The 70,238-nt window shown below is 41.9% G+C and overlaps 1 protein-coding gene and 1 long non-coding RNA gene across 7 annotated transcripts; one reads left to right on the top strand and one right to left on the bottom strand.

Annotated features, from left to right (window-relative positions):
- Positions 1–5,647: 5,647 nt before the first annotated feature.
- On the bottom strand, positions 5,648–33,806 carry KMT5B (lysine methyltransferase 5B). 6 transcript variants are annotated; one of them, XM_036383808.2, is made up of 10 exons: positions 33,042–33,806; positions 26,094–26,330; positions 25,295–25,442; positions 15,881–16,046; positions 14,594–14,703; positions 12,659–12,825; positions 11,990–12,009; positions 11,695–11,831; positions 9,766–9,953; positions 5,648–8,459 (listed from the first exon to the last, which is right to left on the bottom strand). In XM_036383808.2, the coding sequence occupies exons 2-10, from the start codon at positions 26,245–26,247 to the stop codon at positions 6,994–6,996; spliced, it is 2,556 nt and encodes an 851-aa protein (XP_036239701.1). In that variant the 5' UTR covers positions 26,248–26,330; positions 33,042–33,806; the 3' UTR covers positions 5,648–6,993. The 6 variants fall into 6 exon arrangements, with proteins under 6 accessions (XP_036239701.1, XP_036239698.1, XP_036239699.1 ...); XM_036383805.2 differs by having other exon boundaries at positions 9,757–9,953; XM_036383806.2 differs by having other exon boundaries at positions 9,757–9,953; positions 26,094–26,333.
- A 10,859-nt stretch (positions 33,807–44,665) lies between these two features.
- LOC118687404 (uncharacterized) lies at positions 44,666–54,338 on the top strand. Its single transcript, XR_004980321.2, has 3 exons — positions 44,666–44,695; positions 48,464–48,663; positions 52,836–54,338. It is a non-coding gene; the product is annotated as an uncharacterized LOC118687404 (long non-coding RNA).
- The last annotated feature ends 15,900 nt before the right edge of the window (positions 54,339–70,238 follow it).

A 70,238-nucleotide genomic window follows, 5' to 3' on the forward strand; every position in this document is an offset into this window, starting at 1 on the left:
ATACAGGTACCTAATTCAAGGCTTATACTACATATCAAAATTTGCCTAACTAGGAAAAGTCCTTGTCCTGAGGAGCTTATAGCTTTATTGGACTTAAAGGCTTTATTAGGTGATGGGCAAGATCATCTCTGTTTTGCAGACAGATCACAGATGAGGAGCCAGACTTCAAATGCTTTGGTGATGTGTAAGGCAAGTCTAGTAAGGCGAGTCTGAAGGAAGCACAAGAACAGAAGTAATAAATATAAGGTGGAAAAGTTCAGGACTACACAAAAGAATACCCATTGCAATCTTCCCTGAGCAATGCAGCCAAGAAGTCTTGATTCCCAGGCACTCAAACAAACTGCTCCTTTCCTCCAGAGACTGCTCCTCTGCAGCATGGGATGGCTCAGACTCTATAGTGCACAGCACTGTGCTTGTCACCAACTCACCTCGATCACAGATCACGTGTGCAGACTGGAAGGGCTGCAGTGAGGGGGCAAATCCCCTTTTGTCTCCCCAGCCTGCTAGCTCTGGCAGGGGCATTTCCCAGTAAGCTGTGGAAAAGCTCAGTTCTCAGGGCCCCTTACCCACTGATAAATATTACTACTCAGTCACTGACTAAAAGCATTTAATATACTGTTTTGATAGATGTTATAGATTTGGTAGAGCCTCCTATCTTCTCACCTTCCTTTCTGTGAATCAATTTGACTTCTAGAGCACCCAACCTAAGCCAGACTTTCAGATATTGTTCTGCTTTTACTAAACAAGTAAAATTTGGATTCTGGAACCCAGTTCAAAGGCACACAAGCAACTTATAATAGCCAACCAAGATTTCCTGCATCCCTGACCATTGTCACCCCTGACTGGATGTTCCAGTCAGTCAGGGAATTCTTAGACCTCTTCAGAATGTCTTTTCTCTGCACTTTAATCAGCATTTAGGAGATCAATGCTATTTCAAGACGTGTCACTGCTCTGTTCCCTTAAGGAACTAACTGCTAACTGTAACTCTGATCCCCTTCAAGACCATTGGGATATGTGGTAGACTGTTGCTGCATTGTTCTGGGTAATTCTTGATCTAACAAAAGGCATGGGCAAAAGTAAGAGTCTGTAGACTAAACCCCATGGTTTCTCTGAGAGCAGCAAGGCAGGGCTGCAGAACAAAGGAAAACGGCCACATAGACTAGGTTGAAGGAAGATCAGGTAGTGTTCAGCTACATCTTTCATTTTTTTGTATTCATCCATCATTTTTGTTAAGACTTCACAGAAATTATTCTACCAGGTCTGCTCAGATAATAAATATCTCACTGTGTGGGGGAGAATAGCAAGAAAACCAAACATGAGAGAGTTCAGTATTCCAGAAAGAGACGCTGCCTTAGATGGCCAGGATCTTCCTACAGCTACGAGCACATAGCATGGAGGTACAACCCCATAGCAAATACTAATTTAAAAGTACTGCATAGCAACAGGACAGGCAGCAGCCAACTTGCTCTCACTTGATTTTGAGAGCTGCAAGACCAGCCAACAACCCTTCCCCCTCAAGAGCCCTTACGGCATTCCTGAGGCAAGTGTTAATACTGGATCTCAACCAAGAAAGAATTCCTATAGACTCAGGGGACAAGAGGAGGATGATACACTGCTTGCTTTTTTCCACTCCTTTCCCCTCATGCCCCACTGCCCCTTTACTTGTAGTGCCCCTTGCACAAGGAGCTTTAACACAGTGGTAAGTGGCTCCCAGCAGGATGCAGGGCACAGCAGCACATGCGAGCAGCCTGCCTGCTCTTGGCAGGAGTTGCTCTGACCATCGGAAACAGAGGAAACTCGAGAGACAGGCATGGAGAAGGCTGGAAAGTGCCGAGGGGGTAAACTCCTGGTGGAATGCAAAAGGATTCAAACCGGTAAGAGCACAGCAGCATTCAGCACCAAGTTATTCCCAAACTGTCCTTGCTGAGCATGGCTGGTTGTCTTCTTCCCCCATGTAATGCTCAGATGCACTCCGGGATACCTCACATAGAAAACAATAAATGGCCAAACAACTTGAAACTAATACACACTGCTCTCTTAACCGGGAGCAGGGCTGCATGGCTGGGAAGTCCCTCTCTTGGAATCTTAGTGCCACCTTGTGCTGGGAACAGTAACAGTCATGGATAAAAGAGCTTGTCCAGAACAGTGAAGGAGAGAAAGGGCAGGAGAACCCGTCGTTGGAGCAAAGCTGCATTAAGTGTTTTGGCTTTTGGAGATCTTTCCTCTTGGTACAAACCAGCATTACTCCCAATATCCCGCTGTAGAGTTCTTTTATGAAGGAACAGGTGGACTATAGTGAGCAACTTTTGCAGGTTTGCCCTGACCCCAGACAGCGGCTCCAAGTCACACCTCTGCTGTAACTGTGCACACATAGCTGCAGCTGGCAGATGCCAGCACAGTGGAGTCCAGGGAGAAACACGGTGTCATCTCAGACAGGAAAATTTTGCTGAGTATTACTGGCATGCCTTCTGGAGTCTGGTCTGCAACAGGTAAACCCATAAGTAGTGCAGGTGTAGAGGATGAACCAGTAAAATGCAACAAGCATTTTACAGAGCAATTTCCAGCTGCAAAATACTGCTATCCTAAACCAATGCTCAGGTGGGACGAGCCAGCTGGCTTCCTTGGGGGATATAAAAGCAGGATTTGAATTTCTTACTTGCTTCTTTTAAAATTATTTTGAGACTTTTTTCTAAAGATGGATTAAATTCCATACAGTCAGATTTGAACTTCTGAAAATGCCTGCTTCTTTACACTGAGTTTTAGGGGAGCTTTAGCATAGTCAGCCTCATGGTTTTATTTGTTAGTTTGTTCAAAAATGAGAGGTTATTATTTTGTAAAAAACTGTATTTCAAAGTCAGTTGCAAAGATTTTACACTGCTGTTGATCAGTTAAGTTTTATCTTTTTACCACTTGAAATGTTTTTGCAAGTTGGCTATGGAATTTTAGACAGTATTGTCTTGAGTTTTATTCACCTCAGGGTTTCTTTGCAAACTCCAAGGAGGAAAAGAGAAGCATTTTGAAAAATATTTCTGTAGCAAGGTAAGAATTCTCTTGGAAAGAAACAGGGTGTGAGTATCCTGCCAAAGGGGCAGGATGAATGAACACGAGTGTACTGACAGGGATGGGGCATCCACAACTTCTCCAGGCAGCCTGATCCAGTGTCTCACAATCCTCACAGTAAAGAATTTCTTCCTAACATCTAACCTAAACCTCCTGTCTTGCAGTTTACAGCCATTGCCCCTTATGCTATCACTTGGGAAAAGTCCCTGTCAAACCTTTCTGCAGGCCCCCTTTCAGTGCTGGAAGGTGCTCTAAAGTCTCTGGCCTTTCTCCAAGCTGAACCACCCCAGCTCTCTCAGCCTGTCCTCATAGTCTCTCTCAGTCTCCAGCCTCATGGAGCATAGGGTGCTCCAGCCCTCTGACCATCTCTGTGCCCCTCCTCTGGACCTGTCTGTTTCCTGTGCTGAGCACTCCAGACCTAGACACAGCACTCCAGAAGGGATCTTATGATAGTACAGTAGAGGCCATAGGTTTACTTTAGACCCAACCCAAACAAGAGAATACTCACAGGGGAGGGGGACTTAGGAATAGGCCTGATACTGGAAGATACAATGCAAATTTAGCTGACTTTCAGTAGGTCTCATTCTGCGCAGCTCCCAAGCCTCCAACCTTTCATTCTAAACAGGGCAACCAACTATACAAATATGGGCAGCAAAAACGTTCTGCTTCTGAGCTGATTTTAAAGAAGGTAAACTGGCAGTACTAGGCAAAATGCACAAGAAACCAGAAAAAAACCCCAGCCAAAAGGAGACATGAACATACTTTGGCTATGTAAGGGGCTGGCAGCATAACTGCACATGACAGGATGCTCCCAAATCTGCAGCCAGCCAGCCAGCCTGCCATTTTCAGAGTGGTTGGGATGTTTCTTTTATAGCTGAACAACCCGTTACACATAACACACAACGAGCTGCCAAAGCCCATCTACAATACACTTCTCCAGTTCCTCAATCTGCTAAAAGGTGCTGCGGTCACCCCAAACCTACTCAGCTGTGGCATCTTTTCTTACCAGTATCCTGGGCAATGAGATGACAAGGCTAAACAGGATCCCTGACAGTCAAACCACTATAAGCTCCACAGTGCTTTGCAATCTGGACAAGAAACATGGCCAGGTTGTCAGGTTTTCATACAGGTGACAGACATACACCTTCCCCTCCTACTAAGGTTATGGAAACACTGAGATCTACCAATTCACCTATAGATGAATAAAGAAAAAAATGCCCACATCCAGCATCAGGGGAAGGGGGCACAACAGGAGTTGTGGAAGCCCTGCCCACCTGCCCCACTCGGGGGATACATTTAATTGTTTTCAAGGTATCTGTAACACAAATATCTGTACAGCAGGACCATGGAAATAACTAGGAACTTTTGTTCCAGATTCTCTAAGACAGGAAGGTTGTTCAGTGAACATGACCAATCCAGAGATCCTTATGCTCGGAGTTACTTGTACTCACTTTCACACTAAAGGAAAAGGAAAGCAGCTCTCATTAAGGGGCTGGCTGAACTACGAGTTAGGAGGATCATCCACTCCAGGAAAACAGCTTCTTCCTGTAGGGCAGGATTCACTTACAATTTCTTCTGTTTCATCATCTGCTCTCGTTGGTTGATGCTGGTTTAGCAAGCCCTAACCTCGCTCTCAAGCACACTGATCATAAATAACTACAAGGGTGGGCACTGTTTAGTTGCTGCATGGACCCCCTTTCCCTCACACGTCCAGGTGAATGACATTTCTGCAAACCAAGCCCCCACCCCTACACCCACTGAGGCTGCCAGAGGAGCACTGAGTATGAATCTGCAAGCCGGAGCAGCAGGGCACAGAAGGGCTGCAGGTAAAAGTATGCAGAGACTATGTTCAGCTTTTGCTCATACAGCCAGAAATGCTTGTAGAGCACAGCATCCAGTCACAATGCCTGTGAATTCTAGAAGCAAGAGCTATATTATTATTAACAGTGTAATTTTTTATCAGCGGCTTCCTGGACACTTCTGACTTGAAGGCAAGCCCTTAATAACCCATCTCTCTCTCTCCTTTAACCCATTTTATGACAGTAGAATTAAAGACCCCACAAGACAAGTCACCACAGCTGTGAGCATACTGTCTAAAGGGTCTGGGTAGTCTTCCCTGAACCGAAGGCCGAGGTGTGACAATATGAGCCATGGACTGCACAGAGGGATCCACCCACGTTCTAAAAACATACACACCCTGGCATGACACAAGGCCTTTCCCAAAGACTGACAAAGTTACAAGTATTAGTTTCAATTCCACACTTAATTCTCTCCACTAATGCTTTCACTACTGGGTAACACAGTGGCCGTGTAAATCAAGCTCTTGGTCTTTAGGGCAGAGAGAGTCGGACTTGACATCCTGAGGAGCCAACAGTGGATTCAGCTGACCCAACAGCACCCATTTTAGCATGAAACTTGTGTTTCTACACACAAAAACTCGAAACCTTAATCCACAGTTGAGAAGAAATAGAAATACTACAGACCAAAGCAATACACAGTTATGTCAACACTGATGTTTCAGACCTGTTTGAAAAAAATGGCTTAGAAAGCTGATTCATACATACAAACGATCCATTGTGCCCAGAAGTTTCCTAACATTCTTTTATTAAAAACCAAAGAGCCAAAGATCGCCCTGATGCTCTTCATTGTTATAAAGCAGACTCTGAAGTATTAAGTGAATTATGTATGAGCGAAGAACTCCAACTGATGCAGAGTTTAAAACTAGGTTTACAGTTTCCTATTTTATTGGCATGGATGTATTTCTAAACTTAAAAACCTTTCTGGCAAGTTATCTCAATTTCTTATGACAAAATTTCTCACAACACACAAATATTTACAACATATACATATTTTTTCATTCTTTTACAACTGGTTCTTAAAAGACAAACAATTCTTAGGTTACCACAGAACAAAAGCTGTGACTTAGTTGTTTTTAATTTGATAAAACTATCATAAGTTAAAGTGAATAGATTTTTCTTTAAATTCCTTGTAGCATTTTACAAGTGCAACAGAAAAATATGAAGAACCAATTTAGGATAGCTGCAGTTCATTGGATAAATGTTGCCCGTCGTAATCACATTATTTCACAGCAAATTCTTGAAAAAATAAGCACCAATCATTCTTGCAAAGAACAATTTTATCTAAAAGTATTGAAAAGTGTTAAATACAAGGTGTTTAATTTACGTAACAAGCAATAAATACACCATATCCAAACTTTATTCTGCATACTGCTACCCTTGTACATATAATGTACTAAAAAGTCAGCAAATTGTCAACACCTTTTCATATTTTTTTTCTCTTTTTTTAAAGAAATCAATTTGACTTCCAACCAACGGTTTGCTACTATAACAAAGGCCACAAACAGTACGTCTGGGACAGCATACAGTGTTAAAACTGACAAACTCCAAGGGGGGAAAACCATCTAGCAAATAAATTGGAAAGCTGTAGATCATTGCTGGTGATGTTAACATATACTAGAAAACCTTAATATGCTGCTACTATGATTTTGTAAATTGTTTAGTCAAATATTGTAAGAGCAAACTAACGCTCCTACTGATCAAAAATAATTCTGTAGCCACACTGTATTCTCATTGTCCTGCATGGAAAGATCTGATGCAATTTCGTAACTTTGCTTGAGCCTTTATTTTACAACAGAGCATTACCTCTAACTTGGAATTGCACATAAGAAGGCTATTAAAAAGTACAATAAAAATCTGCACAAATCAGACTTAAGAAGAGTCAGTATGCTGTACACTTTCTACAATATTACGTTGATAGGTGAATAAAGAAGTGCTGCCACTAAGTTTTTCAGAAAGTTCTTTAGTTGAGGAATAATCAAATGGAATTTTTGTTGGGTTTTCTATTATTATTTTTTTTTATTATTTTAAAATTTTTTTTAGAAATGACATCCAGGTCAGTTTAAGACCTATAAGCTTATGCATTGAGCCTTAAAGACTGATCTTCTCTCCTCCTGGAAGAAATATCAATATCTATTGAATCCTTGCCAACAATAAGCCTTAATCTCTTCGCTGGAGGAAGAGGAATAAAGTCATCAAATTCATCATCATAGTCATCTTCCTCTTCATCGTCCTCTTCTGATGAAGATTCATCTGCTGTTTCCTCTTCATAGTGACCATAATCATCTACTTCCATTCTTGACTCCAAAAGGGAGAGAGTTTCACTACAACACACACCATTTTCATGAAGGTCCTCTGGGTATGTGCCTCTGTTTTCATCCTCTCGTTTTAGCTGTATTTTTAATTTCGTTGAACTATTGCCTGATCCTGAGTTAAACCCATTATTTAGCTTTGCTACATATAAATTATTATCTTTTTCATGGTCTTTACTTAATTTTATGCTTATTTTTGAAGAATTCATTCCATCACACTCTTGATCATTTGCCTTGCTGCTGCTATCATGGCGCCTACGAAGAGTCAGTTTAGGGATCCCAGAGCTATTTTCAAGGATAAGTTGTGCATCATACCTTGTGATTCGTCTTTTCTTTTTACTTTTTGCAGTTCTAAAGCTGTCTTTTGCTTTAAAATTGTCAGTTGTTACAGAGCAGCCACCAGATCCAGGGATACAGTCTTTAAACCCAACAGGTGTGTCCACCACGTTATTCCTCTCTTCAAGTTCTGAATGAGAACTAATCAAATCTGGTACTTCATCCTTCATAGGCGTGTTGTGCATAGTATCAGTTTCCTCTGTTTTTGAAGATGGTTTCACAAGCTTTCCTTGTCGAGATTTCTTTTTAGATGTGCCTGCATCACTTTTCTGGCACCGACCCTCTCCTTTATGTGATGGTCCATGAGCCACATCGTTGTCGTTTAACGCACGAGACTGTTGCTCTGCAATGTCTGATTGTGTTCCAGTCAAGTTACTCTTATAGCTATCCAATGTATTTGGTTCAAGCTTTGTGTCAGAGGTCTCCTTCAAACTCATCCTTGTTCTCATCGACCTCCTCGTGATGTACGTGCAGGGTGCACCATCACCCTGCTCATAAGCACCTTTCACAGAATTCAGTTTATGTTCTCTCGCTGCATGCCTCGTTAAGCATCCGCTAGAGACTGCAACTTTGACTGGTCCCTCCAATTCTTTATCCTTTTTAATGGGCAAGTTTTTATACAAAACTACTTTAGGCTCTTTGAGAACTAAATTTCCCATTTCAAGCTTTCGAGAAGCATTCTTTTGCTCTGGCCTTTTGCACTGATTTCTCAACTTTATCTTTGAAAGTAAAGGCTTTGCAGGCTTTTTCAGTCTCTTTGGTACCCTGGAATTATTTATATGAGTTAGTTTAGATGAGGTAGAGTTTGATGATGCTGGAATTCTTGATATAGACTGTCTGGTTAATGTTCTATTTTTGCTGTTCTTTTTTACGCCAATTGAAGATTTTCTGTTAGCTGAAAAAGAAAAAAAAAGTTTTGTTATGACATTACTGTATCCTGAATTTCCCACTCCCAAATACTGCAGTTATTTCATTTATTTGGGGAACCTCAAAATAATCCATGAGACAGGATACAGTATGTAGTCAGGGATGAGACTGCTTAACTTGCAACTCAACACATGAAAGGAATTGCTAAACAGGCCACAAGTACATCAGCATTTCCATATACACTTCCCCTTCTCTACCCCCAGTATACCAAGCTGTGTTTTTACTGAATTTCTTCTACCAATTAAAAAAAACCTATTTGACATTATCCACAGCTTTTGCTGAGTACTATTCCAATAAAATCTGATGGTCAGCATGATCTAATATAATCTCCAGGATTTTTTTCATGGAAAAGGAGGAAAAAACCCCAAATACTTTTATCTAATGTAATGGTTTCAATTTCAGGTGAAACTACAGCATACTGTGGCAAGCAAAGAAGTTCTGTCTGCTCAACAGAGGTGCAACTCTAAATACTGGTAATCAGAGATCTTAAAAAGATTTGGGGACATTTTTTAGGGTTTTTTTCCATTGGTTGGTTGGGTTTTATGTTTTGTTTCTGTGTTTCATTTTTTTAATGTCACAGCAGCAAACAGGAGATGGAACTGCAGTATTTTACATAGCTCCAAACCTGTTTGCCAGTTAAATCAAAGTTTAAATTATTGGTGGAGGTGGGGAAATCAAATAAATCATACTCCCTACTCCATGGAGACAAGTCTTGCAGGAAGATTACAAACAAAAATCCTTTCCAATTTCTTCTGAAATTACTAACTGTGCACTTTCACTGCACAAGAGGTGCCTGAACTATCAATTCTGGATGTGGAAAGTGAAGAGCTGCTCAATTTAACAGATGTCTAAAGGAAACAACTATTTGTTTAGCAATATCTACTAAGAGTATTTATTTAAAAATTCTTTTCCTAAGAATTCAAACTATGTAAGTTTTCTTTCCTAAACCATACTACTGCCTGTGGTAGTTTACTGTATTTTGAAATACAGAAATTATTGGCAGGACTTTAACTGATGTGTTTATAAATATTTCCTTTTGATATTAAAAAAAATAAAACAAAAGAACATACCACCTATTGTTCTTCAAACACTTGTGGAAACCCATGAATTTACTGTTTAAATTGCCTTCAGATTCTTGAATAAATTAGTTTTAGTGACCAGTATGTGAGAAGCATCTCAACACTAAGAGAGGAATTCCATCACTGTGGAAGTTTTCCGTGTTTTTGTGAAGCCTTTAGAGACTCCAAGCTCTTCCCCTTACTTACTTGCATTACCTTTTTCCTGAGTGGTATCTGCATCAGTGTTAGAGCTGACAGACTGGCTGTCTGAATTCTTGCTGCTGTCACCCAGCTTTTTAAGTCTGTTCAATCGTTTGTCTGTTTCTCTCAGTCCATATTTACTGTTAATCACAGGAGTAGGTGCTGGCAATCCCACTCTTGATTTAAAAGCACCAGTTCCACGTCTACAAATAAAAAGAGGACACAAGGTATTAATAAATCTTCATGTAAACTTAGAGCTTGGTTTCATATACAGTAGTTTGGATCCCAAGTGTGTCTGGATCAATGATAGCAATAGCCACAGAACTGGTTAGCATTTTGTGGGCTGTTTTGTCTTCTACCTGTCATCTTGGGTGCCTAAATGTCTCAGCTAGCCAGCAAGAACAGCAGGATTGATCACCTAGGAAGAGTACATGGACATATGCAGAGAGATGCAAATCTTCCTGGTGATGACTTGTGGAGGCTTGAAAGAAATTTTACTGTGCCAAATCTCCTACTGCTCCAAACATACCCACAGATCCTTAGAACCCACCATTTTAACATTGCAAATTAACACTCTTTACAGCATAGTTAAAATGAAGACACTTAAATATTAATTTTTTGTGGTATACAAAGTGACTCTTGCCTCATCAATCTTGAAAACAAGCAAAAAATGAGTCCTTACTAACTCCCCACAGAATAAAATCTTATATATTTGACTGCCTCTGCTACAGCTTTGTAACTGAAAAGCAGATTCCTAAAGTTAGAATTACCCAAACATTAGCTTTAAAAAATAACATTTTCATGTACTTAAAATACAAAAACAACAAGTTAATGAAAATGTTCAGACACATAAAACTAGTTTGTCCTGAAAAATAAAGTATGCTCATATTACAGTGAAATCAATGATCAAAAGCACTTGAGAAAAACCCCACATCACTCCATGTCTCAAGGGAAGAACAATTCTGGTGCCTATTTATTCAACACTTTACAATCTCCAGGACTGAAGTAGCTTTCTACTCGCAGCTCTCGACTGCACCCTTCACTTGGAATGACGTAACATCGCGTGACCTTGGAGGCCCATGCCAGAGCGTTTTCTCTTTAATTTCAAGATTTGTTAGTGACCAAAGTAGCCAATAAAAATGAAAGTAGGATTATTAAACTATTTGTATGCAGGTGCACTAGGCTATTTCTCAATATGAGCAATAATTTGTCCTTTATAGGGTTTTTCTTCCTACAGTTGGATCAAACAGAACAGTGAGTTCTGTGCAGGTCCCCTCGGAACTGAGTGAAGCTCTCTCAGATGATGCTGATCCTCCCTACTCACAGTGAGCAGAAGTTTCAACATGGCAAAAACCAACTATGGAATTCTTTCAACTGATGTGAAGAAACCAGGTTGGGACAGCACGTGTGAAAAACAAATATTGAATGATGAACAAAGAGAAGCAAATACTGTCCAAACCAGTAGACATTTACAAATACACAAACCCCCAAGTTCTAACAACACTGGGCGAAAAACAACTCTGCCCATTCTCAGCAGAAGAGAACTTCAGGTCTGCAAACAAAACATTAATGGAATTTGCTTTATCAAGTGCAAAGAAGAGCAAAAGTTGGGGATCAGTTCACAATGGTCTTGCAGAAGCTGTAACTGCTCTTCTTTCCCATTCTACTTTATTCAGTACAAGTATTTTTGAGAATCTACACCCCTGTTTTGTTCTGCCTCAGTTTGAGCTAATCTCCAGAACAGAGAATCAACAGATTGAGAGAACACAGTTCTCAGGAATCATCACCATTCTGTAACACAGAAAAATCATTATAGCAAACAGGTAGGAAGCAATTATTTTGTGTCCAAAAATCTGAGTATTCATAATAAAGGACGTTCAGTTTCACAAAATAGATCATGAATATGCCCAGTTCTATTTGAAAGCCATTTACATCAATGCATACCTTTCACAGGTGTAACATTCGCAGTATTCATTGTTTTCTCCAAAAAACCCATCTCCGTAGTAACAAGAGATTTCTTCTCCAGGTTCAATATCTCTTAGAGCTTTCACACATGCTGTGTCTCTGCCTGTTGATACGAACTGGAGAAGCAGATGACAGGAAGGGAAAAAAAAGGCTAATCATTAAGGCTGCACAGTATCTGAGTAAGAAATAAAACTAAAACAGTTGGGGAAGAAAAGTTGGAAGGACAAAGAAATAAAAAGTAGGGTACTTTATTTATTTATAATTTCTTGCTTACCTTACAGTTTGGTCTGCAATCTGAAAAAGGTCCAAAAGATAAAGTCAATTAACTGTGGATAAGACCTGAAACATGAATAGTTGTAGATATCTAAAGTAAGGATTCACTTTGACTTCAAAAACTGCAGAATCTCAACTAAATACTGGGAGTTAAGTTAGTACTGCACAAAGCCATACATCAAAAGATTCCTGCTTTTGTATAGCTGCATTTCTGAGCTCTTCCCTATGCCATCACAAATGTCCCGTTTCCCTCCTCTTTAGGGTAAACAGTTTCATCTTAATTCCTACCTGCTCTTCCTTTGGTACACAAATGCAACACAATCAGCTAAGTTTCTGCAAAAGGTTAAAAAGCCATAAGAAGTTCACCTAATAAAGATGTTACTGCTGACTGAGTTCACAAAGAATTCAAGGTAACCCACAATATGCTCCACTAATTTAGCTGCTAGTTCCAAAGTCTCTTTCAAGGAAGATAGCATTGCTTCCTAGAGCCTTCTCTGAGTTTCACAACTGATCAGCTCTGGCTGGGAAAATCCCAGTATGATTCTGTCCTACATTAATATAGTATGCCAGATTCGGACATTTTTCTCCAAGTTCTTCTGCTGTTTGGCTCATATACAACACTTCTGAATTTCTTATGCTCTTCAACAAGCTTCCTATACTTACTACTCACCATGATTGATAAATGCAGCAGGACCAAGCCATAGTTGTGCGCAGTTTTTTCGTGTGGAATACATGACACTGAAGTCATTTTCCCCATGTCTCAGCAGCATGTTTTCTTCCATTTCTGATAGTTCAGCAATACAGCCCACAAGTAATTCTATTTTGTCATTTCGTTTCCTTTAATGTAAAAAGAGTAGCAGTAATAAGACTACATGTGCCAAAATTACAAAACAATTTCATGGAAAGAAAAGTTGTTATAGAATCAATTACATCAAATCTGACGTCAGAAACAATTACGACCATTGTTTCTACAATTTCCTGAGGCTGCTTGCAAGAGTTGATTACTTCAGCTTCTGCAATTGTTAAAACCAAAAGCAAGATCTTTTCATTTGTGTACGCTCCCTCCCCATCACCACTTGAGAAATTTTGACTTCCTCCAGCTGCTCTTGCTTGTGTTTCCTAAACTTCTTCCTGTGACCAGGAAAACCCAGCATAATGAAAATGCTTAGAGCTCCATGGCTTTTTAAATGAGGCCCAGTAGTGACTCTAACAAAGGCAGAAATTCTAGTAAGATGTTTTCCTCACTCATGAGTAGTTCTTCAGCATGAAGTTGGCCCTTGAAATAGAGTGAGGAGGGGGAATGACACCTACAAAAATCAAAAAAACCATGAAGCCTTTGTGTGCAGACAGCCCATGTGCCATGATGACTAGAGCAGTGCAGAGGCACTGAATGCTCAGTCTGGTGGGAGCACAGAGTTTCCATTTTCTTGTGTGGGCATTGTTTCCACTGCTCAGAGTGGCCATTCCACATTACTCTGACAGAGATGACCATGGAGATACTAAAGGTATATGAAGGACACAAACTAAAAGCAAAGCCTTTTAAGTCCAAATTTCTCCTTTGACAGAGAGTGCTGAGAACTCTAATCTCTAGTTTTGATTCTTGACAGGTTTCCAGATATCAGCAGGGTTAAGATGCAGCCCTCCTGTCTTGCTCACTTCTCAGGCTACTCTAGATTTTGAGCATGAAAAGTTAATCTATTTTTAACACACCTACATGCAAAGCTTCTACTGCAAAGAATCAGCCAAGGGATGAACTCAAACAACATCATCAACAACAACAAGAAAACCCAAACAAACATACAAACAAACCCAAAAAACCCCAAAACCCAATCAGTATTTTTTGGGTTGTATCATGATCGTGGAACCCTCAGCTATGGTCATGAAGAGCTGGAGTCCTTAGCGTATTTAAAGGTTCTACAACACGTGGAGGTTGTGTTGCCACCAGCAGGGTGTCCAGCCGCTCAATCCCAGTGTGAACACAACCTCATTTCCTCACCTCAGGTGTGCTGCTATGAATGGGTACTGCCACAAAGCAAAGCTCATACAACTGGTGTCTACATTTAAAATCTGAATTGAGCCAGAATCTGCAGGTGCTGCCACACACATGCTTATAATGAAACTCAGATGTGCCAAAGTGAGATGGGGCACACTAAGATTCCAGCCTTGTGCTTCCAGGAGAGATCTATCTTGCACAATCAAAATATGCAAACAACATTTGTTTAAAAATGGCAAAAAACTAATTTCCCACACAATTATTTGCTGTGTCACAAATCTGCCATAATGTCATATTTCTCATGGAAGTCTAACAACTCTGGAAAAGAGAAAAACAACTATCTGACTGAAAACAAGATTTAAAAAAAAAGTATAATGAACATTATATGCATAAACCCAAACATACAAAGGACTACCTACCTTGCAGAGGCATAGATCCTGTATTAAGTACTTAGCAAAAACAGAGAGAAAATTCACTTTTCAAGTAACAATACAAAACTATCTATTTCACTGGTTGCAGTTTTAATTTTAAATGACACTTGAAAATATATTTTTATAGATTCTTTCAAATAATTGACAGAAAGAGAACACAACAGTAAACTGGATTTCTTACCATTCTTTTGTTGCAACGATTTTGGCTCCATTTTGCTCAGAAGAATACCGATTACAAGGCAGTATCTCAAACCCACTGTCAGTTGCAAACATTCGTAAATAAATAAACACCTGCAATGAAAAAACCCAGTACTTGTCTGTTACCCGAAAAATGAAAGCAGTGAGGAACTCCTTATATAAATAATGAAAGTGAACTGTACAAAAACACACACAAAATGGATACTGGAGCAGGATGCTGTCTGCTGAAATGCATTTCTACGTTTTATAATGTTTCTATACATTTAAGGCATACATATTATGTTGGTCTTATTTCTTCACAGTGACTTGCAGTAATCTTCACACAGGTATTGAGATTATCCGAAAAGTTTAAGAAAATTAAAGATACCTGGACCAAAATTGGTCCAACTAATGAAAATCAATAATTTTTTTCTTAAAATCACTGAATAGCTGCATTCAAGAAATCTGTTCATATCTTTAAGAACGACTGAGACCTAATAATCTCTGGAAATCCATTTTATTATTTGAAGTTCTGAAAAATGATATTACTTCCACAACAAACCTGGATGGTGAATTCAGAGACTGATGAATTTTTTTTAAGTTGAGGTGTGACTGTGTTACTCTAAAAACCACTCTAACAAAGCAGAACTTTTTCTGCTAAATCTTTCTTGCATTACTAGATTTGGTGCATTTTAAAGTAGGCCACATTCTTTTTGGTTGAACCTTGAAACAACAGACTCATTCTTGAAGAAGAATCTTTTTTTGTTAAGTAAGCAGTACTATGATATTTTTTCCTTTAAACTTTGAGAATCAAAAACTGTTATGCACATACGAAATGGATTTGGGGCATGGGAAGTGGAGAAGGAACAACCCTTATGGGTATAGCCCCCTTGATTTAACAAGGCTACTCCCTTTTCCTTTATCTTCCTTTGTCACCCAATTTGATCATCACCCAGTTGTAAGTAAAAAACCCTAAAACAAACCCCAAAAACCCCCCAAAAAACAAAAACCCCAAACAAACCACAATACAAACAAATAATGAAGGGGGAAAAATCCTTCCTTTCTAAACTCTGTTTAATAAGAAGCAATGCAAGTTGACAAGGGAAAAAAAAAGAAGGGTGTGTCTAGTTAGGCTTTAAAAATCAAAGGAAGTTTCTCTTAAAAAAACAGTAAAACAACATAACAGAGCACTTGATTGCTTTACTATTGCTAATAGTATTCTTAAGAAATTTTTACTTTTGCTTTGCCTTTCAACCATCTGAAAAAGCACATTAATTACAAATACACCTACATGTTCCTTGAACAACCTTTCCTGCATTTTGTTCTTGTTAAGAAAATAGTGCCGGGCCCAGTCACCTGACGTCAAGGACTTGAAGGCTTTTTCTAAGTGCTCATCTTTCTTAAAACGTTCAATCACCTCTTTGAGTTCTTCTTGCCTTCCTTTAATAGGTCGAAATCTGAAAGAAAAAAATAAAGCTATGCCAGTCCACCATCAGTCATTCTCAATTCTTTCTCAGTTACAGCACACAGCTCTTTTGCTACACATATAAATATTTAACTCCTTGTATAAAGACACTGACCAACCATTGCCAAACCCAAAGCCTTTTTATACTGATGAATTCACTACATGGGTTTATGTGGACTGCAAACTTAACATGTGCATTCATATAAAATACAGCTCTTAATGACAACACAAGAAGTATCTAGAAATACTAACACATGGCAGATGCTACATCTGTGGAAGATTAAGGTTCCAAAATTCAGTGCAATCGTACATTTTTCCCCCCAAACAGGAAATCTTGGGCATGTAAATATCAAAACAAACACCTGTACATTAGCAGAGAATTCTGCCTTCTTCCCAAAGCTTGAGATTTAAGAAAAGCTACCCTTCGTATCTTCAGTGGGAAAAGTAACAGAAAAAAACCTGCATGACTGCCAGAAGTGGAAGCTCCATTTGTGAGCTGCAAAACCACCAAGAGAAAGCAGCACTTAGATATTTTGCCAAATCCCTATAAATTGCCTTTGACTGAGCACATACCCATATATGCTCTGCTTTAGGGCAGAGGTGGGGTGTGGGTATTCTTAAATACATGCCACACCCCAGGGGACTCTTCATAAAGATAAAAATTTACCAGGATCATGAGAAACAGTTTTCTGCAGCTCTTTTTACAACTGGAATGTTCTGCTTACAGAGCATATGACAGAAGTGCTAAACAAACTAAGAGTTTTGAGCAAACATGTAAGAGTAAGTCCTGTTACTTGTTGCTGGAAGTGCATTACTATGCTGATTTTATTTCCTCTTACTTACCAAATGAAATCTGTATTTCATTACAAAAGTAAACAAGGGGGAAAAGAATTCTTGAAGTTGATGGAAGGAAACCTCAATCAACTTGCTCACTGATACCCTGTTTTTTCAATTGCCATATGAACTGGCTTACTGTCACCTTAGAACGCTGAATGTTACAAGTAACTTATTTTCATATGACTACAGAAGATTTGCCTCTTCCACGCAACTTGTATAAAGGAAACAAAAAAGTGTTACCTCCTTCTTTTGTTTCACTTTGTTTCACTAAAATGCTAAGAGTCTAATCAGAACAAAGTAACAACCATGAGAATTCACTTTCCTTCCTTAGAAGGAAGACGCTGTATTTATGCACGTGATACAATGAAGACAGATCTCCTAAGGGCAGAATCAGTTTCAGCAGGTTTTCAGCGTTCCATGCTACTGCTTTTATAAATATCTCAAATCTCCATCTGAAACACTTCCTTGTGACATAACAACTAAGCACCCTTTTAGACCTTTTTGAATCCAGCAAAATTTGTCAATATAAACCTGTGGGCTTTCAGAGGACATGGTGAGTAAGCAGTTCTGAGCGGACATCAGGTTCAGTTCTCTTCTGGCTGGGACATGACATTGAACAAGACAGCAGGAACCAGTCAAGAAACAGATGCCTGCTTACAACTGTAGAACATACCATGCCACGAAGTTTCAAATCAAGTTCTTTAATAAAGAATATGCTTGTATTGTCATCCCAAAAAGCTAACTACCTAACAAGCTGATGAGACCTTATCATGCAAGAAAACTCCCCTAAAACTAGAGATGACACAATCATTATTTTTGTTCTGCAGCACACCAAAGTCTTCCTCAACTTGCCAGTCACACATACAAGTATCTCTGCTCTCCCAAAACCAGAAAGACTTTGCCCAAATTTGATAGTCATAACTCACAGAGCTTCCTCATGCATGAATAGAATTTAAAATAACGTAGCCTGAACTGAACTGACTAGCTTCAGAACAGGACCTGCACTCACTTTCAATTTCAACCAGAAACAACTTTCCCAGCAAGGAGCCAAATGCACTTACACACCAGAAGTAGAGAGCTCACCAATCTGCACAAACATGTAACAGTATGCTGCTTACACCTCTATCTGCAAATATTACACAAGAGAAAAACCTACAGGATTTCCAGTTAGAATTGGTCTTCAGCTATGTCTGTTCTTGCTGGGCTACATGAATAACTGCCCTCTCTGTTACACTGTATTTCACATGCTGAAATACACAATTTTTTAGCTACGCGACCTGCAGGAGCAAAGATGGGTGGAAAAGCCATCTCATTCAAAATTGCATTAGCACCTGAGACAGCAATGTATGTGCTGATAGACATCATCATACTTATTCATCACCGAGAAGCTTGGTCTAGGCTAGTTAAGAAAGCAGGATCCCAATTGAACCACCAGAGTGAGAAAGAAATACAGATAAAAAAGGAGAGCAGATGCTAAGCTTAACAAGTGTCTCTCAAGACCTAGATAAAAAGAATCAACACCCTCTATTTTCTAGCAATTCAAAGCAAATCTTACAGCCCCAAGTGCTCATATTTTAGGTGTTTCACAACACATTATTCTCAGAGGCTGACTCGATGTCTACCTGCCCAGCTACCTTAGGTAGCTTGGGACTTGGCCCCAGCCCCTGAAGGTCACTGGCGCACCTCCATGGGTCACATTCAGCAGGTGTCCCTATGGATCCTTGTCTCAAGCACCACACTGCTGGTGGAATTAATTTAAGCCATTAGCAGAAACTTTTGTAATGCCATTCCTGCAAGGTAAAATAGTCAGTGTATGCCCAAGACCTTCAAAGGCCAAAAAGATGGCTGGAAACAAGAAAGGGATGAAGGCATTGTAGAACCCCCAAGACAAGACATGGTCAGATGAATGCTGGACTGCATGGCAGACATTTCAAACAGGAACTGGGTTTTTCAAAGAACATGACTCTCTGCACCCAGGGGCTCAACAATTAATACCAAGGATTCTCTGCAGTGCCTCTGTCAAGAAGTTGTTCTTACACAGTGACAAGACAGAGATAATGAGAAAAAATAAACCGGAATCCAAACAAGCAAGAAGTATCCACAAGTGCATGGAAAGATGCTGGAAACCAACATTATGTTTAACATTTCACTCCAAGGGTTCCCAATCAGATGAAACAGAATGACACTGCGCACCCTGAGCCTGAGCTGGAGGGCTCTTCACAGTTCAACAGCACATCTAAGTTGCACTGAGAGCACATGAAGTTTGTAAGCAGATTCAGAATACTACAGTCCAGACTCCTCGTGAAAAGCTTTAGTCTTTCACAGGTGTATCTCCATATATACTTTAAAAGGTACCTTCTCGTTTGAGACACTGAAGAAACCAAGAAACCGTAGAAGTCCAATATTCCTTAAGAATTTGGGTCAGCTGATAGATACTTCATTTCTCCCAGGAGTATAATTAATTGGTTTATTCATTAGCTTTTTGCAGCCAAAATGACAATTGATTTTGAGAAGCAACCTTGTATACTACCATTTGGTGTTACAGGGCTTCCACATTTACTCATGACATTAAAAAAAACCCAAAAACCTACACATCTGCTGGAAGAATCTCTACACTGTTTGAGCTCCCCCATGAAGAGAGCCTGATAACGCCCCACAGCTAAATGTATACATATAAAATGAGCCAAAGAAACTGACTTTTAAGTATCAGTAAAACAAGTGACTAGTTCAAAGAAGAGAGAAAGAGCACAAGGAAACCAGCAGAACAAACCAGCCAACCCAGTCTCTGGAAAAAAAAAGGCAATTAAAATCAGAATTGTTTATCCAGACTCGTGGTTTCCTCCTCTGAACAGTACCCTTATTAAATTCCAACATGGAAAGTGAATAAGACACATTGCTGTTTGAATCTGCTCACAGATACAGACTCCTTGAGCCACCCTACGAGCAGCTTCACAAGTCAGGTCTCACGGGACATGAAGCCTGCTGCAAGACAGTCAGGTGTTAGAAGTGAGCAAAGAATGAAAACCTCAGCTACGACACGATCTTTAAAGAAATAGTATCAGCCCTTCTTCCTGACAACCTGGAGAACAGAAACTTCTCACACTTCTCTAGAAAATACTTTTTTTCCCTAGTCAACAAGATCTGATAAAGCTGTGGCTACTGCAGTTTCAAAATCAGATAGAAGATGATCTCGTCCCAGTTAAGGGCAAACTGACACGGTCTCAACAAGGAAGACGTAGGAAAATGGCTTGGGGAAGCAAAGCTCTTTCTCTCTCAAGTTTCTCTTACCTCAGGAGTACTTAAAGACTCTTGGAACTCCAAGGTATAAAGCCAAAGGTCAGTGAGATGCTTGCCTATAAAGGAAGTTAAAGGAGAGTTTCTGGTAAGTTCAGAAGCACAGTACCTTGCTCAGTCTCAGTCACTGAGAGCAGTGAGTTTGAACAAAAAGGATAAATTGATCCTGCAAGAGATCCAGTATGGAACTCCAAACAGCATATCAGTGCATGTTAAAGAGTTTTACTTCCAAACCTTCTTTCTTAACTTCTGACTAGGGAACATCAAGAAGAGTGAATTTATCAAAACCATATCAACCCATTAGCCTTTTAACAACAGGCACCTTGTCTGGATGGTATTTCTATTTAAGCAACTCTGGAAAACAGCAAGTTTATGTCCACCAGAGTGGACAGTAGTACCAGAGATTGAGCACAAAAGCTGAAACTGCAAGCCTGTTAAGCATTCAAGATAGCAGAACAAGAATTGAAAATCATCTATTTAAAATAAGCATAAACAACTTACTTAATTAACATAGATTTTGGCTTCCTCCCTGCCCAACCCTGTAGTGTGAGTATTTTTTCCTCAGAGCTCATTATACAAGTTATCATCAACTTGTTCAGCATTTATTGCCAGTGTTTTCACACAGAAAAAAACTAATGTTCTTTAAAGGCCAAATTTCAAAACAGCACTTTTAATGAAGAAAGTAATCCACATTACTTAAATTTCTTGAACTGACACTAAATACACACCAGGGTGGTCAAAACTCCAATATAGCTGAGAACAGAAATAAAATTCTCACAATTTAGCAAAGAAGTACTTTAAAAAATAAATATGGGGAAGACAAGAAACCCCCCAAACCAACAACCTAGCACTGTCCTCTAATCCTGTTCTGACACTCCACATGGTAAATTTAATTTAGCAGTTAACATGACCACTGGATGCAAGCCATTCCATGTTTTGAAAATGTAACACTTTTTGTTGAAGCTAAAAGTACAAATAAAAAAAACTATAAAAGTAAGGTGGGTGGGTGTTGGTTTGAAAGGCAAGGCATGGTTGTTTAGGGTGGTTTTTTTGGCTGTGATTTTTTTTAAAATTCAAAACATTCGGGAACATCAAAACAGATGGTTCCAATGTAATCACTGTGTGATTTATATACAATGAAGGAAGACAATCAGGAGCAAGGTAAAGGACTTTACTGAATTAAGCTGTCAGTGAAAATAATCTAGAAAAAATGGAAAAATCAGATTTTATGCAAAAGTCAAAACAGTGTTGTAAAGCACCCAGACACTGAGGTCTGAAGAATGTAAAAGCTTCACTTTGAACCAGGTTACCACCACAAAAGAGTTGTGTACCTCTAATCCAGTATCTCCATAGCACTACAACCCTGAAGCTGAACTGTATGGCCACATAACCTTATTTAGCAGAAGCCACATCACTTTTTCAGCCTCCAGACCTTACTCAAGATGAATACTGAACTCTTCAATTATTCTATTGAAATGAGCTAAAGAACGCAGGGAAGATTGAGCACACGCTCATAAATGCAATGGAACTGCTTTGTGCTTTTTGTCTCACTGCCTAGTGGTGACTCTAAGGGATGAAGAGTGATGTACCCTGTCAAGTTTGGTCACCTAAGTCAGTGACTGCTCTTGAGGCAGTGTTGAGAGAAGCAGCTTCCTGTACATCATCCCCAAGCACTTAACGTTTCCAATGGAAAACAGAGAAATTCTGAAGGCTTGGTCTTTTAGTCCCATGTAATCAGACAAAACCACCCACATCACACACCTGCTTGTAACTTCACTAAGAGCAGCAAACAGACCACAACATATCTGACTTCCTAAACAATTTGCAGATCTGGAGACACATTGGAAGTGCTCTCAGTATCCCCTAGCATGATGCTGGTGCTTTAGGGAACCAGGAGACAACACTGCCTGGTAACAGCAGCAACACGACTGGGAGTCTGGCTTAAGCTTTAAACAGTAACACCTTGGTATGTGAGATAGGATAAAGAGCAGATTAGCCAATAAGGCATGTGACTTCAAGATTCAGCGCTCAGCCTAGGGAAAAGCACCCAAAAATAAGAAATGGTAAGACTGGCAAGAACTCACTTGGCATTTTACAAGTGTCAGTTTTAATCTCTAGTGTTTGTAAACTTTCAACCCAGGAAGTGTAGCTTGCAAAATGAGTTTTGTTTTTTACCAGAACAAACAAAGGCTGATATAACAGGATTTCTACAAGAAGCAACAAAACCTCTTAGAACAGTGATACTTGACAAGAACATACTTTCTAAGACATGGGGTTTCTTTTATTAACTGCTAAGCTGCTATTCTGTTGAGATAAGAGCTACAAAATTGATGAAAGAATGACAATTGAGACTGTAAAAAGGGTTGGAAACTCTGAAAACATCCTGCTTTCTCTGGGAAATCCAAGAGAATGAAAAAAAATACTTTTGGGTAAAGCCACTGAGGACACTTCCAGAGCTACATGTTATGCTGTCCTACAAATCCCAAGTGACAAGAAAACATTTCAGAGGAACACTGGACAATCACATTAGGGGATTCAGTTGTGAGCTTTTAAGAAACAGTCTTCACTTCTTTCAGACATTCCTGACTTGACAGTTTACAGAGCCAACAACCCTGTTTCCAAGATGGTGGGCATTCACAAACTGCAGGACTTTATTTTTATACACTCAGAAAAAACCTCCAAACCAAAACAAAAAAACCCAGCAAGTAACGTAACAGTCATGTTCTTGTCATCATGCTACCATAAGATCATTAACTCAATATAAAGAGGATGGAAAAAAAGGACATTTCAACATCAACCTATATACTTTCCTTTTTTTATGGTTTTTTTTCTTCAATCAATATACTCAGACAAATCAAATTTACAAACTCTTCAACTGGAAGAATTAAGTAGAAAAAGTGCTCACAGAAAAGACACTCATGCATACAAAAGTACAGACCTGGCTTCCAAGGTAAGGGGAAGAACTTCAGTAAGTGATCATCAACCTACAGTGGGCTGCAAAAATACAAACCTCTTACATGTTTCCAACACAGCACAGCAGAACAGTGGCACAGACACTTTCACAGGGCATCTTCAAACAAATCAGAACAAGGGAACAGGAAATCTTTGCTTGCCACCATAACTGGCTGTTGTATTTTCAGCATACCTCCACACACAAACTGTGTAACTGATATGACTCTGTGGCACTGAAGCAGAAGATGCCCAAACATAAGCTGCAAATCTTCAATTCTACTACCTCATAATATTTGGGTACTAGCACCTAGCATTTTGGAAGCAGTAGTTTTTTCACACCTGCTTTCCCCTCTCCTTCCCTCAAAGCCATTAAAACAACAGTATGGAGCTCTAGAAAGTCTACAGTTTACTAGATAGAAAAAGATAATCTAAGCATCAAGCCACAGTAACAAGCATGTGTCATCACTGCACCAAAAAGATAAACAAGAACTATGCTGATGCCTGGACTTTAATTACTAAAACATCAGAAACTTTCTCAATAGGACAATATGATAGAGGCAGAAGGTGTGCATCTGGTAGGAGTTGTAAGCCTCACCTAAGTACTTCCCATAGTGCTCCAAGATTATTAACTACTGTCCTTGAAGTCTGCCTGTAATGTTCTCCAAGTCTGAGAAAGGAAGAAATACACGATGGTCTTTGTGTAGCTTTTTGATTCAAAATAGTAATTAAATAAGTATTTTAGTTGACAACCTACCAACATAAAACAACATCCATGAAAGTAGCTTTTCAACTATTAAACAATGACTACATCATTGCCACAGCAAAAAGCATAAGAACTAACATCCTGTGCAAAACTTGCAGACTATCATTCATGCAAGAGAACAAAAAAAATCCTTTCAGCATATATTCTTAGCTTGATTAACTGATGAAAATACAAAGACACTTCAAACTGAACTGTAAGAATATCTGCCTGGACTGTGCTACTGTAACCAACAGCAGGGAGGGAAGAGTTAAAACTCCAATATCCTTCTTAAAGGTGGATGTTGCACTCTCCAGCAAAAAAGGAAAGATCTCTTAGGGGTAAGTCTTTACTGTTATTAGAACCACACTGTTTCAATTTCATGTGCAGCTGATGCTTTCAGGCTATACCAACAACTATTTATGTCATGTGACAACAGCAATTCATCTAGCAGTCATTTTTGAATCAATCAGTTCATTGCATACATGCAATTTGCTTAACTGATACTGTGTGCATGTGACTGTGCTTCATAGGTATACTGTCCTTTAAAAATAGTCACAGCAACAGTTTGAAGGGCTGAGAGTCTGTTTCCCATGATGTGCTGCCAGGAAACTCCAGCTCTTATTATTGCACAGTAGTAAGCAATACAATTCCTGTCCTTAGAAACTTAAAGTTTATATACAGTTTCTCCATTGAGCTATTAATACAAATCTTGCATGCAGACAAGCTTAAGAAAGATCTACAGAACAGAGTTATCATCAGTGATACATCTGTAGCAGAGGGAGAAGCACAAACAGCTAAACCCTGAGACCACACAGAATGCACAATCAAAGCATTCAGACGGATGTGTAACAGTGCAAAAGTAAGTGCAACTCTGGTAAGCAAGTTTCCAGCTGGCACACTCATTGATCTCATCCATACAGACACATCTGAGTAGCAATTCCTTCAGCAGGGGTCTGCCAGAACTTCAGATCGAGTAGCACCAACACTGAACTGCTCAGGAGCTACATCTTTCTTCCGTTGTTTAAGAGTAAGGAAGGAAAAATAAAGCATCCAGCAGATGGAATAAACACAAAAGTTACCAAACACTGGCTTCTGCCGTTGAATAATTTCAAATGACTACTGGTTTCAAACTTACAATTGGTTAACTGTTTAAGTTAGAAAACGGTGCCTATTATCAGCCTGTTCTACTGCACAAATACATGAGACTAATGGAAAGCCCTATGATGGAGCACTGTGAGACGCTGCATTTGTAGTGCTGAGTTCCAGACCCACATGCAACACCATTTTAAAGGCAGAAGCTACTCGCAAATTTACATTCTTTCACTTTCTTAAAACACGCACAAAATTCCACGGTTTTGCTGATTTACATCAACTAAGAAGATGAATTCTCTTCTAGAAAAATAAAGACAAGTTACCTAGTATTCATTTTGTGTGTCTGAAAACCTAAATAGGGATCAAGAACCAAACTAGTTGCTAGGTCATCATTTTCACAGAGTTCCTTGGCAGACATTCCAGAGGAAGGCACATAACGACTTTGTCCCTCAAATCCTGAAGCACTGCTACCTGCAAATAAGAGAGCACAAATTAGATATCACTTAAGGGATATTATAGAGCCCAGCTACATTTGGGGACAGACAGACACACAGGCTGGAGGCAAAAAATACAGAACAGTTGAGGAAGATGATGAAGTACCTGGAGAAGCAGAATAAAGGACTGTAAAGGACATCTGAATAAAGGACTAATTTGCATTTAATCCTTCATCCCAGACCAATAGCAAAAATAAGAATCCATATTCCTTAAAACCTTTTTTAAGGTTTTAAGGAGCATGACTGCAGAACGGCTATTGATGTGACTTGATTAAAAAATGGGGTTTACTTCTACAAGTGTATTCACTGAAAATTGGGCAAGTACTTCAAATGATGTTATCCACTTCAAATCATACTAGTTGTCACTTAGTGCCAATCATGCATTTTATAGTTATAACAGTTGAAAATTAATTTACACCCAGTTATTCTTACTTGACTTTTAAAGCAATCTGAAGAAATCTACACTCCTGAAGGGACTTAACACATCCAGAAAATACATACATAACTAATATTTCTATGTTAGCTCCATGCTGACTGCAGACCTCCCTCATGAATTAGGTAAGACAGCAGCCTGGCTGGCAAACTAGGAAGTGAATCATAGCACTAAGCAGCAGAAACATATACATACATCTGCTTGATCTTCTCTCAACTCCATTTTTGCCTGTCTTTGGATTCTCCTTTCCTGCATGCTGCAATTTGGTCTGTGTGTGGTCATTAGACGACTTGCTTCCACTTCTCCGGCCATTCACTACCATGTTCTTGGATTCTCCCAGCCACTTCATACCCACAGACAATCTGACTCAGTTGCATTTAGTCACTTTTCAAAAGGCTTGGAGAAGTGGATGAATAAATTCAGTTCCAATTCCTACTGGAAATAAAACAAACATGATTAGAACTTACTGGGAAACTTTTTTCAAGATACAGCATTGAAAAAAATAGTAATAATACCCCAGCAATAATAATTGTAGTAAAAGAAAACTGAAACACATCCTCACCCCTAACCCCCAAAGAAAAGGTGGGAGGGAAAGATGGCCATCTGCATTTGCATCAGGAAGAAAGAAAAGCCATTCATTAGCACCAGTACACAGAACTGTGAACAGGTGAAGTACTGTCCTACAACTTACAATGGCATCTGGCAGCAAGGATGGAATTCTGGAGCTGATAAATTGCTAAGGGCAGCTCATCTTTAAGAGCTGGACTATACCCACAGAGATACCTGTACAAGCTTACGTACATGTGGGTTAACATGTCCACAGCTATGTGACTCCAGACCCAGAGCATTTTCAAATACACACCCAATAACGATTCTATCTCCTAATAGATAAAACTAATAACCTACTGGGAACTCTACAGCAAAGACCATTTCACATGCATCCTCCAAGAACTAAAGATGAGCACAGTTTAGAAGAAAAAAGGAAAAAACCCAAGCAGAAAATAGACATTTTTGGAATGGGGTTAAGGGAAAAATGTTAGATCTTTATTCAAAAATCAGAGCCCAAGAAACCCTCAATGATGACCTAGAGAACCCAGGCTACTATTCTTACTATTCCATTTTGACAAAACAAACCAGTCACAACACACCTGGTTCAACATGCCAATACTAAGCGAGGTCAGAAACAGAGTTGCAATTTTACAGTACGTAAATGTCTAGCAAAGCAAATGCTAGTTTTTGCCCGTAGTCTCAATGTCTTTTGCATAAATAATTATAAGAAAGCTAATAATGTTTTTGTACACAGTTGTGTCTCACTCTGTATAACTTGCAGGAAAAGATCCGATTTACAAAATTATTTTACAATTGCACTTACACATTAGTAATTCATTCTCTTGATTTTAATTCACCCTTCTCCCTACTGCTTCCTCACAAAGAAATAAATTGTGCCTTTTCATTTTACTGCAATTATATAAAAAAAGCAATGCTCCGCTCACAGCTGGTAACAGGCCATTGCAACACACATTTCAATCTGATGGAAGAAATGGAACAACAAACTAAGAGATGTTAGAAATACTGTCTTTTGTGGAACTTCTGCTTTTTATCAGGTAAGAGCAGTAAATGACTAGATTTCTGTTAGACACCTGTGTGATCCAGCTACCTAAAGAAATGTTTATGGCCAGATAAATAATTAAGTTATTTACAAAGAAGCAGAAGACTGAGGCAATTAAGGAAACACAGTAAAGACAAGCGTGTTGTATATTTACAGAAGCATTGGCTCAAGCATCTTACCAGAACATATCACCCAGGAATGGACAGGTTTTAGAACCTTTTACAAATTGATAAAGAAGGGCAGTAAAGACTATCAACAAAGTGTAACAGAATCACACTGAGCAAAACCTGGCTCAGTAACTGCATCAATATCAAGAAAAAGAATTGAAATAGTTTCAGTGGACAAAGAATTTTCTTGCTCCCAGTAATAGAAGGGATTTTCTTTAACCTCAAGATTAATTCTATTCATTCAACTATAGGTAGACCTAGCTCTTTTACAAAGTACCACCAAAACACCCTTGGATAGGCTTTTTTTTATTTCACAGAGCTTGCTGATAACATACACATGTAAGTTTATCATAACATACATCTGAAAAAAAAAACCAAACCACCAAAACTTCAAAACCAACCAAACAACCCCCTTAAACTTCCTTGTTAAGCATCCCACCTGTCAGAAAAGCAACTCTGTGAAGATCTGCCACTGACTGACTCTGATGTAAACTCTCAAACTTCTCTTTTCTTACACTGCCATCTATTAATTTTACAGGTCTATATACTCTAATTAACCCCCATTCTGCCATGTTTTTGTAACAGTGGTAATGAAAAGCATTAGAACAGAAACTACATTAAAGACCTGCATGAAATTCAGTCTTGGTATCTTTGTACACCAGGACTGAACTCCACGCTGTGCTTGCTACAGCCCAAAAGCAGGACAGGTGAATGAAACTCCCATGAAGTCAGAGTGTAGGTGAACGCTGTATTGTATCCAGCAGTCTGGGGGAAATGCTTACTGTGCTACTTTCTGACAATCACCAGGTCCAGCAGCCACAGTGGGCTGAAGGAAAGGCGTTCTCTGCACAGAGAAGGAAACCCACCTCTCACAAGGGCCCTTTGGGCAGGGTGAGTACTGTCTGTGCTAACTCACTTCTGCTTAACCAGGAACAGCAATGACAAGGAAGGGACCACTGCAAAGATAAGCAGCAACGTGGCCACAGAATGATACTCAAACTGTACTAAACATTAGGAAAAACACTTTGTTCTGCTCCAAAAGAGATTGATATAGACAGCAACATAAGTCCTCCTCAAACAAAATCAGGCCATTTAGTGATGCATAGCAAAATTCTGGTAAAAAATCATTATTTCTTTGGCTCATCAGCCTAATGAGCAAGAAAACCTCTGTCTCAATCTCCTGCTCCCTCTATTTTCTGATATCAGCCAAATGACAAACTTGAAGACTGCAAGTGTGCTTCTTCAGCCACTATTCAATAGGACAAGAGGCAGTGGGCAGAAAGAGGTGCACAGAAGTTCCACCTGAATACGAGGAAGAACATCTTTACTGTGCAGGTGAACAAGCACTGGAACAGGCTGCCCAGAGAGGGTGTGGAGTCTCCCTCACTGGAGATATTCAGGATCTATCTGGACACAGCTCTGTGCCATGTGCTCTGGGATGGCCCAGCCTGAGCAGGAAGGTTGGGCCAGAGGACCCATTGAGGTCCCTTCCAGCCTGACCCATTCTGTGACTCTGCGATTCCTTCTCCCAGTACCCAAAACCAGCTTTCCAGACATGATACCAAAAGCCAAAAACAACAGCAAGGATTCCTTTCCCCGTGAATATCTCAGCTGCTAATGCCAACAGAAAACCTGAAAGGAAGGAAGAGATGCACCACTAACCACCACCGGTGTGGTACTTATATCTTCTGACGTGATTTATTCTCACTGCTTTCTACATCAGATTCATACTGACAAGTCCTTTAGGAATTGAGGGAGAAAAGGCAGAGATGAACACTATCTTCCCATTCAAGAAAACACTCAAATATACTTACACCACCACATACTTCGAAACTCTCGCTACAGAGCTCTGCCATCAAAATCTAGCACCACACCTGGACCACTTAGGACTTCAGGTTTACTACAACCGTGAAGTTTACCGGCACAATTAGAGCTTCCAAGGGACCTTTTGCATTTCAATATAAATGACCACAATGCTGCTTTAACCCTTTATTAATAACACCACTACTCTTTAAATCACACTGCCTTTAGCAATTGTATTATGCTAGTTTGATAGGCACATTTCCTCAAATGCCACAATATAGCTCAATTGCATTTGGTACTTCTCACTGAGGTATCTGGCATTTCATCGCAACAGTACTCTTAAAAATGAAAACTGAAGCACTAACACAATTAGTACAGACAGACAACAGACCTTCTTTAAAATATAGCTTATGGATTTTTCTAAAAAATTATTTTTAAGAACTCAAACACCTACAGTTTGGCTTGCTTGTCTTTTTTTTTTTAATTAACAATAGCTGCAACAAAGTTTTCCTCAACAAGACAGTGACCTAAAGCAAATATAGGACATACACACAAACAAACAAAAAAAAAACCCAAACCAAAACAAAAAAAACCCAAACAAAACAAAACCAAACAAAAAAAAAAATCAACCAACCAACCAAACAAACAAAAAAAACCCAAAACCAAACCAAACAAAAAACCCAGCCTCAGCTCTTCTAGACAAATCAGAGGTATCAAGAGAAAAGCAAAGGCTTCATTATTGGTAACCCTACAAAAAGTAAACAGACCTTGGAATTTGGGAAGCAGAGCAAAACTGTGCAACTAGTTTTCCTATGGGATCACCAGAATAAAAATGACTGATCAAAATCAAAGCTGAAGGAAAACCTGCACAGCTTTAAGGAGCTATTCAGAACAGTCTCAAGTCTTGTTGAAGAGACTTGAGAGTAGTGAATCTGAAGGTTCAGTAAACCAGACCCCCAGAAAATGTTTTTGATTGGTTCTTTTCAGCTAATTAGTGCTGAGAATAAGCTCAGTGCAGAACTGGACACGGATTAATAATGGCATGGGGAGGCTGTAAGACTGTGTCAAAACTGACTCAGGTCAGTCCAAACTGTTGCAGAACTACAGCCCCAGGATGCAGGTTTGGGAGAGCACACCTGGATCCAAAACTGACCCAAACCCAGGCTCCAGTCTCCCACCAATAGCTTGGCTATTTGGCATTCATTCCCCTTTTTTTCTTGTGCAGCCACACGATTTTGTGTATCAGTTTGGATACTAATCCAAGCACAGCACAGGCACAGAAGCAATCCAGTACCAGCACTAAATGAGTGTCAAAGAGCAAATTACACTTGAGCAGCTCCTCCTCTGCCCTGCCATGTCCCCCACTGGGTGCTCTCTCAGGGCGGGGCTGAGCACAGCACCCCAAAGCCTGTGTGATTCCCTCAAGTCACTGCAACAACTCCAGCGTGCAGAAGTCACAGAGACAATACAAAAGCTCGGCTGCTTCCAGGAGAGGGAGAACCTCCTTCCTCCCACTTGCCAATTCACACAAACACTTTCACCAATGCCAGCGCTCCGTGGACTTCTCCATGACCCAAATTAGCTCTCTGTGTGTGCAGCTGTATGACTTACACAGGTTCAGGTTCAGTTTGGGGCAGCCCCACCATGGCTGGGTCAAAGAGTTCAATGAAGACTCCAAACCAGTGTAACTCCAAAAGGAGCACTGCTGCTCCCCCAGCTGCTTGTACCCTCTTCCATGCCATCCCCCCTCAGTGCCAGCGAAACAAACGCAGAGCCAAGAGACATGAAAGATTTGGTCACTGAATCAGGGGTGTCACCAGACAAATCTGAACCTGGCGGGCTTGAACCAAGAGTGGATGTTATAGGGCAGGGGGAACACACAAGGTCAGGGAAGTGGTCAGGAGAACTTCAGCTGGGACTTCTTTGCATCCTCAAACCATAGCTCTGCTTTGGCACAAGAGTATCACACCTGACACTTACCATGCTGACTTGGGCAACAGTCTGTTGCCTTAAAGCATGTGCTGTTTCCGGGAAGAGCATACTGGGAAGTGTAGTCCTGGAATAGGACAGTGCTAACAGAGCAAAAAAAGCATTCAAGAGCCTAATCAGTCCTGTTACTGAGTATACAAGGATACATCATCCCACTCATTCATTTAAATGCAATACATTAAGCAATTGCTTTAACTAAGTCTGAATTTCCAGTTTGTGAGCTCCAGTGGGTATAAAGCAGAGATGTCTGTGTCTAGCTGGTCCTAATAAGAAAACAGCCTGATAAAGAAACAATAACATCCAACTTTTCAACCAAGTAAGTCTTGATTTCCTCCCATATTGTTACTTGAAAGGAAGAAAGCAAAGAACTGAACAGTTCAGTGTTAATGAAAATTGAAGCAGCTGCATCCCTAGTTATAGTGGTCAGATTATGGAAACAAGGCATGGCTCCATGAGAACTTATCCTACAATACATTTTAATCTCATTGATAAAAACTTGCCAGTATATATTTATAGTTACACTAATCATATTGCCGTCTCATATCACAGAATCAATTAGGTTGGGAAAGACCTCTGAGATCATCGAGTCCAATCTGTGACTGAACACCACCCTTTCAACTAGACCATGGCACTAATTGCCACGTCCAGTCTTTCCTTAAACACCTCCGGGGACGGTGACTCCACCACCTCGCTGAGCAGCCCATTCCAATGTCTAATCACCCCTTCTGTGAAGAAATTCTCGATGTCCAAGCTAAACCTCCCTCGGCACAACTTAAGACTGTCGTCTTGTCCTGAGACATGTTGCTCTGCACTGAATTTAACGCACCAGAAAACTCCACAAAGTTCTACACTTCAGGTTCTCACACTGCCTGTGACACACCCTGGCAAAACACCACGCACTCCCTCTCACCGGTTTTCGCGACTCCGAGAGTAACGTCTTAAAGGTAACTTCCCTTTAAAGTTTCAGATACAGATATTGGGCAAATACGTGCCTTTTACGCCTTCCCTAATGGCATGTATCCTCTGATAAAAAAAAACCACAAAAAACAACCCCAACCAGAAAAACATACCATAAAACCCCCAAGGCAACTAGTCCGGCGGTTCCATCAAACCGAGGCAAGATCGAGAGGGTCACTAAAGCCATCAACCCAGAGGCAGAACGACTGGAACTGGCAGAAACTCCCGGCCCGGAGCGCAGGGCCGGCCCGGCGGAAAGGGGAGCGGGACCGGGTCCGGCCCGGGCGGCGCCGCCCCCGCGCCCGCTGCTGCCCCCTGGCGTTCTCCGCGCGCCGGCGCCGCCGCACGCCCCGGCCCCGCGCGGCCCCCACCGCCCCCGGCCCCGGGGCCCGGCCCCGCCCGCGGCCGCCCCTCCGCCCGTGGGTCCCCGCTGCGCCCGCCGCCGTCAGCGCCCCGACAGCCGCCCCCGCCCTGCCCGCGGCGGCCCCGCACGCTGCCGGACCCCGGGCGCGGTTCCTCACGGCCCCCCCGCGCTCAGGGGCGCAGCCCTCTCACAGCCCCGGCGTCTCCCCTGCCCCACAGAGCACACACAGACCCTCCCCAGAGACCCAAACTCACCGCCCCGCGCTGGGGTCCCCCGCCGCCGGCGCTGCCCCCGCTACCACCGGGGGAAAATGAATCATCAAAGGCAAGGGTGCGGGAGGAGGGGGGGGAGGGGGAAGGGAGGAAGCTGAAGGGGGGAAAGTGAAGACCGAGCCAGGGAGGGGCGGAGCGGGGAGAAAAACTAAGGAAGGGGAGAGAAAAAAAAAAGTGGCGATAGTGATAAAAAATAATTCCAAGTGGGGGGAGGAAAAAAAATGGCGGATTAAAATCCAAGATGGCGGCACCGAGGGGCGAGAGGCGCAGGGGGGAGGCGGCTGGGAGAGCCGCCTGGAGATCCCTCCGCCGCGCCCCGCGAGAAAGAGTCCCCCGGGCTCCCCCGCAGAGACCCCGCGGGGTGGCGGCGCGGGCCGGCCGCCGCTTCCTCGTCCTTCTCCTCTTTCCCTGCGGGGAGCCCTCGTTCCGCCGCCCTGCCGAGCCAGGCGAGCGCCGCGCTGGCCGCCGCGTCCCGAAGTTTCTTCTTGTTCCTCCCGGCGGAGCCCGCGACCTCCTCGCCCCGTCCGGGGAGACGCCGAGTGCCCCTGCGCTCCCGGCGGCGGAGGGACACCGCGGACACCCGCCGCCGCGCACTCCCGCCGCCGCGGAAGGATACACCTCTCGCAGAAAAAAACAGCCCGCCCCCAGCCGCGCCGCTCCCCGCCGCCGCTTCACCGCGGGCGGCGCGGGGGCAGTCGGGGCAACGCGTCCGGCCGCGGAGCGGGGACGGCGGCGGCCGCGGGGCCCATGACCTCCCGGCGCGGCGGAGGGATCCCGCCGAGGGAGGGGAACGAGGCCCGGGCCGCCCCGCACGGCCGTGTGTGCGGGAAGAAGTGCCGCTCCGGGATCCCTCCGCGCGGTGCTGCCCTTTAAACGCGGGGGACTCCCCGCCGCGGGGTGCGCACCGGGATGGAGCCGGGATGTGTTTCCTTGTGGCGCCTCACGGGTCCCTTGCCGTGCTGGCCTTGGGGGGTCTGGGAGGCGACAGTTCGCCGTGCCCCGCCTGAGAGGGGAGTGGGACCGCAAACTCAGCTCTTCCGGCACCTGCTTCCCCCCGCACCGCTGCCTGACAGAGGCATTTAAAAATGGCCCCCGTGGGCTGGAGGGGCTGGGACGGCACCTCCCTCCCCTCCTCCCTCCCCTCCCCTCCGCGGGGCAGCGCCGAAGGCAGCGGCGGCGGGGCCGGCAGCGGGCGGTGGCCGCGGCCCGCACGGAGCGGTGGCGGCGGGAGCGCCCCCCGGCGGCGGGGCCTGGCCCTGCCCCCGCGTCCGAACAAAGGCGGCGGCGCCAGTGCCAGTGTCGCGCCCTGTCGCGATAGCGGGGCGGGGAGTGACGGCTGCGATAGCGCCCGAGGGCAGGAACGGGCAGAATTACGCACGCTTGTGGGGAAAAAAAGCTTGTTAGTGCAGTAGCTGTAGAGCCGTACTACAGTGGCGGGGCTTGGAAAGCTCGGAGGCCAGCGTTTTCCTGCTGGACGTTCAGGAATTCTGTGATGTGCGTGATGTTTCATGCTGCGTATTCTGTACTTTGTTGTACAATAAGCTGGTGGCAGTACAAAGTATTCTCGAATAGCAGCTTTATTTTTATAAGTTTCTCAAAGCTTTTATATTGTTTGCACTCGTTCTAAGGCAACCAGAAACGTCTGTGGAAGAGGAAAGCTTTTCTATGTAACACCTATCCTGTCAACAGCTACTCACCCAGAATACCAAATTCTCAGCTTTATGCATAGTAGGATGCTAAAGGTTTTGAATTGAACGTAATTTTGCATGTGACTTTGTTTAATTTTGCTTTAATAACACCAGTGAGATGATATTTGGAAATGCCATGCGTCTCAACAAGCCAAATTGCTAGGCAAATTGATTTTACTCTAATTTGATAACAAGAAATTGCCTCTGAAGTTGAGATTTTGTCTGCCCAGTTGTTAAACCAGGTTAACATAGACTTTTACAGGTGAATTCTAAATGTCTAAAATCTTTAATTCAAACCAGAATGGGCTGTCAACAGCACTGCAAGCAGTAGCACTGTGATAATATTAGTAATAACGTGTGTATATTGCTTTGTAGTGCACCAGCTTGCTCTGTAGGTTCATAGGAATGGCTACAGTCCTCTTGGAAGATTGGATATTGCTAGATTGGAAGACACTGGCTTCAGTCTTCATGGCACCAAGAGTTTTCCATAGCTCTGGCAATGGCTGGTGAATCCTTAGTGTGGTTGAAAGCAGCACACAAAAAACCCCTATTTACATCCTTTCCAGCAGGTGATCTGGCGACAAAGCTCTGGCTACATCTGAAAGGGCAATTATTTTTCCCCCCAGAATTATTTTACCTGAGACTTTTTTCTTCTGGTAACAATGACAAAAGTTTAACAAAAAAAAAATCACTATTTCCAATTCAATTACAGTTTGTTATTTCTTCTGCATTGTAGTGTTTTTGCATTGTAGGCCTTTGATTCAATAGAACAAAATACTGTCTTTAAATAAGAAAACTGTGTGACCAAACCACGGTCAAATTATGATAGGACGCTTCAAGAATAAGTTTACTATGTTAAATGTGCCTTTTGGTTTTTTGTTGTTGTTGGGTTTTGTTTGTTTGGGGGTTTTTGTGTTTTGGGTTTTTTTTGTGTTGTTTGGGTGTTTTGTTTTGGTTTTTCTTTTGGAAACCAGCAGATACATAGCAACTATCTCCCATTAAATCTAATTTGAGTAATTTATTACATTTTGTATAGTATGTTCAGACTTCAGTTTAGAAACTGTTTAGGTTAGTTTCAACGTTAGTTTTGCTTTCGAAGTTAATGTTACCACATCAGCCTAGACCCTCACCAGAACATGAAAAAATCTCAGGTAATAAACCTCTGTTGTTTCTACTTAGTTATCAAAGGATGGGAATGATGGATTCATTCATTAAAGGTGTAAAAATTTCAGTCACATGTTACTCAAGAGCTCAGTGTTGATTTTGTGACTTCTGGAGATTTTTTTTTTCGGGTATTATTAAACCAAAAGATTTTCAGCATGTATCAAGACCTGCAGAGGTTTCGGTGTGCATTGGCAAGAATCAGTAGTTTTAAATTTCCAAAATAGTCTTCCTAAATTGTTAGTTATAAAAAAATCTGGTTTTTTGCAGATTTTCTAGGTGTTCCCACTTTGGGAGTAGTTTTTACATTTTCAGCATTCCATATATGTTATGACAGCACAGCCCTAATATCATAAACATTTTTGGTCATCCAGTTTTTACTGGAAATTTGTAGTTAGTAAAATATTAATGTGATGAGTGGTTTTGTACAAGACATATCTTTTAAGAAGGAAAAGGTGAACTTTAGACTTGAGTTGTGTGTAGAGGCTGCTGCTGCTGCACTGTGATCTCTGGGGCTTTGTGTGGGCCCAGACATCTGCCCATGGCTGCAGGGTCAGAATGCAGCCCTGAGCCTCCCTCTTCCAAATCACCCCTGCAACAAAACCTTGCCATTGACATGAAGCCAAATCCAGCTTAAGCTGAAGAAGATACAGCTCTAGCTGAGCAAATGGTGTTCTGTGCCTGTGAGGCCATTCTGACTTTATTTGCAAACCTGATTTACCAGCTGTGGCAGTGGGTAATTTAGAGAACTGCAAACATACAACCACAATTGAAAAGTCCATCACCTGCTTGACAGTTCTACTCTGCCATGCAGGCGTTGGGGTTTTATTTCTGACTTTTATTCTGCAGTGCTTTTATAGAGACCCAGCATCAGCAGCTGTGACACAGACATCTGGGGGTGTTCCTGTGCCAGTGTCAAAGCTGAGTTGTCATGTATGTTCTGGCTCTTTAGCACGCCTGCCAGGCTCTGAGGCACCCTCATGCCATAAAAGTTTTAAAGCACACTATGACTTGTGCTATGTCTTATGTAAAACTTGTGTTGGAATTCTAAACTGGAAATACTGTGTCCAAATCCTTACCATGAGTTCTGACAGTCTTAGGAGCCCAGTATCACCAAGTAGAGGTGAAGTATGCAGAAGCAGAGAGTGTTACAAGGAAGGAGCCAAAGGATGTAATCAGATTTAACGAGCCTGATCTTTCATTTATGGTGGTTTTTATATATTCTGTGCAGGGCAAGGAGTTGCTCTGTAGCCATCACTTTCACTACTGGGAAGAAATGATGTGCAAAGAGCTAACAGGTTTCACATTGCAAACAACACTCTTCTGTTGGCATGGTCACACTGAGAATTTGTTTCCTTTGTGTACTGGGTGAGTAAATACTTTGCTGTGGTAGCTGTGAGAGGATTGGCCCCTGCCCTCTGTGCAGGAGCAGGATATTAAGCACCAGCCACTGTGCCTTACCTGAGGTGCTGCAGGTGGGCCCAGGCCATCAAGGTGTGACCACCTCTGGCTGATTTCACAAGTTGGTTTTGACTGACAGTCACAAACCCAAAGCTGGATATCACAAGTGACTATACTCAGGAAGAAAATAAAAGATGTTTCCTGCCAAAGTCTTATTAATTTATCAAAAATGTACGTATACTTAGTAGCAGATGGTCAATAATAGATGATAGATGGCCTTCTCTGTGTAAATTAATGGCTGTAATTCACTTGAGGGGATCTGCTGATGTCATAAGCTGCCAGAGTGCAGCTTGAGTGATTTATTAACAGCTGCAGAAATCCTAGGCTGAATTACATCCTTGTATTCACTTAGGGTCTGCAGATTTTTATTTCTAAAATAAATGTGTAGGTTTGAATTTCTTGATGCTTATAGGGATATCTTCTGTGACTCCAATACAGGGGCACAGTGAGAAATGCTGACTATAAAAGCTCAGATGCCTGCCCATGATTAAAGGCAGATTTTCTCCACTACTGCATATCAATATCATCCCTTTTCTTTATTTTTGAAATCAGCTAATCAGTATCTGTAGAAGTTTACCTAAGTCCTGTTTTGGGTTTTGTTTCCCCCCCACCATCAAATATAAATGATGTCATTATTTTCAGGTACAGGAACCTCTGTCACTCAATGTTGTAGTCACAGCTTCTGTGCACATTGGGCTGTGTCCAGCACAAAAAGCTGGGAGAAGGTTGAGGAGTTTAGCTGTAACTGCTATCTCTAATAATAACAACTAGATTTTGCTGTTTAGAAAGAAGGCAATGGACACAGAGGGCTACAAAAGGTGCCTGGAAACCAAAAGTCTTTGTGTACAGGGAGGAGATTCTTCATGTACAGGGAGAAAACCTTCCTTTCTTCCATAAAAATGGTGAAAATAAAATTTTTCTGAATATGGATCCTAGATTTATCACACCCTTCTGACATATGAACATATGCAAGCAAATGAAACAATAATAATTTCAATTTCTTTTTCCTTCTCCCCTAAAAATTGGAGCTGATTAGGGTGATATTAAATCCTGCTTCTCAAACAAGGGATGCATTTCCAAAATGTAATTCAAGTTGTAGAGGAAGAGGAAAAGGGAGATGAGAATAAATTATGAAGAATTGCATGGCAGGAAGGAACAGTCAGAATTCATTTGCAAATAACTATGCACATTACATTTGCTAAAGATGCAGAATTTCTTGAGAGAACTCCCAGCAAATGTTTGGATGCCAGTTAGAACCCAGTGAAAACCTTCTGGTTTCCTCTCTTTCCTCTCTTCTCTGGGATTTGTTTTGTTTGTTGATAGTTGGATTTCACCAGTCCTTGGAAGAATGCTGCAGTTATTGTTCTCAGAAAGGAATGCTGATTTGCTATTGAGCAAATACTGCTTTGTTCCTGCTTCCCTTCACCAGTGTCTGTCTGACCTGTCTCTGTGTAAGAGGTACCAATAGAAGGAAGGTGGTATTTGTACAGAAAACAAAGGTTGGAACTTGAAGAAAAACAGGCTCCAGGTATTGTTCACAGCCTTGAGGCAAAGCTCTTCCAATTCATTATGAATTTACTAATTTCAGTAAGCCTCTTATTGCTCTTACAGTGTCATGGACAAAGCCCAATCACATCAGGGACCCATAAATTTAGCTATTATACAAATGTACAGAAAGGTATCAAAAAAGTATTTCAAATAAAGATGTAGTTTTTTGGTTTGGTTTGGTTTTCATTTTGTCGGTTTTTTGTTTAGTTTTTTTCCTTTTGTTTTATTTTTGTTTTGGGTCTGTTTGTTTGTCGTGGGGTTTTTTGTTTTGTTTTGGGGTGGGATTTTTTTGTTTGGGGTTTTTTTTTTTTGTTTTGTTTTGTTTTTGTTTGGTTTGGTTTGGTTGGGGTTTTTTTTTTTCCTGGAATGAGATGGTCACTTCTGGATGCTTTTAAAATTACTTGTGGTTTTATAGTAGCACATCTCTGGAAGCTTTACTCTCCTGGCTCACCTTTAACTTCATAGGAGCTGTCCATACAGCAGGTGACAGCTGGACCACAGCCAGCCCATGATTTGTAACTTCCAGGGCAGTTGTAAAAGCATTCTCCATTTCCTTTTGAATTCTACCTGAATCCATCCCTTTTTTTTTTTTCAAACTCTATTTAGGTTGTTTGGCGTTGCTTTTCCTTGTCTCTATGTGTCTTTGCTTTGCTTGCTCACTTTGGATACAGTTTGAATGAAGGCTGCTATGCAAAAACTTTGAGAGCTTGGCAAGTGTCTCCCTTAAGCTGTATTGATCTCTGTGATTTTCATGCTTTGGAGGGAGGAATTGTTACTGCCTTTCCAAAGCTCCATTGTTGCTCAGAAATTCATTATATTGGCTTGAGGTTTTCATTTTCTTTTGTCAGACCAACAAGAAAGGTTGTTAATTCTGTATATTTTTTTTTTACAATCAGCCTTTTCCTCCCTGCACAGACAGGCAAATCAGTGCAAGACTACAGAGTCCCGAGGAGTTATGATACAGGATACAGATCCTGGTTATTCTGCAAGTTCTGAGAAAACATGTTCCCCAAACAACAGCAAGATGCCTGGTGCTCTCAGTTCCCCAAGCCCTCTAAAATAGAGACAAAGCAGAGGTAGTTGTTACAGCTGACCTAACCCTGAGTGGCCACCAGAAGAAACAATGGACTGCTTACTGTTTCTCATGGTAAATAGCAGTGAACCAGGTTCTGCTCTGCAGACTCTTTGGGCTGCCTGGACCACACCTGTTGGAAGGTAGGAAGGAATTTCATTCATCCATTAGAGATTGCTGAATCCAAAGAGGTGGTATGTGCAGTTCTGTCACTGAGCAGTCTCCAGTCATGTGAACAGCAGCAGGAATCTGTGTGTCAAGTGATAGAGCAAAACCACAAATTTCACCTTGCAAGCTTTGTTCTTGTAAAAAGTTTGGGTGAGTGCTTTTCTTTTCTTGGATGGAGTTGTTTTGGTTTTGAGGGTTTTTTTTTTTGTTTGGTTGGTTTGTTCTTAAATGTACAGGATCATGGAATATTTCTGATAGATACTGATCTGATTCCACCTGAGTGTGCTGATCAAAGTGGTATTTGTCCATCTATATTTATCTACATTACTTGCACTAATACACACCTGAAAAAAGTAGTGTCTGTTTCTAAGATGATCCAAACAGTAGAAAAAGGGCAAAAATGATCCAGAAATGTGCCTGTTTCATGTTCTTGTTGCAGATTTTCATGCACTCACACTGTTCTGCCATTATCTAATTACAAAATCTAACAGTCATTTCTTCTTATCACTGCTTTTGGGTTTGTTGGAGGGATATGTGGGTATTCATCTTTCTCCCTCTCTTACCAGAGCCTGTCAGGCCTTTGGCTTTTCCTGATGGAGAATGGTTCTGATGGTTCTCAGGTGTGTTTTTGGTTGGGTTTTGTTTGGTTGGGGTTTTTTTTGTTTTGGTTTGTTTGTTGTTTTTTTTTTAATTCATTGGATGCTCAGTCCTTTTATGCTCCATCAGCACGAAAGAGTTACCTCACAGTGAGCACTGGATGCACATGCAAATCATGTATCTCTTCTGACATAAACCACACAGGCACTTTGCCAAGAGTAAATCCCATGAGAAGGGCAGTAAATCAAGCACAATGTTCTCTTTTCCCTGTGGATACCTCAAGCCCCAGCTATTGTTTCCAGAGAGGCTGCCTTACCCAGCAATGGTGCAGTAGCATGGATAATTTGTTTTCTTATAGTTTTGGCTTCATATCCCAGGGCTGGCACAAGAATTTTTCCTCTCCTTGGAAAAAAAAAAGGAAAAAATTAGAGAATTTCTGTCAAGTGGCAAAAAATGAGTGCATCTCTGCAGCATTTCCATCAAGCAAGATGGAGTTTACTTGTTCACTACTTGCTCAGAAAGGGGAACAATCTCTTCTACCATTTGATGACACATTTTGGAAGAAGGCAAGAGGTTAATTTAGGGGAAGGAAGGATGAGGAGTTTAAAAGAAATTCTGTCCTTTTTTCCTTCATTTATGTATTTTGGAAAAGAATAAAAAATCTGAGCTGAGGTAAATTTGGACCAGATGATCTATCAACACCTGCAACAATGGAAAATGTCTCAGGATTTAATATATGCAACTACTAAGCATCTTTTTTTCTTGCATGTCTATTACATTGGAGACTTGTATCTTATGGAGGTAGTTTTGAGAGCAGTTTGGAAGGAAGCCAGAAAAAATCTCTTTCAAAGCCAGCCAATTTTTGTTAGACATTTGGATACAGTACCAGCTATCAGTTATGTGAGAAAAACCACTTTGGTTTTATTTGATGTTGAAAGACATACAGGAGTCTTGGTGCTCTTCTGGTGATTCAACTCTAGAGCGCATCATATCTGCTTTGCTGTATCACCCTTACAGTTCTGCAGATGGGAGTGTCACACCATTTTACATGACATTGGCCCTAAAACTACTTGATCAGCCTCAGGAGAGGTTCATGAAGGTCCAATGCAAATTTCAGTCTGTAGAGGTGGAATTTCAGTGACTTTCCCTTTGGTTTTTCAAAATCATTATCCATTTAAGGTGCCAAGCTTAGGCTGATTGAGAGAGATTGTTGCTCTGCTCTTTTGGCAATCAGAGATCACTGTAAAATGTCACAAAGTGGACACTCTGTCTCTGCTTTTCAAAATTTTGGTCATAATGCCCAGTTGCCTACTTTGTTCATGTAATGGTGAGTTCTGCTAAAGTCTCTGTGATAAATAATTTGTTTACTCAAAGTGAAAGAAAAATAGATCATTTGTCTCTGCTTACTTTTGAGGCTTTCCCTCAGCGTGCTTGTGATAGGTATATGTATCTCAGTGCAATGGAATTACAGCTTTGATAAGATGTCTTCCCTAAATATGATAGAAAGTCTTGCTGGACTCCAAAGAGCAATGCAGTAAATCTGCCTCAGGTATTATCACTTCAGGAACTATCATAATTGACCTGCTTCCTTGTGGCTGTAAAGCACATTGAAATATATTATTGTAAAAAGCCTTTTCACTCTCCTCTCAGCTTTGTCTAGGACTGAAGCATGGAAAAAAAAAATTGGTTACTGCCATGGATGTTCATGGAGGAGGCTTGATGCCTCTATTCTAAGGTATGGAAAGACTGTGTTATTCCTGGAGGCAGAGTGGAAGGCAAGAGATGGAAATTTAATCTGTACTCCTTTTTTCATACAGGCAAGTGAGAAATTGCCAACACATCTGGACTGGGCTTTGCCTTGGCAACAAGGGGTTTTTTTTGCTTGACAGGGTTTGGTTTGGTTGTTTTTTGGTTTTGGTTTTTTTTTGTTCTCCTTTACAGACTCCATCCTGATGACTTTGGCATCTGTGGGAACCATAAAGTGGTAGATGCAAGAGGCAGGATTGCAAGCTCTGAGGTTGGTGAGTGGTCTGATACTTTTAAATGACAGAAGGCTAGGGGGATGTAATGTGTTCTAAACATGCCTGCCTATTCTGACTTTTTCTGCAGACAGCACCTTCCCCTTGGTCAGTCTCAGAAGCTGTCTGTCTGCTTTTCTTGTTAGTTGTAACACTTCACTAGTAGTTTACAGAGGGAGCATAATGAAAACACAAACTCCTTCACTGGAAATGGTGCCTTTAGAGGATAGGGAAAGGCTAGGATGACAGATTCCTCAATGCAGTTCTAGTTTTGCATGTGAAACATTTCACTAATCTCCTGTCTCCCTCTGTTATTTGTCCTTCTAATCTTTTTTATACCCTATCAGTAAGTTAATGAAGTCTACCTCAAAGATTTGCTATGTGACTTAAGAGTGTTTAAAAATTGCATTGTAGTGAAGTAAAAGATCCTCCTGAAATTCAGCCTTTCACATTCTCCTCCTTTCTATTTATTTAGAGGAAGAATTAATTTGTATCCAGCTTTCTAGATGAGCTAGAAAAAAAAAGTTCTTTTTGATTTGCTGTAACTTTCTGACATTCCTTCTCAGCCTTCTGCCAGAAGTAACCATGGTCATGGCGGTGCAGTGCTAGGTCTTGCAAGATGAAGGCTGATTGACAATTTTGGCTTTCTTGAAATTCCTGTGGGTTTTGAAGACCTGGATCAGCTTTCTAGGAGGGTACAGTTTCACTAGCAGGAGCATGGAGGGCCCAGTGTGCAAATACTGCTTTAATGGGGTGGTGACAAATAAGCAGCCTGAGCTCCAAGACTGGGGGAGGTCTGGCTCTTGTGATTCAGGGTCTGAGTCTGTAGCTGAAGGCCAGTCACTTAAATGCCAAACCCACTCACCTCTTTGAAGAATTCCAAAATGCCTCTGAGGAGAGGTGGAGACAAACAGGGAAACATGGCCAGTGACACACCAGGAGAAACAAGGAGTATCCCTGTTCAGAGTTAGTGAGAACATGGATGGAGTGATCAGAGTAGATGCTTGCACATATCTACATAAAGCAAATCAGTTTTGCTTCTCCTGCTTTGCCGTCCCTTGTCATTCCCATTATCTGAATGCAAGAGAACATCTGATAAGAGGGGAAATTTTTCTTGATTTTTCTGAATATTGATGGGAACACCCTTTTAAGGAGCTCTGGCTTTTCTAGTCAGTGTTTTTTTTTTTTTTCTTCACACAAAGAGGAACATGATGTGCCATCATGTCAGAAAGCTGCTTCCCCAGTAGATGCCTGCCAACATGAGAGGTCATATCTGCCTCTCCTGCCATGAGCAGAGAGAGGCTGCTCTCTCAGGGCCTCAGAGCCCAGTTTATCAATACAGCTTCTTCACATCCCCACTACTCTGGAAAAATAGCTACTTGCTGGCAGCTAATAAATGGTTAGCCCCAAGAAAAGGCTGCTAGGTTCAAATCTGTAGGTGACATTCAGAGGGATGGCAGGGAACAGCTGTCTAGGTGGCTACAGGATGCAGTGATTTTTCAGGGAAAGCTGACATCAGTGGGAAGGCCCTGGTTTCACTGAGGAACCTTAACGGTAAGAGCAATGTCTTATTAAATGTCTAAGTAGTCTTATAGACTCTGTCTTATGGACAGAATTCCAAGCTTGAGATCAGGCATTAAGGACTGCCTTGTGTTCTTGTGCATAAAGGGCACAGTGTGTAAGGCCCAGCTGCCAAAGAGGTTGCTGAATGTGCAGTGTTGTGCTGAATGCAGAGATTACTGCACCTTCACAGCAAACCCTGAAGGTTTTCCTCAGCTGCCTCAAGAAATACAGCGACTTTATTCTTTGCTTTGAAACAGCTTCTGTGCTGAAACTGAGAAGTACAGAAGAATAACCTTCATTTTCCCTGTCCAACTTTGCTTTTGGTACTGTGTTCCTCTCCTCAAGAAAGCCTTAGACCTGGTATGTAAAAACAATCTCTTTAAAGGACTCCATGACTGAAATCAGAACTTGTTGTTTATTATAGCTCCCTCACAGGTCTTGGTCTTTTCATTATGGTTAAATAATATAAATTTACTTTTAACATTTTCATAGTAACACCTAACATCTGATATAGGTATGCTTTTGGTTTCTGCTATCCTTTTTTGTCCTGAAAGTATAGATACACAGAACAGATAAATGCTTTCAATTATGTATTTTGGTTTTTTGTGTGGTTTTTTTTTTGTTTTGTTTTGTTTTTTGTTTTTTGGTTTATTTTAATATGGAAATAAACTCCAGGATTCTAGCTTTCAAGATCCTACTCTGCCTCAGCTTCTTTGTGAGGCTACAGTCTGTGTGTGATCCCCAGTCTGCCAGTCCAATTACACCCCATAATAACCATTAGCCTGTTCTCTAGGCTTTTATTCTTTTCATCCAGTATCCATCCATTAGGTGTAGCAGGCAGAGCTTGCAGGACAGGGTTGGCCAGTCTCATCATCCTTGCCCCAAAGAGGCCACCTCCCTGCGAAGCCCCCTCCCCCAGGCATGGTGTCAGAGCTGCTCTGGCCATGCTCCTCAGCTTTGCCATTGGGCACCCCTCGTGAGCCTGCTGCATCTCTGGGTGTGCATTTGAGGCCATACCTTCTGCATTCACACAGAAATGCAAACACTTCTTTTGCAGTCTTCTTCGAATTGCTTTGTGATGGGGATGGAATTTTAGATTACAAATCTGACAAGCAGCAGTGGTCTAGTTACAGTCTCTGTTAAGCTTTTAAAACCAAATGGCCCCTCATAAGTGAAAAGTCATCAGTGTAGAAGCTAGCTATTTGTTACTTTAAAAATGAAAAAAAAAATTCCAAACCTCTCTTAGTTGTTAATTTTTTCCTCATATGTTTGTTTACTCGAGGCATAAAAATGTGTTTAGTTAAAATACTAGTAAGTGGAATTTCCAGGAGGAGATCTACTTTTGGTGTATTTTTCATCAGCATTTTGTAGCTAATGCCTAAGTGCTGTACTACTGAGTTGTTCTGCTAGAGCATATTGTCCTAGCCCATATTCCTCTCTGCTCTGCAAGGGAATGGAAACTCCATAGGTCATAAGCCAGTAATCTATTGATTCATTATATCAGCCAGACACTACAGAGCAGACATTTTGCAAAATCCTGCTGCCTTAGTCTAGCTGTTCATCTGTCTGTTTCTTGTTGTGGAAAGTTTTTTCATATCTCATGGGCCAGATGATCTAATTTTTATGTGAATTTTCAGTTTCTTTTGAAGTAAAATATTTTCTGAAGTGGAATTTTGCTGAGAAAGTCTGTTAATGCACTGTCCCTCTGTAACCTCTTGTGGTGAGATGGTAGGTATAGACAGGACAGATTGACAAGGCCATTTTTGTGGGGGCCAGGGCAGCACAGAGTAAAGCTTGCTTTCAGACAAGGGATTACTGGATCCTTGTTTGCTCTCCTGCTCTTTGCAGTCTTATTTATGAGTCTACTCTTAGTCCTCCTATTTTAGGAGAGAATTGTGAAAAAGGTGATTCATCACTCATGATGCCTGACCCCTGACTCTCTGGAGCCTGGATAGTTTGTGTACCCTGTACAAACTTGGGTGACTGCATTAGTTTTGTGGCTTCCTGTGGTCAACATTTGATCCTTTTGGGTCATCTCTCTCTGATTTCATTGACTCTGGAAATACTGACATGCTTAGACATTGTGGCAGGGACACACATGTTCTCTAATGGCAAAAGACACTAGTAAGCTTGGCTTACCTGTTTTGACTCTGTCATCCTCCTCATCTCAAAGTGAATTGAGAGTTGTCAGTTTTTCTGTCAGCCTCTCCTCAGTGCTACAGCCATTTCAAGGTAACAGTGAGACCATGCAGACCATGCCATCTGCAAGGTGTTGAATTTCTTGTTTGGGTTTGTTTAGTCAGCTGTGCATTATCCTGCTGACAGGACACAGGGCTGGACACACATGAGGTCACCACAGCTGTCAGGAATGAATGTAGGTTTGGAATTTGGAGAAAACAGCAGTCCATGCTTGTGCCACCTGAAGGATTCCACATGAACTGTGTGCTCTTCACACTGCTTCTGCCTCAGGATTAGCCATGAGCTTCAAGAGTCAATGAGCAGACAGAGTGTTTTCTTCAGGAAACAACTCTTTTGCTGTGCAATTTTTGCTGGCTTCTGGATTGCCAGATGAAATGTGATGCATGATGTCCTAAATGGATTGATTCCTGGTTACCTGGAGAAGAGGAACTGATACTGCTGCTTACAAGACTGTCTGAGGTATCTGGGCTAATGAACTCTTCAGTCACAAGACAGGTGCCAGAGAAGAATCTAGGGTTTTCCTTCATAATGAATTTCTGATGAAATGTTTTTCCCCCATCAGGCTGGTACCCTAATTTGTTGACTTTCAGTTCATATTTTGTGTCTATACTTGTTTTCCTGAGCCCTTAAAAATGCAGATGCCTGTGTGTATGCATTTGTCCAAAGTTTCCTAGTGCTCTGAACAGTGGAGGCTTGGACTTCTGTGGAAAGCTGGTTCTTGTAATAAGCTCAAAAATTGTATTCTGTAACTGCTTAACATTCTCCAGTATTTAATAGGAAGATCCTGTCACCCTCCACAGGCTATGAACTTAGAAAACTGAGAACTAAATAGAGGCCAGGGATTGTCCCACTACTGACCTTCTGACTACCCATTTCTTGCTCACTGCCCCAAATGACTTCTTTTCTATAGCAGAACCATGTAATAATCTTACTTGATCTCTACGTTTCTGTAAGGGCAAAAAAATTACCAGGATATTTTAAATTAGCTCTTAATAAAGCCTTTCTGATTTATTGCACTCTTCTGGAAAGTTAAGCCTCCCATAAAATCCTGTAGCAGTGATTTGGAAATTTAATTATGTTTTTGCTTCAGAGGTTATGAAAAGAAATTTCTTTGTGAGGGAGGGAAAGGGAGCTGAACTTTTGAAATCAGTCTCTTGCTCTGAGGAAGGCCAGCTAGAGCTAGGTTCATGAATAAAACTTGTTTTTATGGAGCAAGGTTTCTAAGCAAAGGAAAAGACAAACTATAATTGAGAGCTGCATTCAAGGAAGCTCTTGAGGCCAACATCAGCAAAACTTTTGGTTTATCACCACAGCCCAGGCACAGTTATACTGATGTAAAATAACTGAGCCAAAAAAAATTACCATTTACCTCTGTAATGAATGCTACCTATTAGTGCACACAATTGCCCATTCTGGGTGGTGGTGAGGATGATAATGCACAGGCAGGACATCATCACTATCTCTATCCAAAACCATGAAAATCCCTCACCACACAGTATTCACATGGAGGAGTTGCTGATGCTGCTTTCAGAAGGAAGAATGGGTGTCAAGGCCTTGTTCTATCAGCCTTAAGACCAAATTTTTGCTCTTTTCACCCCTTCTATGCCATTCAGCTAGTGGCTTTTAATAGCTTTATTCTAGCCTTATATATTTACCTACAGCCACACATCACATCAAAATCAATACCTTCTCTTTAGAATTCATTTGATGCATTACAGTACTGGAGAGAATTTCCAGTGGGAACACTGGGAAATTGGAGATTAGTTACCAAGTAAATATCTGAGATTTGGTGCCAGAAGGCTGTTCTGGTTTCATAAGCACAATTTAATAATTTTTTGCCTTTGTGTATGTCAAACTCATAACTGAATAATTCTTGCTTGTGATTCTAAAGAAATTTGACTGAGATCCTTTTCTCCTTTTTTCACTCAGTAGCAGCTTCTGGAGTCTTTCCACTGTGGTTGTGGAAAAACCTGGTCTAATGAGGCTGCACCAGACCAAATGCATCTCCCATCTTGGTCCCCTGGGTCATCGGAGCTCTTCTTTGCTTTGTTCCTCCTGATGCTTAATCCAACCTGCTGTGCAAAGGAGGTTGCTCTAATTGTGTTTGCTCCCTACACAAATTTTTTGTGGTAAGCAAAGGTTTTGCCATACTTTTCATTATGCTAGAAATCTTAACAAAACACTTCCTCAACTAATGACTTTTTCTCCCCCAACAATTTGGGTCCAGCTGTTCATTTAACAAATAACGGTGTTGCTCTTTTCTTTTAGCACCCTCTAATAAACCAAGAGTAAATTACTGACTGACCTACTTACTGGGATTGTTTAAGTAATCCTCAATATGGCAGTATAATTTGGTGCCTTAAAATACAGGGCATACAATTTGCAATTTAAAAGAAGAAATATTGGATGTTAACACAAGTGGGTAACATAATAGCCTGAGGAATATTATGTTTCATATCTAAGGTCCCCCTCCCTTTTTTTATTCCCTTCAGCGGCTGCATTTTGTTCTCCCCTCTTGTACATGAACTTATTCCTGAATTTCTGAATGAATTTTTCACCCATCTCTGAATGGTCTGGAGCTAAACTAAGATATGTGTTTTCTATCTTTAGTAGTAGTATGTTTTAAAGGGAGAACAAAACATGTGCTTGCATTACACCATTTCTTGCTTTGTGCATTCCTTGTACATCTCTGAGCATTTAGCAGTGATAGCCCATTTAAAGAAGAAGAAAAGTATTTCAGGAGTAGGGGGAATCACTAAGATACTACATTTTCTTTCTTAAAAGGTGATGGAAACATTTCAAAGTCAACAGTCAGGCACTTAGCTTCCTGATTTAGCAAAAATATTGTACTTAATTCTACCTAAAAAGCATTTTGTGTTACAGATTCATGCTTTAGCACTGAATCTCAATTTCTTTAAATCCAAAATGTCATAAGTCTATGACCATATTTGTCTGTTTGGGGCCATTTCACAGAATGGGTCAGGTTGGAAAAGACCACAGTGATCTGATCCAACTTCCCTGCTTAAGCAGGGCCATCCCAGAGCACATGGCACAGGATTGTGTCCAGATAGGTCCTGAATATCTCCAGTGAGGAACACTCCACACTCTCGCTGGCCAGTCCAGCGTGTGATCACCCCGCAGTAAAGAAGTTCCTCCTTGTGTTCAGATAAATTTCCTGTGCATCACTTTCTGCCCACTGCCTCAAGTTCTATTGCTTGGCTCCCTCCTCTTGGCACCCTCACTTGAGGTACTTATTAACATTGATGAGGTCTCCTCTCAGTCTTCTCTTCTTGAGGCTGAAGGCCCAGGTCCCTCAGCATTTCCTTGTGAGATGCTCCAGTCTCTTAACTCTCTTTGTTGCCCTCCACTGGACTTGTTCCAGGAGCTCCAAGTCTCTCTTGTCCTGAGGAGCCCAGAACTGGACACAGCACTCCAGATGTGCCTCACCAGGGTAATTCCCTACTGGTAGTGCTGCTCCAAATGCACCCCAGGATCCCGTTGGCCTTCTTGGCCACAAGGGTGCTGATGGGCATGGACAGCTTGTTGTCCACCAGGACCCCCAGGTCCTTCTCCACAGAGGGGGTTCCCCCCAGCCTGTCCTGGTGCATTTCTTTCAGTTATAAATAAGATATGAGAAAAGATATCCCCTCAAAATTCTCTGCTGAATTTTCTTCTTAGTTGCTACCTTCTTCCTATTATGTTGATTCCAGTCCCTATATTATGAAATTTTAACACACTACTGCTTGCCTACAGAAATAATTGTCAACTAACTTCAAGTTTCATATATGACAGTTCCAGTTCAAATCTTGACAAGGATGGATCTACTTTTGATTATTGCTGCACAGGTGTGGCAAGCTCCCAGTGGTCTGTAGGAGACCTTCAAGGCAGTTATATTCATCAGGTTTCACCCTGTTTTATAATAGAATTTGGCCTGAAGTTCCTGAACATGGCTGTGTTTCAGAGTTGCTGAATGCACATCCTGGTCATGACTTTGAATGAGTTATTTCATTGCAAAGCCATGAGTAACGGGATTCCTAATTTCCACTTGGTTGCTTAAGCAACCCTCTTAGGATTTGGGCCTTCGTGTAGATGTCACTGAAGACTTCCAGCAAATGTGTGACTACTGGCAAACTAAAGCATGTTGCAACTTCAGCTCTGTAGAAGCCTCTGCTCATACATACAACCTTGGGTTAAACAAGGACCATTTATCACACAATTAGGAATCCTCTATATGGATTTGTTTGATTTCTGTTCTAACAAGGACAAGTGCCAGACATTAAAAAAATGAATGTCTGATCCAACATACTTTATTCTGCCAGAGGAAGGGGTTTATTGAATGAGAAAGATCTCCACAGGAAACTAAGAGAAAACAGAGCAATTTGAAGTGGTTAGAAAAATGTGCCAAACCTACCTTAGCAACTTTAAATAAAGAACTGCGAACATCTGGATTTAAATGAAATGTTTGGTAACTTCAGTGTGTGTGGAACAAGACTAAAAATTACCTAGTGACCATACTCAGCTACTGCTTCTAACCAGGCATTGCATCTACATTCAAACAAGACAATGAGGGGAAAAAAAAGACTGAAGAAAGAAGAACTTGGGTGTGCTACAGAGGTTTGGTAACTATCTAGTGGTAGTTGAAATACGTGAAGAGAGAAGTTGTGGAGCCAGGTTTGTTTACCAGATGTCTTACAGAGGAATTAGAATACAGCTTCTCTTGCCTAATTTTCAGACCTATGTACTATTGTCATGTTGTCTAGAAAACTGATGAATTATCTCACAAAGAAAATGATGAAAGCATTGTTATGACACATGTAGGACTGGACTGATAAAGCAGTAGACCATATTACAGAGGCAATTGGATATTGACCCTATATGGGGGAGGACTTGGTTGAGATTCCGCAATCTTTATTTCAATAGTGGAGACTTGGGTTAGGAATATGGTAAAAGAAAAAAGGAGAAATTAATAAAATGCATGTGGATGCCACTCAGCTGCATTTCTCCGTCTGCTCGGCATCACAAGTGTTTAGTCAGCATTATTGGCAGAAGCTTATTCTAACACCTAATTCTTGTTCAGTGAGAGGCACTGCACCACTTGCTAAATAAAAGTGCCAAAACTGTGCAAAAATCGGAAGGAAGAATGAAGTTCAGTAAATTCTTGGCTTTAACAAATACTTCTTGACTGCTCTTTCCAATCAATTTATTCTGCTGTATGATCACAGAGGGATCATTGTTAGTTGTCCTTATAGTGAACGCTGTAATGTATGTTAAATTTTTGACATTCTTCCTCTCTGTGCTTGTCTTCAGGAACTCTATGGAGATATTCAAACTTACTGCAGAGTAGCAGGTGTAAATTAGCCTGTATGAATCTTTCTGCTGCATATGCTTTAGGGTTTTCAGGATCTGGGCTAGCTCTTTTAAGACTCCATGCCATGATGCCATTGGAAGCCCACCAGTTTTCAATCTCCATGTTGCTCTAAGTGAGGTTTTCCCTATGGCATGACCAGTTTGAGTTGGGTTGTGCTTACCTGTTCGATGTTTCATGGTGAATGTCTGGTATTTGTTTTAGCACCATGAGGTGCTGGAAAGAGACTGCAGAATCCTTCATTGCATCAGCCTTTCTTATGCAGCAGGGTGTCTCTGAATTTAATAGACATGTCAAATGAGAAGTGTTTCTTCAATTTGGAAAGAAGGGTTGAAAGAAAAGAGAAGTAGAGGATTTTCTCAGCAGTATCAGGAGCAGGATTTGTCCTGACATTTGCGTGGTCTACTGAGACACATTCCTTCTTAATTTTCATTCCAGAGGTCAACAGGTGGAAGATCAGTGGAAGTCTGTCAGTGGGAAAACCTGCTCTGAGACACTCCTTCCAAAGGGTTTGAAAGGGTGTGGTTGTATGTGCAAGTCCCAGCAAGTGCCAGTTGCACTTCTCCACCTGGCTAGATACCTTCTTGAAGTCTTCAATAGTAAGGCAATGCTCTTCCTGAGAGGGAGCAGGCAGAGAACACAGTATTCACAGTATTTAGAAGATTTTCAGGTCTGTGGACAAGATAAATTAATGCACTGGGAATCAGAGAAGTAATGCAAGGGAAAAAGAAACACAAATTAAACAGTCAAGAGACTGTGGTTTCATGTTTAGTCTGGGAACTTGTCAGGATGTCCTGTGGGTTCATTATGGCTCCAGTGGTGCTTCCCAGTATATCACACTACAGTCTAATCAAATGGAGAGTGTATATAGTTCTCAGGACACTTTAAGGGACCTAAACCTGTTCTTTTTCTGTCTGTTGTTTTTCTTTTGGGCAGGCTTTGTGAATAAATTGTGAGATACTTGTTTTGTACTAGCAAGAGAAGGCAGCCTCCTTTATTGCTCAACAAAGGACAGCTCTGCAGTGAAGTGTGTGTCTTCACAAATCAAAAATATGCCCTGGCAAGGAATTGCTCCAGTGAGATGGGTGTAGAGAAGACATTCCCATCCCCCATGGACCTAGGGGCATAATGGCAGCTGGAGTCAATGGCTACATTAGGCAGGATGTCTGAAAAAGCAACGTCTCCAGGATGAGCATAGGAAGAAAGCTTGGACTGTGCAAATCATTTCGTCCAACAGATGAAGCCCTAAAATGTTATTGTAGCATCTGAAAAAGGAAGATCTCTAAAATCAGGGGAGATAAAAGTGTTTTTCCAACCCACAGCAAAGCAAATTTTTTTTCTGACCCACACTTATCTTCCTGTGGTAGACAGTGTGAAGCCTTGTGCACAAGGCTTCTAAAAGCCTGGAATCCCAGGGCTAGTTTGTGGAGGTCAAACAGAACATTAATTTGGTAGCCTTTAAGAGTCTGGCATGGTGTCAAAGCTGTTCTTCAGTGTGTTATGAGGGAAAATTTGTGTTTGCTGTGATCTACTCTCTTTTGCTCAACAGTCCAGTGATGTCATTTAAGAGATGAGAGGAAATGAAGAGTGTTTGGTCTTTGTGCTGATTTTCTTGGGGTAGAGTTAATTTTTTTCTCAATAGGTGGTGGGCTATTTTTTTCTCAATAGCCTGTGTTTTGGATTTGTTCTGGAAACAGCTCTGGAAATTCAGAGATGTTTCAGTTATCACTGAGCTGTTCTTACACAGAGTCAAGGCCTTTCCTGCTTCTCACACCACTCCAGCAGCGAGGAGGCTGGGGGTGCACAAGGAGTTGGGAAGGCACACAGCCAGGGCAGCTGACCCCAGCTGACCAAAGGGATGTTCCAGAACATACAGCATTGTGCTCAGCACATAAAGCTGGGGGAAGAACAAGGACGGGCTGGATGATGTTTGCCTTCCCAAGTCACCATTACACATGATGGAACCCTATTTTCCTGGGAAAGGCTGAACACCTGCCCATGGGAAGTGATTTAATTACTCCTTTTATTTTGCTTGTATGCATGTGGCTTTTGCTTTCCCTATTAAAGTGTCTTTATCCCAACCCACAAATTTTCTCACTTTTACCCTTCTGATTCTCTGCCCCATCCCACTGTGGGGGATTGAGTGAGTGGCTCTGTCTGGCTGAGTTGCCAGCTGGTGTCTCATGGCAGTCTCAGATCCAAAAAGATATTTAAGCTACGAATGGGGAGGACAAGCCACAGGGTCCAAAAAATTATATGGGTTTTGTATATTCCAGTTTTCAGAAGAATATAATTTTACATCTTCACAGTTTGAGATTTTTTTATCTCCTCCAAAAATCCTTGCTTCAGTATTGTATCTATTTGTACTTTTTGAATGGTCCCTGTTGATGTTTCACATCAGTAGAAAACTGGTCTTTGGAGAAAGTAGAAGCATCTGGATATGGAACACTATTAAATATACAGTACAGCAGAAGCTGGGTGCACTGTACTTATTTTCATTGCTGTTCCATTTCATTTGAGACCATGTACTTAGCTGAGCCTGGAAATCTCTTTTCTGGGGGCTGCACAAGGCTCCTGTTCTGAATGGCTGCTAGACTGCAATCTTTCTGTCTAAGCAAAACGTTGGAGTTAAAAAGGGAGGGAAAGGACCAGTTTCAGAGATGTGCAGTCTGATCCTTACTATGGTGATTTGCCAAATTGGCCATGCTGCTTCCTCAAACTATCGAGGGAGCAGGGCAGTTACCAGCCTCTGCCAGGGTGCATCCACTGCAGCTGCATGCAGAAGTGCAACAAGTCAGGCAGCAGGCAGGGCACAGGGAGAAAACAGCAGTGCTTAATTTGAACTGACGGCATTTGATGCAACACATCAGGAGCTGTAAAGGGACAGGAGGCATTTCTCTTTAGCCAGACTGCTGATGTCAACTTGGATAGCAGATGCTCCAGCTAGATTACAGAGACAGGATAGAAAAGGTCTCACTTTCTTGCAAGATCTACCTGCTAATTCTACTGTTTTCCTGTAGCCTTCTCAGCTTTCTCTTGTGTTACACTGAGACCTGTTATTTTCATATGGAAGAAGTAAAAATGTGCGGTCTGAGTTCTGCATCACTTTTCCTACAGAGGGGCAGGATTGGCAAGAAATGGTGATTAAATATTTGCACTTTCTCACTTTCCATTTATTTCAGGAATCAGCCCACACCTGCACACATGCACACGTTTATAGCTGAAGCTGAATGTGCAGTAGTCAAGGTTCATACCATCTTTTAATTGTGCCTTGTACAGTCAGATTATACTCAATGGTACGATGCAGAAGCATTCTGTGGGGAACACAGCAGTGGCAATCCCACCAAATCATTAGCAGGAATGCATAATCTACAGCCCTGCAAAAACCCTGGGTCCCACAGGACCTGTACCAAATCTGACCTGTACAGTGTAAGGAATTTCTACACTCGAGATGAACTGAAGCAACTGGAGAAGGCTCAAGTGCTGACCTTCCTCTGTTTTAGACCCCTGCTGCCCCAGCTCAAGGAATTCTGTCCCGAGCCTGCCAATTGATACATATTCATACTGCTTATTGAAAGAGACAACGCCCTGGCTATTAAATCTCATACTTGCTGATGGGTTTGATGTTATTGCTGCAGCTGTTAAGCAAAATGTGTAATTTTTATTTTCTTTTTACTTCTTACTCTAGGAAGTTGTTTTAGCACGTTCAAGTTGCTTTTGGTATCATGGGTTGGATAACCTCTGTACATTACTATTATCCCAGTACAGCCTGGAGAAAAACTTGTGTTTTGGATGCCAAGTAGAAGGCACTGTATGTGCACATTATCTGCTTCTCTGCAGTGCTTTGTTCTTGCAAACTTGCTCTTACAAAACACAGCACGGAGAATGACAGGAGAAAGTGAGGCCGAGAATTCAGAGCTGTGGAAATGACCGGTTAGCTGAGGGTTTGTTCCTGTTCTGGGTGTCTTGGATGGTTCTTGGTTTGGGTTTTTGTTTTAATCCGTGAAGACTGTAGTGAACGGGTAAGAGGCAGTTCCTTTGTTTCTGCTCTGATTGTATCAGTATGCAGCTATTGGTATGAAATGCTGCCATTCCCGAACATCCCGGCTAAACAAAAACCTTTGGAGCAAAGTGCTTAGGAAGGGCAAACAAGAAGCGTGGGCTTGGGGTGGGGATGCATGTGTGAACACTGGTGTTTAATTTACATTAATATTTCTTCGTCCACCTAGAAAAGAGTTAAACGGCAGAATCACCTGATCCGCTTTTCACTTCCCGAGCTTGTTCCTTAGAATGAGAAATACTTTCCTGTTCGCTTTTGAAAGAAACAACTTCAAAACCTTTGTGGCTGGGATGGCATCATGCTCTGCACAGCCCGGGTTCAGCTGGACCGAGATGCAGCCACCATCAGCAAGACAAAGGCAGAGATAATGAAAACGGGAACTAACCCAAAGAATTAAGGGGGCCGAGCAGCATCAGATGAGAGCTGAAAGGAAAACCCGGCTGGTGTTTCCGAGCACTGCATGCTCATCTCCGCTGCAAGTGACCGGTTTCATTGCAGGATGTCAGGAGGTGAGGACGGGACCAGCAGGTCCCTCCGCAGAAGGTCCTATATCAGTCACAGCACAGCGTGCTTCTGGCCATTTACAAGAGGGGAGGCGACAGAAATGGAGTTTTCTCTTCTCCCTCCGGCAGAATTTTGCGGAGAGATTGGAAGTGGAGGGAAGGAGTTAATCTCTGTGCAATCAGACTGTGCCTCCTCCCCGCTATTTTCTCCTCAACTCCTCTGTTGTTGCTGCACTGTAGTGCTCGGGCTGAGCTGCCGATGGAGCAGCTCCCTGATTGCACGAACAACACCTGCTCCAAAACTCAAAACTCAGGCGATTTACTTTTTAAATGACAAAAAAACCCAAAAACCCCACCCCCCCCCCCCAAAAAAAAGAGAGCAAACAAAACCAAAACACCCCCAAAAACAAAAGCAAAGACCAAAACAAACAAAACAAACAAACAAAAAAAAACCCCCAAAAACAAAAAACCAAAAAAAAAAAAAACCCCAAACAAACAACAAAAAAAAAAAAAACCAAAACAAAAAACCCCCTCAAAACCAAAACCACTTATAAAAGGGTTTATTTAGGGTATGCTAACAGTTTGCTTTCCTCTTCCCTAAGGATTCAGCTTTTTAAGTCTCTGTGGCAGGGCCTCAGCCATTGCTTTCTTGAAAGCACTCCCAGACTCTGTAATTCTGCTGCTTCTGTGCATTCCTAAGCAACAGCCGCCACCACTGTCAGCTCTGCCATGAGGATCATCCTGCCTTCCCACTACTTCTTTTATAAGCTCTGCTGCTTTCAGAGATCTGTGTGATTGTTCCCATGGGGCTACTGCAGAAAGGCACAGTTACAAACTTAAATCAGAAAGGATCACTGTTATTGCCTAGCTCCACCTTTCCCATCTAATAGAGGACACAAAGCTTTTTGCTGGAAGTCTTGAGTTGGATCTTTTAACTTTTGGCTGAAGAATAGAATTGCCTAGATACCTGTCTCCACCAAGAGAGGATAGCAGAGCAAATTCTGGATCAGATCAGCAGTGTGTTTTCCCTAGAATCATATTTTCTTAGGTGCTAAAGTAATTAACACTTCAAAGGCAAATGATAACATTTTCCTTGCAAAATTGTAGATAGGGTATTAATCATAATACTTTTGGATTTTGACATGAGCTATTTCCTGACAAGAAACAGGAATGGTACTGCATAAAGATCTCAGTATAAACATTTGGAAGTTGCTGAAGTCCATCATGCCAGTGTACACATTATGAGGTATCATTTTTGTGCAGACTTACCCACAATATCTGACCTAAGCAATAACCCCTCACTCCCTTTAAAGGTGCAGGTAGGGTGTTTTGTCCATTTTCACATCTAGCACATGCTGCACCTGGAACCCCCTATTTTGCAGTATGACTGTGGGTGCACACAGCACCCTGCACTGTGCTTTTCATGTAACAAAGTCACCTTCTCACCACTTGGCCCTGTGTGGGTAACAAGGTCTGAGTTTTTATTTTAATATTTAAATTGGAAAAGCATTATTCTTTTAAGAATCTCTGAACATCAGCAATTCTAAACTCTACTTAGGATTTTTATGACATATCTTGATTGTATTGTAGTCCTTTGGAGTTTATTTCACAGGTGTGCACAAGTTCAAAATCTTCCCAAGTACTAGCATGTGTACAGTGGGGTCTCACTTGGCACGAGGGAAATCTGCTGTGCCTGTGGGGAAAATGACTGAAGTGATTTGGTCCAGGAGCATATTCCAGCCTTCTTCTTCCCTTGCACAGTATCAGAACTATAACCACACAGCCCTGTTCCTAGAACACTCCTAGACAACACAAGCTCTGCCAATAGGATCCCAGTTTTAACTGAACTGTGAAACCAAAAGGGTGTTGGCTGACACAGGGTGGTGATAGTACCAGACCTTGTAGATGAGTTATTGACTTTTCTCTGCATCATTTTATTTTCAATTACAGAATCAATCTAACCTGGAGAACCATTGTAGGAAAATAGTCTATTAATTGACAAAATCAGAGCATTGACTAACATGGTTTTAATTTTAAGACTAGCAATAAACTTTATTTAACACTGGGTTTAGTTTTATCCTTTGAAAAACAGCCATGCTGGCCTCTTGCTTTTCACAAGGACCTCAACTTGCCATGACCCAAAGTTTCAGTCTTCTTTATGAAAGAAAAATAAACACTTTTCTTTAAGAGGAGAAAGAAGAGTATTTTTTTGTGATGCTTGAAGTCATATTGCATCATCTTGCAAAGCATGATAGAAAAAGGATGTGTGACTCACTCCCTTTTTCAGGGCCCTCAGACAGAAATATTAATCTCATATTATAACACCCTTTGCAAAGAGCTTTTCCTCATTAAGAAGTTGATAAGATGAAGTTGATAATGTAAATTCCCCTTACCTGCGGGAATGTGACGGTTTGTGCCAAACCTCAGAAAGTTCAGTGACCCTTGGGGTGGGCTGGGAAGTGTGTGCTTACTTCAGCACTCATTGAAACTCAGCCCATCCCTGTACCTTCAAGCATTTGTAGAGGGCTGGGTCTCTGGGAAGTGAGCTACCCATGGACAGGCAGCATAAATGTCATCAGGCATGAGCTCAGCCTCCACACAGTAGCAGTGATCCTTCCTCAGCTGACAAATTGTTGAGTTTCCATGGCACTTTAAGGCATGCTCAGATTTCCACTCAAGCCTTAAAACCTTGCCTTGAAAACCTTAGAATCTGAATCCATGGATTGGCTCTGTCACTTCTCATCATTAACAGGGTGACAGAAGAATCACGGACTCATTTTCCCTAGCCCAAAATGCTTCCAAAAAAACGTTCTCAGGGAACAGGGGACAACCTGAATCATAGCTCTTGTTGGCCACAGAGAATTTCTAGCAGACAAGTAGGAAGCCAAGGTGAAAAAGCAGATTGCCATAGTTTGATCCCTTATTGCTGTCAGGTGCAGGCTGTGCAAAAATTAATGTGGGCTTTGGGCTCCATTTTACACCAATGATTTCCACCAGTAACACAAACCTTATCATTAGCTATGGGGATCTTGTTGTTGCTCATCCCTGCTTGTTGAGTCTTCCTTGGTAATGAAGCCTTTACATTTTTGAAATGTTGTCTCCAAAATTTGAATTCCATCCAGAGGGACTACAGCAGATTTGGTTCTTCATTGCACTTTTATGGCTGTCCCAATGACTGGGGAAAGAACGTAGAAAACTGAGTGATTTGCACTTGTTTCTGCAGAGCTGTTAAATTTTTTAACAACATTCTTAAACTAAGACCTAATTCAGTTTGCACGTGATATCCAAGGGAAAGGCATTTGGGGCCTTTCCAAATACTAAGGCTGTAAATTTTATTACTGAGCACAGTTAGATGGGAGGAAGGGAGAGGAGGAAGGTGGGGCTGCTGCTCTGTTGCTTTTGTTAATGTCTTCATGTGGATGCAACAACCAGAATGCTGCTGGCTTTTTGCATTGAGCTGTGAATGAGGAGTGTATTTGTGTATTTGTCTGCCTGGCAGCACATATCATGAGAGGCACTTACCTTTAGAGGTAAGGAAACCACGGCAGTGGAGTGCAATATAACTTTACAGAGCTGGTCAGTGCAGAAGTCCAGCTGTCTAGTTTTCTGAAGCCAGAGACCTTCATAATGCTGCCTGGTGAAAATCCCCTGCCCTGAAGGATAGCCATGGGGGGTCCTCATGGATCACAGTCCAATCTGGTGTCCAGAAACACCCTGCTTCTAGCATAGCTCCAGAATCTAATCATCATGGATATCCCACATGAGGCCCTGACCCATGTTTGCCCACACAGCATTCAGAGAGCATCAACTCTGAATGTGTGGCTGCTGGATGGGACTGTCCAAAATGCAGGCAAGGGAGTGTATATCTGACCCTTGTTCACAGACAAACATTTCAGCTTTAGCTATGGGTAAAGGGGACTTTGAACTGAGACACGAGTCCATGAACTGCAGCACCTGGCAACTTCTCCCATTCTGCCAACTGTGCTGCAAGGTGTGCTCCTGCTGCAGCAGGGCTAGCAGAAACCTAAGCATGGTGGTACAGTAGGCTGCCCCAGGAAGAATTCATCAATTTTGCTCACCTGAGTCCATAAATTTGCCTCTATAAAATTTCTACAGTGGTTTTAATTGTTCAGTTTCATTCAGAACTTACAAATTAGGCTGGGGAGACTTATTCTTGTAGATAAAGTTCATATCTCTATGTTCTGTAGCATATTAGAAAGGGAAGATGCCCCTTTATCCTAACTCAGAAGGATGTTTTTATTACTGTGAGATAGTCTGAAGATGAGAGTAGCTACATAAATGAGAGGATATGGACCTTGCACTCATGTATGTGCATATACATCACAGAATCACAGAATATATCAAGTTGGAAGGGACCCCAAGTATCATCAAGTCCAGCTCCTGGCCCTGCATGGGACACCCAAAGAATCCCATCATGGGCCTTGAGAGCATTGTCCAGACACTTCATGAGCTCTGTCAGGTTTGGTGCTGTGGCCACTTCCCTGGAGAGCCTGTTCCAGTGCCCAGCCGCCTCCAGGTGAAAAACCTTTTCCAAATATCCAACCTAAACATCCCCTGATGCAACTTCAGGTCATTTCCTTGAGTCCTGTCACTGTTACCAGAGAGAAGAGATCAGTGTCTGCCCCTCCTCTTCCTCTCAGGAAGAAGCTGTAACTGCAATGAAATTTCCCCTCAGTCTCCTCCATGCTGGACAGACCAAGTGACCTCAGCTGCTCCTCACACAGCTTCCCCTCAAGGCCCTTCACCATCCTCAAGGCCCTCCTTTGGACCCTCTCTAACAGCTTCATGTCATTTTTATATTGTGGCACCCAAAACTGCCCCCAGCACTCGAGGTGAGGCTGCCCCAGTGCAGAGCAGAGGGGACAATCCCCTCCCTTTCTGGCTGGGGATGCTGTGCCTGATGCCCCCAGGACAGGCCTGGCCCTCCTGGCTGCCAGGGCCCTGCTGGCTCAGAGCCAACTTCCCACAGACCAGGACCCCCCCAGGGCCCTTTCCACAGTGCTGCTTTGCAGTCTCTCATTCCCAGCCTGTCTGTGCATCCAGGATTGCCCACATACATATGTGCGCATATATAAGCAGTGTTAAACGTACATCTTACTTGCTACGACTGATCTGGAAGCACTCTGGAAATTGGAAGTGCTCTGCCCCCCCTTCCTCCTACTCACAGATTTACTAATGCCCTGGCACTGGTGTTCCTTGGACCCTCAGTGTTACACACAGATTTGTAAATGGGGAAATGAAGATACCAGAGCAGGAGAGACCGTAGGAAACAGAAGTCAACATCTGTGGGGGGACTGATCATAACCCAAGGACAATCCTCTCCATTGGTAAGGGTGGCATGAGATCTCTAGTAACTCCACAGTTCATCCAGTTCAGCATGACTAAAAGATTGCCCTCATTATTGTTTAACTTGGTGTCATTGGTATTGTAGAGTGAAATGGAAATTACACGGAGAGTGAATTTCACAGGGAATGGAAACATAGGCTGAGCCTAAAAACCCCTGTTTCCACAAAACCCCTGTGGCCCCCCAGCAGTTGAGTTTTGTGTGAGTAAGCACCCCTGCTGCCCCTCCTGAGGACACAGAATTGTGTGTTACCAGAACACAGGCAGCAGTAGCATGGCTGCAGGCCAGGATGTGGGGAGGAAGGCTAGTTCTTCAGCTCTGAGCTTTGTTGACACTGGCTTGTGTTTTACCAAGATTGGTGTTTGGACACTGATATGCTAAAGGAGAGGCAGAGCTGGTTTGACAGATCCACACTTGTGTTACAATGAAATTCCTGGAGCAGAGAAAATTTTCAACCATGCAGAAATCTTTTGATGTTGCAAACTGTGTTCAGAATGGCAGCACCTCTTCCTGGAACCCTTAGCCATGAGCATGTAGATATTGACTTTAAACAGATACAGGATGGCACTGAGTGAAGGTTTATTCATGGAACACTCTGACACACAGACTTTTTTGATACAGCAAAGGTAGGGAAAAGTCGCAAAGCTGGAAGATTTTTTTTCTTCTCTCTTGTGTATTAGGGGTGCAGAGTCAATGGATGCATCACTGAGTGAAATCAGATTTATATCAACAAGATGAACTGGCTGAGCACAATATTGCAAGGGCCAGTCCCAATAGTCAATCTGAAAAGGTAGAATTGCAGTCATTTGATAATAACAGTTTCTTCAAGTGTGAGCTATCAGTTCAGAATTTCATTATCGAGTACTCTGCTGGAAAATGTATATGTTTATATTTGGTTGTAAAGCAATCTGCAGCTACATGAGGAGAGCAGAATTACAGTGCCATATACATGATGAAGCCTCAAGTAATATTCCATTACTGGAAATCTCTAATGTCACATGAGTCCAGATGACTGTGCTTTATCCTAAATTCTTTAAGATTCATCTTAGAATTGAGCTTTTTGGGGTCAAATTGGGGCGAATCCAAGCAAAACTTTCAAATTTTTCATTACTTCCACCTGAAGTTACCAATCCAATCAAGCCAAAAGCTTCTGAAAGCGAGCAGATTTCAGATAATCCAGTGAAAGAGTGTGTTTGCACTGAAACCTGAAACTTAATGAGATGTACATGTTTGATGACAAGTTCTGCAGAGATCCAGCTGTGGCATATGGGTAGGCTTCAAGTGTGTCTCTCAGCACACCAGGCTGCTAAATGTCAAACAAAAGAGCACAGGGACAGAGTGTGGTGACAGTATACATCGAGGAAAGAGCAGATATTTAAAAAAAAATCTTATTCTATTCATTGTTTCATTTGTCATGAAGGATCTATCGTGAAACCTGTCTTGCTCATCAAAAAAACAGCAGTACAAAATGAGAGAGACCTGGAAAGACAGGTAATATTGAATGGTACTCTCAAGCTTGAGCAGCCTTGAGAATCATGGGACACACAAATGATGCGTGGTTGTGGAAAATGGAAATTAAATGTTTCTGGGACAATGATCTGGAGGAGCAGGAAAGACTGCTCAACACTGCAGACCCAGATGTGTGACATGAGACTGTCACACTGTGTGATGGAGTGTGGGAGCAAGGCAGGACATTTTGTGAAAAGTCTGGAAGTGCTAAAGTATTCTTGCCAAAAGAAAAAAAAAGTCATTTACCGTGGAAGGACTCAAGGTGACAGCAAAGGGAAAACAATACAGTGAGTTGTTCAGGACTAAGAGGTTATTTCTATCATTAAGGGATATTAAAAAGTTTACTGACTGAATAGATGCTGGATGCTCTGTCTTTCCTAAAGATAAAGGTGCTGAAAAGATCACTTGCTGCTCATAACTGTCTGCATTAGGAAAAAGTTAACAGAATGAAACTTGATGGAGGGCAGAAATATGAGAAGCAGAAAACAATATCAGTGGTGTGGCAATCAGTGCAAATGATGCAAGAAATATGTAGAACTTGTAACAGACCCAGGTCACTGTTAAAACATTTACAAAACACAGGAAAACTGTGCATAGCGAGCAAGGAAAGAGATTCCTACATCATGAAAGATATTCTTTGGATTGTAACACAGTGCATCAAACTGAAAAAAGATTTTTCAATTAGAAGTCTCAAACATGCCATTACTGGCAATGTCATGGTCAGTGTGAGGTGTATGTCAAAATGGAAAGGTTACAAAGAAAGCTGCAATGAACTGCTGTTGGGAAGAACTGTGCCTAAGCTGGCAGAGCATGCCCTGAGAAGGGGAAAAGGTTAGAAAATTAAGATGCAAGTCATCTAGTGTGGTGATGTGAGCCACCTAACTATATGTGACAGTTCACGCTCCATCTGTCAATACACAATCACATTATCTGCATCAGACATTTCACACCCATGATAAGGCCACTGTATCTCTGTTCCCCTGGCCATAGGGGTCTCCAGTGTGAAACAGGTAGAAAAAAAAGGCTTCAGGTGTGCTACAGGAGACAAAGCTTCACCCCTTAATCTTTCATTTTTCTACTGTAAAAATGAGGTCTCACTGAGAGGCAGATGCACAAACCCTCAAGGAAGGCCAAGGAGCACTGACCCTGCTTTCCCCATTTATGTTCAGAGATTGTTCCTGTGCCGAATTGTCAGGGAAGAGCACAACACTAAACTGGCAGCCAAAATATCCTGTGATAGCCCTGATTGCTCTGGTCATGTGATGAGAAATTACTGGACTGAACAGCAGAAGGGCAATTACTATATCCAAAAGAAAGAGGCAGAGAAGTTCTGTTTTGTACATGGATCAATGAAGGCACAACACAAATGCAAGACAAGTGTCAAGCATGGACCAGGCCAGAAGAGCAGAGATTGTTAGGAGAAAGGACTGAGATTGCTCAGTGAACGATTTTCAATTTCAGGGAGAAAGACAGAATTTTGTGAGGGTGTGACAACCCCTGTGGTTGTACCTTGTGAGAGACCATGGGATGGGACTGGGGTGGACGACACTTGACTGATGGAGGAGATGTAGAAGATGTTGAGACAGATATCAGCAGGTCAGCCAGGAGTGGGTGTGTAAAAGCCTATCTTCCTGAGACAACATATGTGCCCAGCCTATCCCTGGCAGTCACATCCACTATTGGGAATGACAGATACTGTCAACAGACATATGGATATCAGCTTGCTCATGTGGCCCCTTGCATCTTGCTCAGAGTCATAAAAAAAGGTGAAAAAATGAACTCTACACAATGTGAATGCATGCTCAGGACAAGGAAATTAAGATCAGATTCAGAGGTTGGAAATTATTCACTGAATTATTTCCTTGTTAGCTCCAAAGCTGAACAATCTGTTGCTAGCATGGATTTATCTAAAAAAAGTTACATAACAGCAGATTAGTAAGATTGACTGAAATTCCAGAAAGTGCCATACTTACCATGATTTTCGAGCAACCTGACGGCTTATGATATTTTGTCTTTTACAGGTTGCTATCTTTACAGGTTTTTAAGTAAGAAAGGAAATTTCCAATGGGTTCTAAAAAGTGGTATGGTTTGATATAGAACAGTAGTTTTTAATCTGTTGTCTATGAGACATCAGGAGGTAGGCTGCAAAGCATTATCAGTTTATTTTCTTTAAAACCCACGCAACATATTCCCACGTATTCAGACTGGGAAAATCACCTCAAATTTAGAAACATCCTACAATATATCTCAAGAATGCATGTATTTTAAAAGAAAGCACTGTGCCTATAATAGCCCATTCAACTATTTTTGTAACAATTGCACCCACTGTACTTAAAATTGCTTTGTTCTCATATGACCTGGCACAATGACAAAAACCAATGACACATGAGCACAATGGCAAGTGCTTGTCCCAAGAACCTCAAGTATTGTGTTATACACTTAAGGGGTGGGTGGGGAATCTGATTTGAGGGGAGAAGTTTTGCATGCTGACAGGACAGCGTGGGATTGAAAATCTGGTAAAACCTGGTTGCTGGCAAGGGAAGACTGGGGAGGTACAGAACACATTTCAAGTTTTAAGTACAAAATTGGTGGAAGTTTTTGTTAGTTTATTTTGTATGTGATTTCTACTTTTAGTTAAAGGTTCATCTGAGATCAGTTTTGTCTGTTAAGCAAACATCACTTGTGACATTTCAACATCACAGTACTGGGGTCTGTGCACCATGAAATACAGTGCTAATGACTTTAAAAGAGCCTGTCAGGACTCACTTGGCTCTTTCTGGTGAAATTCTCTGCATTTTTATGTGCTCTGCTTGGCACACTGGGCTGCTGAGCAGTTGCATGATGTCATATTTCCTGTCTAGGACTTTACCTTTCTAAAGCTTTATGTTGTTATGCTGTGACACACCAAGCTGCAGAAAAAGAAAGCTTCACATCCAAGGAGCTGAATTAAAGGTTCTTGAACTTGTGAAGCTGAATTATTTTTGGTTATATCTTTATACCTTGTGAACAGCAGAGTGGAAGTTAACAGGATGAAGTTAACAAGCTTTCTGGTTCTCAGGGGAGCCAGGGTGTGAGGCACACTTCCCTACTGCTGGTAAAACTTAATTATGAGGTACCAGTAGTAAATATTAAAAGATAAATATTTGATCATGTAAATGCTGTGTGTGTGTGTGTTTGGATTTCTGTGAAGATTGGTGGAAGAAAATTATTGTACATCCCTAAATTAGGATCCTTTAGGCCTATCTCAGATCAGTGAGCCTTAAGCCTGCTGAACAGTGTCTTCCCCTGCCTGCTCTGTGTATCTCTGTATGCCTCTGAGACAAAAAGGTCTGCTTCTTTTTGGCCAAAGCTTGGAGATCCTTTCAACTAGCAGCACCAGATGTGGGTCACTTCTCCATCTAAAGGCAGAAGGAGCTACAAGGCGGAGTTGAGAGAGATTTGGAGAGTAGGAATCCACACTGGACACAAGAAGCATCTTGTTTAGTGCTTTGTTACAGAAAAAACTCTGGCACGAGAGAGGCATGGGTGGAGTTGCAAACCCTTCCTCTGCTGGAAACAGCATCTGGTTGTATCTCCAACACACCCTTCCTCCTGCCCTCCGTGCCCAGGAGCGTGGGGACACGAAAGGGCTGCCACTGCAGGAGAGAGCAGTCCCCTGTGTGCTGCTTCTGCAGGGAGTTTTCCCCCAAAGGGGAGCCCATGTTTTCTTTGCTGGGTGTTTTAGGGATTTCTTTGTGTGGACTAAGCAAACACGAGCATGTGGTTTGGTTCTGCCAGGATGGGCGGAGTTGCTCAGGACAGTGTTAGGAAGATGAATTGTCTGCTAACAGCAGGCAGGGGGTCCTGCAGCTTTCCCTGGAGCCTCTGGGCCTGGCCTGGTGATGAGGAGACTATGGCCAGCCAGATCAAGGGTAGATTAGGTGCTACACACTTGGCTGAGCTGCTCTTGAGCTGACAGTTCCTACTGCTCCTGTTTAAACAAGCATACTTTAGAAATTGCAATGCTGTTACCTGACTTATGCATCACCTAAAAGGCAAGCAGGCTTGACAGCAAATGGGACCAAGGAAAAAATGGACTTGTATGGTGTGACTTTATGTGGTGACAGTGGCAGGACCAAAGGGAATGGCCTGAAATGTCAGGGGAGGTTTGGTTTAGATATTAGAAAAAGGTTCTTCACCCAGTGGGTGTTTGGGCACTGGAACATGCTCCCCAGGGAAGCAGTCACAGCACCTGACAGAGCTCAAGAAACTTTTGGACAATGCTCTTGGGCACATGCTGTGACTCCTGGGGGTGGTGCTGTGCAGGGACAGGAGCTGGACTTGGTGATCCTTGTGGGTCCCTTCCAACTCTGCATATACTGTGATTCTGTAATTCATAGGTCAACAGGACAGGGGAAGGAAAGAAGGTGGAGGAGAAAAAAACCACAGCAACTCACAGCTTCATTTCAGACCTATTTCTCTCTCTGCTTCAGTGATACAGGTTCCTGCTTAAATCAGGACCCTCCCATTTTTCATTCTGAATGATCTACTGCAATTCTGAAACAGAAACAATAAAGTAAGGTCTATCCATGCCACCCAAATCATCATGACAGAACATCTGTGGCTAATGATTGCCAGCAGCATTTGCCTTTTGCCCAACCAGGAATCTTTACCTGCCTCAGTAGGAAGTGGTGTGACTGGCTTGGAAACATTCCAGTCCTTAGAATAGGGTGAGGAGAGTGATTCTTGATCCCTGGGCAGTTATTTCTAAGGGTGCAGGAAGCAAAGAAAGATACACAGTTCTGTGGAGGCACAGCTCCCCCCCCCCACTCCACTATCCCTTCTAAGAAGGATTAATTCAGGCTGTAATGAGTATGCACAAGAAAAGGTTACTGAGATGATCAAGGAGTGAAGATCCTATCTTACATGAATAAATCAGAAAGGCTCTGGCTGTTCAGCCAGGTAATCAGGAATGGAGGAGGAGAGATGATTCCTGTCTGTAAATCCTGCATCTATGTATGCATTAACAGAGAAGAGAGAAAATAATGACACATCTTGGCACAAAATCTAACACATTTATTTGGGATATATAGGAGTATGTCTAAATTTAGGCAAGAAGTTAGAAGGCTTTTAGCTGTTTCAGGGATGTCTCAGCTGCTGGGCAGCTTTAGAATAAAAGCCTTTGCTTTTCTTTCCAGAGTCTACAACAAAGGCAGTATTTGTCTTTCCCTGAGAAGTGAGAGCACATGTCCTAAAACATTTCCAGCAAAGACATGCACTGGAGCAATTTGTGTTCTCTGACTTCTGTTTCTACAAGGTTTCATCTTAGACTGATGCAACAATTTCTTAAATGAAGAAACTGGGTTTTAATCTAGCTTGTTTTTTTCTTGCCTCTCTCACCCCCCCCCCCCCCCCCGCCCAGACTCTCCATTTCTATACAAGTGTTCAGGTCTCTCTTGTGCTTGCAGGGGTGGAGAGTAATTTCTGCCCTTGCTAAATTGCTGTGGCATCAAACAAAGCAGAGGGAAGACCAGAGGAGCCTTTCTGCAGCATCCCTATCATAACTATTCACTCATATCAGACAATGTGGATTTATGGACTACAGAAACATCATTTGTGAGCATAGCATTTCTCCCTGGTTTTGCCTAGATTAAGGAAGCCTAAAAGGAGTATGGATGGGTGTGATGGATTTGCCTGTGAAACTGGGGACAGTCCTTGCAAGCCCAAGGAGTGTTTTCTGTTCTTATGCCCCTTTTCATTCAGTGCTGGACAGAGTGGTGTCTGAAGGAAGTGCTGTCCTGCTTTTTGAACAGCACAACATGAGTAAAGACTCTGTGGCTGCTGAAGTGTTAGAGCTGTGCTGGGAGGGGAAGGACCACTGGCTACTACTGGCTGATATCCATAGCCTGTGGGTATTTAATGGAGGATGAAAATGCTGCTGGCATTAGGCTTTGTGGAGGCAAATCTTCCATTTGGTTTCTGGAACAGGAATACAGATAGGAGCCAAATGAAGCTTCCATGTGGGTAAAGGAGCATTTGCCCAGGAGTCAAAGCTCCTCTGAAAAATGTTTTACCCTGAAAGCCACAATCATGACATTGTACAGATAGATCAGCTGTACAGATCAGCTGTACAGCTGATCTACTCTACAGCCCACCTGCCCTGCCAGAGCAGTGCCCCAGAGACTTCCTGCATGCTCCCAGCTGTCATCCACAGACAGACCTCAGCAGTGTGGCAGACAGGGAGAGACTCCTGGGCACAGAAATGTCTCTGGTGGACCTGTCCATTCTGCTTGTGATGTAACTCAGTGTCCTAGCAAACTTGGTGAGCAGCTGGTTTGTGGTGAAGTCCTTCTCTCATAGGGTAAATGCTTCTGTATCCATCTCCTCCAGAGAGATGACAACAATGTCAGATAAATTTTGCTCAGGATATCATTCCTCCTTTTCAACAACTGAGAGGCAGAAAAGCTCAGCTATTGTTTAAAAAAAAAAAAAAGTTGAATTAGAAAAAGGAGGGTTGAAAAGGGAAATATTTTTTTAACCAGGTCTAAAAGTATTCATGGAGATGATGATGATGACCTCCTGACATCCCAGCTGTAAACAACAGTTATAGTATTTGTTAGCAAAGTCAAATCTTATAAGGAGCAGCTGAGGGAGCTGAAGTTCTTTAGCCTGAAGAAAAGGAGGCTGGGGGGGGAGCTCATCACTCTCTAAAACTGCCTGAAAGGAGAGTGTATCTGGGTAGGGGCCAATCTCTTCCCCCTGGTAACAAGTGATAACACAATGTAAATCCAGCCTCAAGCTGCACCAGGAGTGGTTTAGATTGGATATTAGGAAAAAATACTTCACTGGAAGGGTTATCAAGCACTGGAATAGGTTGCCAAGGGAAGTTGTGGAGTCATCATTCCTGGTGGTATTTAAAAGAC

The sequence above is a fragment of the Molothrus ater genome, chromosome 6 (assembly GCF_012460135.2).
Source record: "Molothrus ater isolate BHLD 08-10-18 breed brown headed cowbird chromosome 6, BPBGC_Mater_1.1, whole genome shotgun sequence".
Lineage (NCBI taxonomy): Eukaryota > Metazoa > Chordata > Aves > Passeriformes > Icteridae > Molothrus > Molothrus ater.

Excerpts from the sequence above, each read along its gene's own strand:
- KMT5B (XM_036383805.2), bottom strand. The coding sequence starts at position 26,247 with ATGAAGTGGCTGGGAGAATCCAAGAACATGGTAGTGAATGGCCGGAGA. Across the intron at positions 12,826-14,593 it reads ATCGTTGCAACAAAAGAATG|GAAACGAAATGACAAAATAG; the intron begins GTAAGAAATCCA and ends TTTACATTAAAG. Across the intron at positions 9,954-11,694 it reads GAATGTTACACCTGTGAAAG|ACGTGGAACTGGTGCTTTTA; the intron begins GTATGCATTGAT and ends TTTTATTTGTAG.